The sequence below is a fragment of the Miniopterus schreibersii genome, assembly GCF_964146895.1.
Source record: "Miniopterus schreibersii genome assembly, chromosome: 5".
Classification (NCBI taxonomy): domain Eukaryota; kingdom Metazoa; phylum Chordata; class Mammalia; order Chiroptera; family Miniopteridae; genus Miniopterus; species Miniopterus schreibersii.
In genome coordinates, this window is record NC_138106.1 from 16,475,891 (window position 1) to 16,547,979 (window position 72,089).

General features: G+C 37.9%; 1 pseudogene across 1 annotated transcript; it reads left to right on the forward strand.

Annotated features, from left to right (window-relative positions):
• Window positions 1-23,288: 23,288 nt before the first annotated feature.
• Window positions 23,289-57,595, forward strand: LOC308557935 (eukaryotic translation initiation factor 1A, X-chromosomal pseudogene; annotated as a pseudogene). The gene is made up of 2 exons: window positions 23,289-23,420; window positions 57,033-57,595. The product of its transcript is annotated as a eukaryotic translation initiation factor 1A, X-chromosomal pseudogene (transcript).
• Window positions 57,596-72,089: the final 14,494 nt, after the last annotated feature.

Genomic DNA, 72,089 nt, shown 5'->3' on the forward strand with positions numbered 1-72,089 from the left:
TTGCCTTTTGCAACTTTGGAATCAATGACCAACATATACTAAGTCTTCTACTGTGTCTGGAATTAAAAATAGATTGACTTGGCCTTTGATAATTCTGTATTTGTTTAGAGTCTTTCTGCTAAGAGACTCCAAATGCTTTATAGATAATGACACTTACCTTCTTATTATTATTTATTGATTTTAGAGAGAGAGAGAAAGAGAGAAACATCCATTTGTTGTTTGACTTATTTCTGCATTCATTGGTTGATTCTTGTATGTGACCTTACCGGGGCTCAAACCCACAACCTTGGTGCAATGGGACAATGCTTTAACTAACTGAGCTACCTGGCCAGGGCCACTAATATTTATCTTGGGCATGACTACTCCGTTTGTGTCAAAACTGAACTAAGTAATACTTTGATTTTATGTGTGAATTATTTTTTGCCTCATTAAGACTATTTTTTCTTTACTCTTCTGGTTTTCTGTCTGTAAAAGTAAGTTTTTTTGAGGACAGGAACCATTATCTATTTTTGTATCCAGGACCTGACATGGTTCACACACCTCGTAAGCACTATAAATGGTCCAGGGTTAGATGAGAAAAAAATTTTCTATAAGATATTTATTTAGTAGTGCGTTTAAGCATGATAAACTAGAAATAAGTTTGCAGAGTGGTTCTATATAAATTTTATCAATAAATGCATTTTAGTTCAGTCCTAAGAACAAATCTGCACCTTCTTACCTCCCCACCCCAACATCTTTTCTTCCAGACATAATTTGAAGTCGGCAATAAATTCCAATTCATAATGCTAATCTCTAGTGTTATATCCTGTCTGCCTCATTCACTAGCTTTCCAACAATAATCTGAAGTAGTCAGCATGTAGTAATCAGGAAACCTTTACTGGCGTGCTTCCAAGCCCCAGTCATCTTTTATGAGCCTTAACACCATTAAATCATATCGACTTAGGCTCAACCACATGAATGAAAATTCCACGATACTTTAAGCCACTATAGGCAGGTCCACAGTTTATAAAGAGGCTGTATTTTCAAGTCTGTTTTCACAAGAGTGTCTGCAATTTGGAGAACACTTTCACAGGTTCCCAAATCAGCCCACCAAATCCTTTTGTAAACTTCATTTAAAAGTAGCTGAATCATAATGCTAATAGTTCTATTTAAAGTCATCAAGTCTGGGGTGTGGTACAAAAATCGGGGAGTAGTGATGGGATTGTCAGTGAGGAATGAACCTATAGCCCTGAGTGCCTGAGGAGACCAGCATAGCAAAGCCTCCAGTCTGCAAATCCTGTCCAGCACACATGGGGCATAGACATAACACTGCTTCTAAGTCACATATACCTTCACTGACCCTATGGCAGGATGAAGGAAGAGTAGTGCTTTACCTACTTCTAGGTTTATAGCTTTTTTTGGACATTCTTGCCAACTTTTTCTGGAAAGGGCCAGTCAATATTTTAGGCTTTGCAGGCAGCCATACAGTCTCTGTCATGAGTATTTGAATCTGCTGTTGTAGTGTGGAAACAGCCATTGATGATATACAAACAAATGAGCATGACTGTGTTATAATTAAACTTTATTAACAAATACTGATATTTGAATTTTAAATAATTTTCATATATCACAAGTAGTCTTTTTAAAAAAACTTCCCCCTCAACCATTAAAAAGTGTAGAAACATTCGTAGCTGTGCTGTACAATAACAGACAGAAGGCTAGACCTGGCCCATGGGCCATAGATTGTCCACCTTACTTTAAAACAACCTCTGTTTAACTTCAAATTTGCTAAAATCTCTTTCTGCCTCCCATCGCATCTTCCTCATGTGTATTGTACTTCTATTTGCCTCTAAATTCCCTTTATAGCCTCCTTCACAGGACAAGCCTACACCAAAGTGTCCCAGGATCTGATGGGCAGGGGACCTGAATAGACTTTTCTTCAAAGAAGACACAGAGATGGTGAATGGACATATGAAAAAGTACTCATGGGGACATAAGAAATACCCAAACCAGCAGAGAATTTTTATGAATTTGAGTCAAACAGAGGATATGCCTGGAAACAAGAGCTCAACAAATTGTTGAGCACTTATATGTATTTGGAATTAAGGAGGGAATGTAAGGAAGATTACCTGGAGGTAGGAGAAAGCAAGGCAGGGATTGGATTACAGGATAGTTAAATTATGCCTTCTCTTGAGGGTGGTTATTTCCAAGGTGTGTTAACCAAGATGAATAGAAACAAGGCACAGGGCTTGCTTAAGACAAAGATAAACCTTTTACTAAAAAGTTCTACGCCTTGGGAGAGACTACCCAGCATGAACTGCCCAATTAGGAATTTATGATCTGATCACCCTGTGAGGTTACTTTCCACAGAACCTCTTTTTTCATCAGCAACACAATGGAATATTACTTAGCCGAAAGAAATAATGAAACCTTGCCATTTGTGACAACATGGATAAAACTAGAAGTTATTACGCTAAGTGAAATATGCCAGGCAGAGAAAGACAAATACCATATGATTTCACTTATATGTAGAATCTAAAAACGAAACAAAACAAAACAAGTGAACAATTAAAATAAAACAGAAACAGACTTACAGATACAGAAAACAAACTGAAGTTGGCAGAAGGGAGGGAGGTTGGGAGGTGTGTGAACAGGTGAAGAAGAATGAGGTACAAATCTCCAGTTATATTAAAAAATATAACTTTGTATGGTAATAGGTGGCTACTAAACTTGTGATCACAATGTAAGGAATATAAATGTCAAATCACTATGTTGTACACCTGAAACTAATATAGTATTGTATGTCAACTATGCTTTAATAAAAAAATTATCTGATTTCTCCTTGGAAACTTCTCAACCCATTAAACTCATTTAATTTGATATTTAATGAAGAAAAAAAAGTAAAACTAAAAGCAACAGAAGAAAATCTCATTAGATATTTTAAAACAATTATTCACTTTCAAATAATAATTTATGAATTTTTTAATATATTTTTCTGATTAGCAAAGTAGTTTCACTTTCATTACTATTTTGATTTTGATAGAAATTCTTAAATTTAAGTAGAGATTTGATTACATGTGGATTATAACAATTTTCCAAACCTAGTTTTATTTCAATTTACTAAACAGGACATTATAGTCTCATTTCATCTCTTCATTGCACGGTTACAAATTAATTTTAATTGGGTTTAAAATAGGTATTCATAAGCTGGAAGTTGTGATGCCCTTAAGAAGCCAAAAAAACCCACAAAAACAAAACAAAAAACAAAAAAACAACCAGAAGTGGTCCCGGCTTTTGTGAAACACTCCCATTTACTCCTCTGAATTATTTATACTCTAGTCTATTTGGATATCATTTCTGTATTATTCGGCCCTCATCAAATGTTGGTTGAATATTAATAGAGGAAAGAGACCAAGAGTTTTAAGATGCTGGGGAGAAAAACAGATACTAAATGTAGGTGGTTGCCACTGAACTAAAATCAAAAGGCTCATTGACTGCGATATGCAAAGTTTTTATTTGGGAAGAAAGGTGGATTCAATAGTACAGGGATAAAGCATTAATTTTAGAGAGAATCCAGTTGAATTTGTATTTTTTTGGGCCCCTTCAGATATCAGCATGGATTTATTAGTCAAGTTAATGTGATGTCCCAAGCTGAGAGTTTAGATAGGATAAAGAAAGGGAGAGCAGGACAACAGCTGAGGGGAGAAACAGCAGGCAAGAGCAAGGTTGGAGGAAGAAAAATTGCTGAAAATAATTTCCCACTGGGTAAATTTGTCGAATGAGGGTAAAAACATTCTAAACTCCAGAATCTTTGGGTCTTTGAAACTTGGAAATGAAACCTTACTTTCTTTCTTTTTTTGAAAATGAATTCTAGTAAGGTAATAATGGTTTTGAAAACATTTGTTGTGATATGAGATGCCTTTTAAAAACTTAGGGGGAGCCCGGCCAGGCGTGGCTCAACCTTTGAGCATCGACCTAGGATCCAGGAGATCACGGTTCGATTCCCGGTCAGGGCACGTGCTCGGGTTGTGGGTCTGATCCCCAGTTAGGGGCGTGCAGGAGGCAGCCGATCAATGATGACTCTCTCATCATCGATGTTTCAACTCTCTCTCCATCTCCCTTCCTCTCTCTGAAATCAATAAAGACATATTAAATAAATAAATAAATAAATAATAAATAAATAAATAAATAAATAAATAAATAAATAAAAACTTGGGGGGAGGAAGCAGTTGAGGTCTTGCTTTCCAGCATGATCAGTTTAAACTGAATTTATTTAAACCAGTTTCACTTAAATTCATAAAAATTCAAAAATAAACAATAACCAAAAAAAAAAAACAACAAAAAATGGGCAAAATCTTGAAACAAATTTTGATTAGTTTAACTTTAGCATGTCAGTTTAACTTTAAATTTTGCCTTGGGTCTCCTTTGAGTTGACTTCTCAAAAGCAAAATCTATTTTGTGTCATGTTGGGTTACACACTGTGCTAACACTATTTTAAAAGAATCCAGAGCCTGAATGAAATGAGAACTGTAATGGGATCTAGGGCATTATCAGGAACATTTGAATAGCTTTTCTTCAGCAGACTTGCCACATAGTTTAAATAAATTCCTGCAGGAGGTATGGCATAATCTTTCTGGTTAAGTGCACTATATCCAGTTAAGTACTCTCCGCTGATATATATTTTTAAAAAAATAAATAGAAGCAGTGAGGGCAGATTCCAGCAGTGGCCGACATGGCCCACTTTTGAATTCCTGGCAACCGAAGATTGTGTGATAAGCATCTTCAGGCCCAAGTTACAAATTCAAAGGTTTTTTTCAATGAGGGTGGAAAACAGGCACAGGGGTTTATCTTCTATCAGATGGCACAGCTACTATCTTCAGGGCCAGGGGAGTCAATGGAGATTAAGAGAAAGGAAGGTATTTAGATAAAGAAGAGTTTATCAGAACAGGAGTCTTACCATTGGACATTCAATCTAGCTTTTAAAAATCCAAAAAGAACCAGTTTAATCTGCCTTTCCCAGGATTACTAAGTGGTCTGTTGAGAGGCTATTGCAATATGCTGTAGGTCAAGATCACAAGGAAAACTTTGAAATTAATTCATTAAGATAATAAAATTTCATTTGATCAATATCTTCTTTGTTCCCTCTTTAAATTCTTATTTCTGGTTTTTATTTTCATGGTGGTTGTTTCTCTTGTAATATAACTCTACATAGGGTTTTGAACACTGACACTCATTTTCAGTCACAATTTTTTTTTAAAAAGTGAATATATAAGGAGTATTATAAAAAAACACACCCTGTAGATCTCCTATATCTAAAAACACAGATCATTTAGTATATTTTTTGGCTCTTCCTTTTCCTTAACAATGAACTATTATGACATGATAACTGGTATAATTATGTCAGCTTTATTTTATTTTTATCACATTGCTTCATATATCTAAATAGTGTTCATATTTTAATTTTTTAAATTACCTTGTAATCCAGAAAAAGAAAATAATATAGTCTGTTAAAAATGTTTCTGGTTTCAGGTTCAGTTTTTACAAAAATTAACAAGTAAGTAAAACTAACAGTAAAGATAATTCTGTATGTTATATTATTAAGGAGTCTGTATAACCCGACACTATCATAGAAAATACTCTTTTTTCCTTTGTAAGGAAGTTACTCCAAAGCACAAGATATGGTACAATTATGCTATTGTTTTGATTAATATTCTTGACTTTCGTGGTAATTAACTCAGATTGTAAGTTCTAAGAGTATACAAAGAAAACATAGGAAGGTACAACTCATCACAGATCTTTAATTTGTCAACAACTATAAGTAGGCCACTGGAGACAAATTATAATGGGCCTTCATCTCACCTTTTTCAAAAAATTGTGTTTGGCAGGCTGCTCTGGCCCTTACACAGGCTGCCGACTCTTTTTCTTAATGACCAACTACTTATCCCACAGCGGTGTTTGCTCGCTGTGCCTCTCAGGCAGCCGGCTGGTATCTTCTAACTATCACTGTGAGGTCGTACATATTTATTAGGTTGAGAGGATAGTCTCATATAAAAACTAATTATTTACATTTGTTGCATGGAGGGAAGGAATATAGAGACATTTCATGGCAACTAGTAGAGTGAGCTTTCTGAAGTCTTCATTTTTAAGTCTTTTCTGACTATCCAGTAGTGACGATTCCTCCAGGGACGTGGGGAAGCCACCTCCTCCTTCCTGTGCATGTAGACCAGCAAATAGCAAAATAGCAAGTTCTACAGGCAAAGTGCTGTTCTGCCCATTTTACTTAAATTAATTATTTAATCTTTCCAACAACACTGAGGCAAGTGTTCTATTAACAGGGAGGAAAATAAGGTATAGAGAGGTTAAGTAACTTGATCAAGATTACAGCTAACAATAGTGGGGCCATGTTCTCTCAACCATGCTTTTCTGCCACATGTCCAGCACCTTACAGGCCAGGCCAGGCCAGGCCAGGAATACACAACACAGCATGCTGTTTTTGCGTATTAAGTAAGAGAGTATTAATAAAAGATTAACACCATCTTGAAATGGAAAAGTGGACAATAAATGCGTTTGAGGCAGTCAGTACTTGTGCTTTTCTCTTGCATTATAGCTTTTACTGGCACCATATGGAATCTCATTATATCACCTTCAAAAAATTTCCCTGAAAATATGTCTTTATGGGAGTATTATGATGACCTTATACTTGGAAACTTGCACACTTAGGATACTATGTAGCTCTGCAATTCCTTAAGCCATGTTAGAAATTCCTTTGAGAAGGGGGATCACTGGTTTTAAGGTCACTTCAAAAGCAGCCATCTGTCAAATCTTTGGATATGAGAGAATATGAGTCAGTTATCTACAGCAGGGAGGGCAGATGGGGAGAGAGAGGAATCTGGAGCTGGAGGCCCCAAGGGGGCTAATGGAGGCTGGAAAGAAGTTCTGTGTAACTGGTAGATTAGGACACCGGAGCATGCAATGTTGTGAAGTGAAAAGGGCATGAAATTCAGAGCCAGGAGGCCTGGATCTGATAGCTGGTGCTACAAATGCTAACTAGTGTGATTTATTTAACCTCTCAAATTTCTGGATTTCTTTAAGGCTCTTGGTATTAAGTAAGAAAAGAGATGTAAATATGCTCTCTGAACTATTACTTGTTAAATACATTTGAATTAATTAAAAGAAATGGACAGTGGGCACTAAATCACTAACAACCTGAGTCTGAAGCTCTGATGTGGCACAACAGTGATGTCCTAGTCAGTGGTCAAGTCTATGATAATTAATCCAGACCTGCGGAAGAGTTGGAATCTTAGATCTCAAGGACATCTGTGAGCACTTATCAGAACTGTGGATACCAGGTAGAGTTTAGGCAGAAAGCCCTAGTTTTAAATATGGAAGGAAAACTTTGGTATTTAAATGGAAAGAAACAACACCAGTACCCAGATCCTGGGCCATAATATTATCTGAGAGAACAGCAGGGAGTCCTTAAGTCTGTGTCCCAAGATTTGGGCTAACATGCCTTCAATCCTTTTGACTATTAGGTAGAGTTGAGTCTGAAGATAGTGCTCTGACCACGGGATATAAGGGCTGCCAATTCTGGGAACCTGATAATAGTCTCCCAAACTAATGGGCCACACATGATTCTTGGATTACAGAAATGGAGACAGCTTCAAGGGGGTGGAAAGTGAGGACTCAAAGGTGACTTTGTGGTTTTTCAGCCAGAGTGGCTGGAGCCACAGATATCTCATTTACAAAGGTTGCAAGGTGGAGCCAAAGGTGAGAAAGAAAGGAGATGGGAGGAGAGTAATATTCTGGAAAGGCAGGATCATCGTTGGACAGTCATGAGATCATGTTGATATTGTAGACCTAGAACTCAGAAGGATAATTAGGACCAGAGGTGTGAGTTTGAGAAACTGTTCATGGATAGTTGCTTCCAAGCCTTTGGAAAATGTTTGGTTTCCTGGGACTGCCGTGACAAAGTATCACACAAACTGGGTGGCTTAAACAGCATAAACTTATTATCTCACAGTTATGGAGGCTAGAAGTCTGAAACCAAGATCTCAGCACCATTGCTTCCTTCTGAGGGGCTTAAAGGGAGAGCCTGTGACATTCCTCTCTTCCAGCTTCTGGTAGCCCCAAGGTGTCTTTGTAGATTACATTCGTGTTTGTATCTCTGTCCAAATTTCTCCCTTTTATAAGGACATAGTCGTATTGGATTGAGATCTGCTTGAATGACCTCATCTTAACTTGACCACCTGCAAAGACCCTATTTTCAAACCAGACCACATTCGCAGGCAGTGGGGAGAAAGGTGTAACAGCAGAGAGGTGCTGCTTCCCGGAGAGTGAAGACAGCGGGCGGGCTGAAGTGAGGCCCTTGGAGCTGGAAGCCTGAAGGAAGACACAGGAGGCCGAGGGAGGGGAGGGAGCTGCCTCAGGGGAGCAGGAGAAGAACCGAGGAAAGCAGTGGCCAAGGGAAGGAGCTTCGCAGAGAAAAGGGCATGATTTGAAACGACAGAGAAAAAGTTAGGCAGAGGAGTGGCGAGTGAGGAAAGGTAACGGATTTGGTAAGAGGAGGCTTCTGATGCCCATTATAAGAGGTGTCCACGACATGGGATTTCTGCAACAAAACCCAAGGCTGTGTCTTAGTCTGTTCAGGCTGCTGTAACAAAGCACCATGGCCTACGTGGCTTATAAACAACAGAAATTTATTTCTCAAGTTCTGGAGGCTAAATGTTGAGACCAGTCTGCATGATTGGGGAAGAACCCTCTTCTAGGCTGATGGCCGGCCACATTCTCATCTCCTCGCCTGGAGGAGAGAGGAGAGGAGATGCCCGCTCTCTCATAACTCTTAGGAGGGCATCGATCTGACTCATACACGCTCCACCCTCATTATCTCATCTAATCCCAATCGGCTCCCAAAGGCCCCACCTTTCAATGTCAGCACTCTGACCAGCAGAGCTGCGGCATGAGCTTCGCGGGGGACACAGACATTCAGTCCATAACAGACTCAGATCCAAGCTCCGTCATTACCACAGTATGTTGGTGCGTTACTAAGCCCTCTGTGTCTCAGTCTCCGTACCTGTAAATGGGGATAATAATAACAGCCCCCACCTCACAGAGTTGTTATGAAGACTTAAAAAGTTGTGCTTCAAATACCACCATGTTACCTCGGTTTATCAAAAGATGCTACTAACAGAGTGAAAAGGCAGCTCAAGGAACGGAAGAAAATATTTGTAAATCATATATCTGATAAATGCCTGACATAGCGAATATATAAAGAACTCCTACAACTCACTGAATTGATTAAATGACTTATTAAGTGACTCAGTTAAAAAATGTACAAAGAGCTTGAACAGACATTTCCTCAAAGAAGACATATGAACGGCCAATAAGCACATAGGAAGATATTCAACATGGCCAAGTCAAAACTGCAGTGAGAAACCACTTCATACCAAGTAAGATAGCTATTACTAAAAAGAAGAAACAAACACGTGTCGGCGAGGATGTGGAGAAACTGGAATCCTTGAACACTGCTGGTGGGAATGGAACATGGGAAGCTGCTGTGGAAAATGGTATGCAGAATATTCAGAAAACTAAAAATAGAATTACCATATGATCTAGCAATTCCCCTGTGGGCTATTTACCCAAAAGAAGGGAAAGCAAGGACTTGAACGGGTATTGGTACACCCATGTTCAGTGCAGCATTGTTTACAATAGCCTGAAAGTGGAGACAACCCAAGTGCCCCTCACAGATGACTGAATAAGCAAAATGCGGTCTGTACCTGCAATGGAATATGCTCAGTCTTACGAAAGAAGGGGATTCTGACGCATGATGCAAGATGAATAAATCTTGAAAACATTATGCTAAATGAAATAGGCCAGACACCAAAGAACAAATGCTGTATGACTCCACTTACGTAAGGTACCTAGATTAGGCAAATTCATAGAGACAGAAAGCAGATTCATGGTTGCCAGGGGGTGGGTTTGGGGTGGGTGACTGGAAGAGACATTATTTTTGGGGGGGTACAGAGTTTCAGTTGGTGAAGAGGAAAACGTTCCGGAGATGGATGTGGTGATGGTTGCACAGCAATAAGAATGTGCTTACTGCCACAGAACTGTACACTTTAAAGTGATTCAAGATACTTATTTCATGTTATGTTTATTTTATCACAAGAAAAAATATTCTGAACTAAAAGGCAAAACAGTGCCGTGTAAGCGTTACTATGACCTATGTAAGGTAGATGACAGAGGGTGGCGGAATAAATGGGAGGCAAGGGAAGGAAAGTACTGAGTGAATCTGCCACTCGGCGAAGTGTTCTGGGAATGAGCACAGGAGCCTGTGTGAAGGGGCAGGAGGCCTGGGGAGCTTCTGCTCTTTCAAGCACACAGGGGGTAGGGCTTGTTCATGGGCGGATGAGAAAAAGTGAAGGCATGAAAGAGCTGGACAGATGGAATGAGAGCAAGTGGGGGGGACTTGGTGAAAGGGAGGAGGGGTGTGCTTATACAGATATATTAGACTTTTACAGTCTATTACCTTTTAAAGAATCTGAGGATTGTTTTGGAAACTTCCATTTCTTGTCCCTTTATTTTATGGGGAGCAAGTATTAAAATACACTTAAGAAATAAACCCAAACATTATTTAACCCATTTGTCGTTTCCCAAAAGAGAGAAGAGTTTCACACTAAGGCTATATTGGACCAAGGGAATTTTTTTTCTTCTCTTAGGTGGCATACTCACAATACTAACTGCAATAAATTTGGATGATGACTTGCTTAATTTAGGGAATAATTCTACTGGTTTATGTAAGGTGCAGCTGGTAGCTTCCTTAATATTGGCTTTGGGATTAAATGGCATAGATTTTACTCATCAATTGCATCTAAATGAATAGCATTAAAGGTCCTAAAACTCTAAAATCAAATATATTCCAAGTTATATGCAAATTTGTGTTTAGATTGAGAAATACTCCTGGCCCAAAAGAGAAATGTAATAACAGTTATCATATGTAACTATCCTGAAAAGTTAAGCCTTTGACAGGGTTATTCTGAAACTAAATCTGAAGAATTAAACTAACCAAATGGGGAAAAGAAAGGAAAGCTCTAGGGCTTTAATTATTTGTGTACTGTCATCATTTTGCTAAAATATCTTTAATTGGAGAGTTAAGATATTTTCACCTTCTTAGTCAACTCAAGTAAAATAAGTACAGCTCTGTTTTTCAGTAATTTCAGTCTTATGTTTACTGAACTGTGTCTTAAGGTTAAATCCTTCAATTAATTTTCAGAACCTTTCACAGTTGTTGAAATATGGTAAAACAATGTTAAGCTCTCTTATTTTTAGATATAAGGGGTCATTACGTGTCCAAATGTTAATTCAGGCAAAACAAATTTTATTAGTAAATTCACAATAAAAAAACCCACTTTACATTGATATGCTTAAAAATTAATTTCTACAAAATATATAATTTCATGCTCCTTTCATTTAAGAGGATGATAAGTACTTTATTCTCACTCTATGTTCCTAGGATTAAGATCCTGGATGATCCTGCCAGACTTAAAGTCCTATCTTGGTATGAAAAGAAATTCAGATTTTCAGATGAGATTAGTAATCAGACTTATATTTTCTTTATATAATATTGTAGTAATTTCTATAATGGGTCCTAAAGATATTAGATCCTAATCTCTAGAACTTTTCCCTTATCTTGTTTGGAAAAAGCGTCTTTGTAGGTGTGATTATGTGAACATTTTTGAGATGGGGAGATTATCCTAGATTACCTGTTTGCGCCCTAAATGCCATCACATGTATCTTTATAGAAGAAATGCAGGTGACAAAAACACAGAGGAGAAGGGCTTGTGAAAACAGAGGCAGATTATTGTGAAGGGGCCACAAGCCAAAGAATGACTGCAGTCACCAGAGCCTGGTACAGGCAAGAATTTCCCCTTAGAGCATCCAGAGGGATTGCAGCCCTGCCGACACCTTGATTTCGGCCCAGGGATGATGGCTTTGGACTTCTGCCCTCTAAAACTGTAAGAAAATAAATTTCTGTTGTTTTAAGCTACCAAGTTGTGGTAATTTGTTACAGCAGGTACAGGAATCTAAAACAAATTTACACTGACAAATTTTCACACAATCACTTTAATATTGAAGGAAATTCTGATGCTTTCACACAAAAACCTGGAAAGGAATAAGCAATGAGTTGAACTCCAAGAATTTCATAGTTAGGGAGACATAAAGAACTAAAACAATGTTGTTTACATGAAAATGAATAGAAATGGTTTCAATTGTATAAAATACTTCATTAGCTTGTATAATGTCTTTGTAAGGCTAAAAACAAATTTCTTGAATGTCAGACAAACACTAATTGAGTATTTTAATCTTTCTTCCCATTAATTGCTTTAAAAATTAGTTTCCAAATTATAAAAATAGCATAATCACATTAAATAACGGCTGCAAAATAAAAGGAGCGAACTCCTTTACAGCATCCTCAGTGCAACTATTAGCATCACTTTGTTATCATCACTTACATTCACTTTCTTTTAAAAATGGTAGTAGTCATTCAGCGCCTACACATTTGTATATTGATTTTTTTTCTACTTAGTACGTATGCAGCTTTTGCTATTGTTACTTAGTCTTCATAACTATTATTTTAAAAGATAGCTTAAATTGCTGTTGAGTGGGTACACTATAACTCAAGAATTATCTTGTCACAAATATTCAGACTACCTTCTATTTTTAAAGGAATTATAGATGTCATATTTTAAAAATACCCTTATTTAACATTAAAGAAATTGAGACCTATACACTAGGCTTTCTTAATCTCAGCATTATTGATATTTTTGGATGAATAATTCTTTGTTGTTGGGGGCTGTCTTGCGCACTGTAGAATGTTTAGCAGTATCTCTTGGTTTCTACCCCACCTGATGCCAGTAGCTTCCCTCTCACAACCAAAAACGTTTCCATACATTGCCAAATGTCACCTGGCAGGCAAAGCAGCCCCTTGTAATAAGCATTGCCATAAAAAGATAAGTTCACATTCAATCATGGGACAATCCAATATTAAAATCCAAGTTCAGTGATTTTTATTCCACCTTCAATGGTCTTACATTACCACTTCCCTGTGGCAGATAGGATTTTGGAATTTGGAAGCTGCTAAAAATGTTTAGTCATATATATGTGAAGTCTTAGTGTGCTGTGATTTATTATCTAGAAAGTGCTTCATGAAAGGATTCCAGCTGATTGATTTTGTGACTTCTCTATTGTTTCTCTGAATCAGGCAAGTGTATTCACGTACAAGTGGTGTCACTGAAAAGGCCCAATTAATTTCAGCTAGAAAGGTCACTGCTTCAAACTAGTAGTGCTTTAACCAGTTGCAATAAACATGCCTATCAATTCATATCACCCACATGCCAACATTTAGAGGACTCATATTTGGTTTCATTTCCCATCCAACAATATTCAGCAGTGACCCAAAGTGCTAACTGCTAGCTGCATCTGAAGATGAAGAGGGCACAGAAACATCAGACATACAATAGGGACATGATACAAGCAGCAGCACAAGTCACTAACTAAAAGTAGAACAGTCTGTTTCCTTGTCTACCAAGTAACTGAGAAATTTTGTTTAATTATGCAGTTTTCCATTTCCACTCAAAGAAACATGCTCCTACTTAAGTGTTTGGGTTGAACTGTGTCTCCCAAAAAGATGCATTGAAGTTCAAGCCTTGGGGACCTGTGGCATTATTTTAAAATACTAGACTATTTTGACAGATGTAATCAAGTGAAGGTGAGGTCATTAGGGTGGACCCTAATCCTTTATGGCTGGTGTCCTTATAAAAGGAGAAGAGACAGAGGCATCCAAGGAAAGCACCATGTGAAAATTCAGGCACTGGTTGGACTGAAAACAAGCCAAGAACCATCAAGGATCATCAGCAGCACCAGAAGAGAAGAGCATGGAACAGATTCTCTTCTAGAGTCTTCAGAGAGAGGATGGCCTTGCCACCACCTTGATTTCAGACTTCTAGCCTCCAGAACTTTATCTGTTGTTCAGAGCTACCCAGTTTGTGGTACTTTATTATGTATCCCCAGGAATATAATATATTAAGTATGGAAAAACAGTAAATATTTGCTGATTGAAAAATTTAAATGAAGCTTCTATTAGGCTCTTCAAAAGATCATTTTAGACAAGTCCTCCTTCCTTCCTTCCTTCCTTCCTTCCTTCCTTCCTTCCTTCCTTCCTTCCTTCCTTCCTTCCTTCCTTCCTCTTTTTCTCTGTTTCTTTCTTTTTAAACTCCTCTATTCTTCATATAGTCTCCTTCCTATTATTTGAGTGGCCAGTTCCCCAGTGTTAATTTCCTTTGCTTTTATCAAATGACAAGATCCTTTTTAAACTGAACCCCTTTCAAGAGGAAGGACAGATGTGGAAAGCACCATGTGAAAATTCAGGCGGGGGCTGTGCTCAAAATCAAGGTAAAGGTGGCACTGGGAGATGGAGAACTTTTTCCGCTTTGTATGATTATGGAGCATTGGGATGCCTGTGAGAGAGAAAGACTTCACCTAAAAGCTCAACAGAATGGAACCTCAGAATGGATTGTGTCATAGTTGGGTATCTGTGTTAATTGGGGCCCTCTGAGAAGAAGACATCAAGCTAAGATTGGATGTGCAAGAAATATATGTGAAAAATGCTCGACATGGATAAAGAAGGAGAAGGACCGGGAGAAGGCAAGGAGAGTCTTCAGGTCGCAGTGCTAATGCGACGCCCGTGAAGAAGACAGATAAGGAAGGAAGTTTGGAAAGGAAGAGTCTCAGGCTTCAGCATAGTTCCAAAACATGTCTGGCCAGGTCAATGGGAAATCTTGCACCAAAACTGCCCATCAAAAGAGTCCCACATCCCAGGAATGGGCTCGCACTAGCACCCTCCCCATGCTGAGTCACTGGCTAGGAGCATTCGCAGGAAGTGTAGCCTGAGATCCAGTGTGGGGTAGATCCAGAGCGGCAGCACCCGGGCCATCAGTCAACCATGCTCCCAGCAACAGAAAATCAGAGCAGTGTATTTTCGTGGCCATGACTATTCAAAACCGGGACAAATTTGGGTGTTGCCAGAAGTTCACAAGGGGGCTAGAATTTTTGAGTAATAAGGCAGCTTTAGTCTAATTCACGTCTTAGTCCCTAAAATGTTAAGCTCTGTTTGGCGAAGGCTAGTCAGTGGCAGTGTTCTTGCTTGCTTGCCTGGTGGTTCCAGGTTCCTGACCATGGCTCCCAGCTGTGCTTCTTGCCAGTAGCTTGTCCTAGGCATCTCCCACTGAGAAGGGTTCTTTGTGGTGTCTGGTCCTTGGCGAGCCCCAAGTTGTGCCACAGAATGCCTAAGGGTGGCAGTCCCTGACTGCAGCAGCTCCAGCTATTGTCTCCCAGCTTCAGGAGTGGTTTGACCCTGGTAGTGATTCCTGGTGCCCACCACCATTCCTTTGCTCACATAGTTCCCCTGCCCAGGCCAGTTTCTTCTCTGCCCATTCAAATGCTGCCCAAACTTCAGAGTTTAACTTAATTCCACTAAGCACTTCTTTTCCAGAATTAGGGTGGGTGTGGGGTAGAAGGGGTCAATGGGGACAAAAGGGGACATCTGTAATACTTTCAACAATAAAGATAAATTAAAAAAACACACCCACATTGTATAACCCATCCATCATTCAATCAGTATTTCTTTGTTTATTAACTTTTCATGTGGAGTCTATTTTATTTCTCTAATAATAGGCATGACAGAATCTTAAATGTATGAACCATTATAAGCAAATTTCTGGAGGGACACAATTTTTTAGAAAAATATTAACACTGTTGATATTATTCAATAATCTCCAATGAATGCCTGCAATGACAATGGGTCCAGTCACCCAGTAACAATTCCTGTCTCCCTAGCAGCTGATCCACGTTTCCAGAAACTGATGATTCACTGTGAGTTGATATTACAGTATTCTGGAGGCTAAAATGTATTCCAAATTATTTCGTTGTCAAAATAATTTTGCAAATACTAGATTAAAAATTACATATTTTTCCTCTGCAATGTATTTCAGAGCTTTTATTTAATGTTCTTTAGCATTGTGGATTTTAAGAAGTTAAAGAATAGAGCATTTACCAAATTTCTTTGACTACAGAGCCTTTTCTTTTCTTTTTCATAAAGCATCTTGAGGGACTGGAAATATATATTTTTGGAAATACTGAATTAAATATCTAATGTTCCAAGAGGTGATTTTTATTTTGATGGGAAATTCTAGAAGACCAAAAAGACTTTATGCCCTAAAAGAATGACGCTCTCACGGTGGAATTTCAGGCATTGAGAAAGTCAGGAAAGCTATGAAGAGGAGGAGAAGCTATTTTGGCATGGTCTGATGTATCCTGCCTGATAACACTGACCGTTCCAGTGACCTCATGGAAGTTCACAGTAAGAGCTCCCGCTGTGCAGCATGCTGCTGTGAGGTGGATTCTAACTGAACTGTCCTGTTATTCACAGCCTTCATGTTATCACTTGTCCCCCTCCCCTATTCCGAGCTGAGCTCCTTTCCTGTGAAACTTCTTGTTGAGCCCAGAAGAGCAGTGAGAAATTGCATGATTCCTCCATTCTCAGAAATGATATCCTTAGTTTTTAGCCAAGTCAGGACACACCAAGGTTATCAAATCGACAAATATCCATTGAGCAACCCAAATGTGCAAAGTCCTATGCTTTATGTTTGTCTAAGGCTGTAGTTTTCCCTGTTTCTTGGGGGCAATGGAGATTAATGGAACAGACTTAACTTGGTCGTTCAATTATTTAATGTTTAACCAAATGTCATGGTCTTATTTCAAATGCAAGTAGAAAGCAAAGCAAGATCTTTGTTAAGGTCTCCACTAAAACTATTGTCTTTTTAAGTTATAACTGTGTCAAGATCTGTCCACATAGCTTTCTGCTTCAGAAGATTGCTGTGTAGCCCATTATTAAAAACTCCCTTCAAAGATATGGGACACACTTGCGGAACATACACCCTGAACTATTAGGCTGTGATCATTAGCTTTTTATAGATTACCCCCAATCATTAAATGTTAGCAAGTGTGGCTGATACATTTGTTTTAAATAATCAATATTAAATAAATTTCATGGATGTTTTTCTGATAAGAATATGTTATTCTCATCCCAACTTCTCTTTTGAAGGCAACATTATTCTTACTATTAATGTAATTTCCTTTCCCAGGACTCAATAATGCTATATAGAGAATATTTCACCAATATTGCTTTGTTGTAAATTTTTCCAGATACAGGGCAGATGCAATTATCAATATTTAATGACAAAGAGAAGGGAAATAATCAAGATTTCTTTTTCTATACATTCATAATAGCCAGACTTACTAATTGGCCATGGCAAAAGAAGTTATCCTTTCTGGTGTTTTTTCTCATTGGGGTAGTATGTTGATTACTGTGCTGAGACTGGGCTCATCACCCTGTGGCATTTTACTTTTTAATTTACTTTGGGTATCTTGGCCCAGGCATGTCTTGGGGCAGGAGACCTGTGAAGTGGAGGTTGCTGTGTAGGCAGCTAGAGCAAGGCCAGTGGACAACTGGGGAGGACAACGTGGTTTCAGCTCCCCACCCAGCCCTGGGACTAAGCCTGAGGCCTGTGAAGAAAAAGAAGCCAAAGGAACTGTTTTGATGCAAGGGCTGGTGAGGGGCCAGGAGGCAGGCCCACTGCCTGAGAGCCCCGCGTGGAAAAGGAACAACATATAAGTTGACTATAGGTCCCGGTTTGCCTTGGATAGGCCCAGTTTAGTCTCCTGTCTTGGGGTAACTATTAATTAGAGGCCCCTTTTACTTTCAAAGCTGTTCAAGTTAAGAAAATAAATTATACATTCACCCTCCACGTAGAGTAAGGCAGAAGACAGCTCCTCAGTGAAAGGAAGACACTGCATCTCTGAGGTCAGAGCTGAAGGTAAAACAGAGAGAAATGTTGGCACCCAACAGAGGGCCTAGGCAGTGGTGACCAGTGTCCTCCAAAGGGCTTCTGAGTGACAAGCCTCACTAAGAGGCTGCAGTGCTAAAGAACTGAGGTGAATTGTCTGGGACACATGGGGAGTTGCCTGGAGGATTACTTGAAGTAATGGGGAGAGATTTCTGTTAGGAGGGAATTTTTGTGTGACCTCGCTTGACCTCCAGGCTGGCGGGGCAGGAGTAACGCAATACATGGACTGGCAGCAATTATGTGTGGAAAACGAGAGCACTTAATAATTCAAAGAATTTGTTTGTTTAATGGATTCAGCAACTTTCTGGAATGGGTGCGATTCAATTGCAGTGAATCTTAAGTAGTTTTTCCAAGTTTAATGGATCTAAATAATGCCAAACCCTTTATCAAATAGTAGGGTTCAGCAATTTATCAGTCTGAGTCTTGGTCTTTTGAAATCCCACGGCTCCTGTGTTAGGCAGTCACTCAGAAACTGTCACAGTGATGACAACGTGAGGGTGATGACTAAGTTTGCTTCCAGGTGCGCGGAGCCGCTTTGAAAATAACTAGAGCGCATTTTTGACTGATTAGCTCATGCTCTCACTTTAATATGATCATGTCTGTCTGATTTATTTTTATTGTTATATAACCCCAAACTTTCCCACCATAGGAATGAAAATGGAGAGCTGCCACGGTAGTTATGCATTAGTGGTTCTAGGGGCGGTTTCATATTTGGCCAGTTCTCAGGGAACTGCTTTAAGTTGACTGTACTTCATCATAAAAATGGTTAAAGACAAACTATTATCCTCACTTTTGGTTTTGGTGATTTAACCTTTTTATTAAAAAGGGCCTTTGAATTAGTATCCTGAATAAGTTTTATATTGTATTTTTGTTTCTTGAGTTATTGACTCTAAATATTCTGAATTATTCTATTTTTTAAATAATCTGTTATTTTTATCTTCCTAATGTTTTAGTATGTTTATATTTTCAGTGTTTGGGTATTTTATATTTACATTATTTTTTATTTCATAATGTCCCAAATGGAAGAAGACATTTTTATTATTGATTTTTTCCCATTGTAATCTGAACTTTTTTTTTAAATAAGAAAAGCAAATCAGTGAAAATAGTTTCTTAGTGTTGACTGAAATATTGGGGTGTAGAAATTATCTGACTATTGCATCTTTGCAAAACAATAATGATCTAATTATAAAAGAAATACATACCTCAGAGGTTTGGCTTTTCTTATCTACAGTAACCTGTTCGGCTATGCTACTTAACATATTTTCTTTTACCTTCTCCAGGACCTTCCTCCATGAAATAGCTTCTCTTTCCTGAAATGATCAACTCTTGACCGGCTCCTTCCCTTCTACCTACAAACACCATCAACGCTGCCTTATTCATAAAAACAAACAAACAAAACCCATCACTTTGCCCACAGTCCTGCAACTTCCTTTACTACTAAATATCTTGCAAAACCTATCCTTGCCTACTTTGCTTCAACAACCTTTCTCTTCCTAAATGACTTGCCCAGCTCTCAAATGTCTCAAAGGTCTCCAGGAACCGTCAATTCTCTGATGTCTCTGGGCACCTGGTGACTTAATCACACCCTCCCTTTCCTGAAACTCGGTTGCTCTCCTCTGACTGTTATGGTCATAATCACTGGACCACTTCGAATCATCACTACCGCCCCCAACGTAATATGATATGGTCATCCAGACTCTAGCTCATCCCTTTGGAAAAATAATAATTCAGTTATGCTAACATTTAACATCAGGGCATAATAAAAATGGCATAGGGTTTTCTGCTTTTGAACACTTTCATGATCAAAGTTCCTGATAGCTAAGGTGGCCTCAGTGAGGCTTCTAGCTTTGCAGCTAGCTGGGTACCCTGGGCCCAAGTCCCTAATGTGTCACAGGGCACAACTTTCAGTGATTCAGTGGCAGAACTGGCACAGAACTACAGGGAGGTGGTGTAATTTTAATCATCCCCTGAGCATTCTTATATGTTATTAAGAAGAGAGACACTGAGGTTTAACGAAACTTCTCTGGCTGATGTCAGCTGAGTCATAAGGCGGCAGTATCTTCTTAGAAACATTTTCAAATTGATCTACAGGTTAAGAGCTACTTTTTCTTAATACTCCCAATCCTTTGCATGTTGTCTGGCGTCGGCAGCCCCTGCACTCACTCGCTCTGCTGTGCTTCAGGACTTATTTCAGCACAGTTTATCCTGCCTCTCCTCTTCGCAGATGGTTATTTACATTGCTTCACATCATATTTATGCAACAAGCATTTATTGAATGCCGACTATGGGTGAGGTCCTGTACTGGTTACTGAGTATATAAAGATTAATAAGATACAACCTTTGTTCGAGCATGTCTTCCATTAGAGGAGACAGACACACAATAAAATATTCATAACATACTTGAAGTGACACTTTTGTCTGCACAGTGAATGTGCCTTTGAAAATCAACTGTTCCATTATGCCATGCTTTCTTCATAGGACTCTGAGACTGGCCCAAGGAAAGGAACATGAGCCTGAAAATTCCAGTCAGGGTCCCTTCATGAAATTTGATATATGATTACCAGGAAAGACAAGAATTCTCCTTTTGGAACACAAATTTGGAACTACTCCCATGTAGAGAGGGCTAGCAACAGAGGGAACTATAGGTAACAGACAGAAAGAGACCAGGTCATCGGGACATCATTGGATCACTTATATACAGCGTTCCTACCCTCGCTTCTGTGAACCTCCAAGAGCTTCACAATACAATAACATGATAAGGGGGCTAAGAGATCACACACGGGCATTCTGGTATCACAGCCACCAAGGCCCAACCTCGGGGGATAAGGCTAGGCGCGATGGAGTCAACAAAGTCTTCCTGAAAAAAGTAAGTAGCATTCTTTGGATAGAATCTGAGACTCTCAGAGTGCGATGTCCAGAAGCACCAACACACCAAACTACCTTGCTACACACTCAAACTACACTTATTTTAATCATCAACTGAAATGAAAAACATCATCAGTGAACAATTTGAAATGCTTACTTCAACAGAAATAGTGGAACATGAAGGTTGATGTATCACAGATAGACTTGTTTACTAAGTGTCTAAAACAGATTTGTTCTGGGGTTCTTTGCACCTAGCCAGATCTCTGTAGTCCCACTCATGGCAGGACTTAAAGGTTGCTTTATGCTCCCCTTAGCTTCCAGCTTCTCCACCTCTCGACCTGATTAGAACAAAAGGCTGAATAAGGGAGAAAAACTCTTTCTGCTTAATTGTTCTTTAGTTGAGACATCAGTCTTCTGCCTTTGGATTTGGACTTGCACCACTGGTTCCCATAGTTATCAGACCTTTGGCCTTGCACCAAACTATACCATCAGTTCTCATGGGTCTCCATCTTGCCAACTGCATATCTTGACTTTTCAGTACACAAAACTGCCTTGCAGGCCAGTTTCTTATAAAATTGTAATAAATTTCTTTACCCATAAATATATATATGTATATAATATATATAAAGTACTTTATATATATTATATACATATATACTTTATATATATTATATACATATATATATTTATATATATTTATATATATATATATAACTGGTTCTGTTTCTAGGGAGATCCCAGCATGTGTTGAATAGTTTATTATTATCATAATATGAATCTATTGCATAAGATGAGGTGAAAGACATTCAGTTTAGCTAGTAGAAATGAAGAGAAGTTAAGCTAATAAATTTAGAAATCACTGCCCTGAGGTCAGTCAGAATTTGTGGGGAGAGAGAGAGACAAAATAATAGAATAAATATGCATAACTCTCGTCTGGTTTGCAGTCTTTTAACTATAAGAGTGAGTATAGCCTCGAGACAGTGGGTTTTTGACCAGGTCTACTTCAGGCTTTGTCAAAATTGCTTTCTTTGCACATTCCCCTTTGTTGCTCTGCCAAGAGGATCTCTGCCTTATGGCAATTGCATGAAATGCAAATAAAGTCAATAAGACATCGAGTAAAGAAGAGATTTTCCAGGCATTGTTGACCTGTTGCTTTGGTTGCTGACTTTGGCTGGCGTCTTCGTTGAATAAATAAACTTGGAGTATTGTATCTACATTGTCTTGTCTAGACTCCTGTCTTTGGTGTTTATAAAGAAGTCCTAGAGAATTTCAAAACCCAGGAATTGGGAAAGGTAGAAAGCCATTCTCCTTGTGTCTGCTGCTGGGATTGCTGACTTGTGTAGGGATATACAGAGAGATGAGATCGGAAAAGTCAACAAGGAACTGATTGTGGAGGGTCTTGAATATAAGATTGAGAATTCCAAAAGAAGTGTGTGTGTGTTGCTTTGCATTGGAGGGGTTATATGTAAAATCAGGATTTAATGATAATCACATGAAAAATGAATGACTGGATTAGAGAACAAAAAATCACACAAATTTGCAGGCGCGAGCCACATAATCCTTCAAGATAAGTTTATTATGTATAGAATACTGCGTTGGGGGATTGAGATGTGAAGTGTAAGGAATATCCCATTCAACAATAGCTCTTTCCTACCATGGCACTGATACATAGAACAGCACCTTACATAATTAATGCACTATTAAAGTACCTGAATGTACTCAGAGTAAAGTGGCAAAGACAAACAAATGAGTAAGTACTTTCATTGTCAATACTGTCTTTCCAAAAAGTAAGTGACAAGGAAAAGCAGTTTGAGATGAAATGACAGAGAGTTAGTGCTACCAAATCTCAGGGGGTATAAATGCAGAACAAAGTAAAGTAAGTATAGATAATTGGGGGCTATGGTTTTGCTTTTTTCTTTAATGAGCCTTATAAAAATTTAATATTTTTTCAAAAAATGAAATGATTCCGTTTTAGTTTCCCTTGAGAAATAATGTTTCCATTTAACACTGGATAATAAAACCCGGTTGAGTATGCTTCATGATTTAGCAACTCATGAGGCTGTCGTGGTTGAACTCATGTATTGCCACCTCACTTCTGGTAATTTCTGAGAGTAGAGATATACTTACTGCCTAAATGCTGTTTACTGGCTGTTCCCCTATCAGCAGAGCAGACTGTTTATACGGCAGTCAATATGAGTTCACCGTATCAGCTATTGGCACTTCATGCTTTGCTCTGGAGTCCGAGTATAATTTGGGAGTACGTAGAGAACCCGGGGAGAGCGGACGGATGGCTGCTATGGCACTACTCAAGTCCTTGGTTGGTTCTGCACTGTTGGCTGTGCCACATTCACACTCCTACCCCTTGGGTTCTTGACGTCCTGCTTCCATGCCTGAGAGATGCGAACTAGCAGAGCTTCTCTTTCAGAGGCAGAGAGAGAGGAGGGATTGGTGGGTGGGAGGCAGAGAGGATCTTCTGTAAGGCATATGGACTTGGTTTACTACGAAACTGAAGAAAACGAGTTTTCATCTGGGGGCACAAGGATAACGTTTGCAAAGTCGTGTTGTACCCAGCAGGAGGTGGCAGAGGGAATGATAACAAGAGGCCGAGAGGAGAGGGTAAAGTGTGGGGTAAAGATTTCCAAACTGGGGAACCCATGTGCAATAGGTTGCAAGGCGAGAGAGCAGCAACAACGTCCATAAAGTAAGAGAGGGCGTTTCTGAGATTACAGGGAGATGCAGCCCTGGTGATAACGGCCACTTAGGAGTCGCATCTTGAAAACCGAATCACTGCAGGGACTGCAGAAAACTGTCACGTGATGATGACTACACATCAGAAGGGTGCCTGTCAGCGGGAAGTGCGCTGAATTCATTGTGTCTGAATAGAGTTGGTGGTGAGAGGAGTTAGGAGCAGGTTCCTGTAATGTCTTAACTTAACTTGGACATCAGCAAGGAGGGAGAAGAAATAAATTTTGAACTATAGAAAAAGCATTTTTTATTCTGCACTAGAATTAAATGACTGATGTTGGGCACTGAATTGTAAAAGATTTATTCAGATATAGAGGTAATCAGGCATGCTTCTTACACTGAGGAGAAGTACATTAATAGAAAGGGAAAATAGCAAAGGACATTATTTTCTTCTCTTGGATTATTTAAAAATTAAAAAGAAAGGTTCAATTATGCTACAAATAACAGGTGCTGAATAAGCCAAGGGAAGCACTTTCTATAACGATTTTTACAATAAATCCTTATTTCCACAGTGTTTAAAAGGTTTTGAAGATCTACTGTCAATATTGACAACATAATGAATGTGTCCAAAGGGTGTAATATTTTATTGCCCCAAATTTAAAACCTCAGCCTACATCACTCATAATGTGATGTATTATAATTGTGTTTCAAAGTAATAAATAATTTACAAAATTAATTTGCAAATAAAGAAACAAATGATGCGTAACCAAGTTATTTGTTAATGTGTAAAAAACACTGAATTTGTGGAATTTGCATCTTTGAATTATAAACGTATTTTTTTCTCTCCTCAGTATATTAAAAAGTCAAATTTGTGTTCTACTTTTCTAGATGAATGGGTGGTCAGGATAGGAAATTATAGAAAATTTAAAAATCTTCATTTAGCTTTTCTTCTTACGGAGCATTGTGCCATCTAGAAAAGCCTAAAGACACGTTCTATCATATGAGACATCTTTTGGCTGAAGAAAACCTTCGTGTAGGAGGCAACTCCCCCTGCTGTGATGTCTGGGAACAGGAAAACAGAAGCCTGTGGTTGAGAGATGTTAAAATGTGGAGGTTTTCGTAGAATTAACAGTGCTAAGACTATTTTCTTTTTATATCCAGGACCAGATGAGGAAACACTTTCATTGTCAATATTGCGTTTCTAGAAAGAAAACTGACGCAGTCTTCAATATTTGAATATGCAGCTTTTTCTGTGACTTTCAAGAGTTCTTTAAGTAGACTGTTGCTTTTTATTTTCGACCACCTCGTGCATTTCACTTCTGCTTCAGCTTCAGTCACTTATAACTGCATTAAAACTTTCCACCTGGCTGGCAGAGCTTCAGGATAAAACACATTTTCAAAAGAATATCTGCTTTTGGACACTGAAAAGATTGAATTGTTTCAAAATGTCATCTGCTATTTTCTTGAGCGAGTGCATATATTTTAATGATTTTAAAGAGATATTGTTAATGAACCATATAAATAGTCAAGACAGCCCCTGGAATATGCTAAGAGTAAAAGGACAGAGATAAACAATAGGCTGTAGAGTACAATGCACTCAGCGTCTATGGTATTCAATTGATAAGAATGCTCAGTTTCTAAACAGCAGGCAATGCAGGCATCTGTGTTCTTCAAAAGCTTTAAACATGCGTGCTTGGATAACATCACACTGGGATAACATACAGAAAACATTTTTTTCTTTTGATTTTTCTTTCTAATTATGTCGGGCTGGTTGGTGGATTGAGTCAGCAGAGGGAGCCAGAGTTACCCAGCCGGTGGTCCTGACCTAGGAGCTTCCATCAGGCAAGAAGAAGGGATGAAGCTGCAAAGGCCCCTTGGGTTGCAAGCCAATGGGAATAGGCGCAGTCAGAGTAGCAGAAGTTTTCTGAATCAGATATGGCCACACTTTTTCTAAGCGTTTTGGCATTCTATGATGAAAAGGCTTACCATTTGCAAATAGGATCTTCATGATTTCCCATTGTAAACAGCAAAATGTGCAATTTACACAAATTAGGCATTGCAGAATCTACTTATATTAGTTCTCCTAGGAAATATACTGTGAGTTTGTGGAAACTGTAATTGCCATATTAGTCACTAATGTGCGAGTTAGTGTATTAAAGTAGTAAATTGCTAGATTTTTGTTATAGTTCTCATTGTTTCCTACGTAAGCATTGTTTTTTCTCTTCTGGATGCCTGCATTAGCCTCCTGACAAGTCTCTGTGCTTCTTACTCCCCTATATCAGTTTTCAACATGGGAGCCGGAGTGATCCTTTACAAATATGCCACTCCCTTCAGGGACCTTCCAAAGACTTCCCAACTCAGGGAAAAAGCTGAAGCCTTGCAGAGGCCTTGAAGGTCCTCCAGCCTTTGTTTTTTTGCAGTTGTCTGACTTCATCACTTGCTTCTCTGCCTCTGCTCCAGCCAGATGGCCCCTTGCAGCTTCTTAAACACTCAAGTTCATTCCCACCTTAGAGGCTTTGCAGTGGCTGTTCCCACCACTGAATGCTTTTCCCACAGGCAAACTCTAAGCTCCTAAGTCTTTGCCCAAATATCATCTTCTTAATAGACCCAGTTCTTCTTCCTGGTTCTTTTCACTTTACCCTATTGTTTCTATAATACTTAATAACTTTCTAACCTACTATGTAATTTACTTATTTACTATGTTTGCTATTTTTTTGTCTATCTCCGGCCACTAGAATTTAAACTCTGAGGGTAAGAAATGAAAAAATAAAATTCAGATGACTGCAGATTCACGTGCAGTTGTAAGAAAGAATACAGAGATCCTATATACCAGTCACCCAGTTTCCTCCAGTGATAGCCTCTTACAAAACAATAGTACAATATCACAACCAGAAAATCTGCCCACCTTATTCAGATTTCACTAATTTTACATAAATTCATTTGTGTGTATTAGTTCCATGCAATTGTATCACCTGTGTGGATTGTGTGACCATCGTCACAATCGAGATACAGAACAGTTCCCTCACATGAATCAGAGATAGAAATTTTCATTTGCTTAAATCATTAATGTATTCCAACGGTCTGGCTCAATAAATATTTATTTAATAAGTTAATCAAGTTACTTTATGCAGTAGAACTTATATAAAAACATTATCAGCATCGGATTTCCAAACAATTTAAAACCATATTTAACTTGGTTTCTTTTTTTTGGTTGTTAATTAGAAATGTGTTCATAAATATGATCCTTTTAGAACACAGACACATTGCTCTCTTCTTTCTAAAATGCCCCTTATTATGGTGTGGCGGCTGGAAATGTGATTAATACAAATCCTAAAAGCCTTGTTGCTCAAGGGTTTAGAACAATTATTTAATATCCTTGATTTTCTAACTCTCCCTTTTAATGTAGTATTTTTGAGAAATAAAACAAACATTTTATTGATAAGCTCACCATATTTCAAATATATACATATCGAAACAGTGGTATGAGAGTGAGTCATGTAGGACTGGCACGCTATCAGGCCATCTTCCTGTTCTTTGAAGCAATCTGTTAATACAGCAAAACTGGTTCAGACCAAGGCTTGTTCCACAGGGACAACAGTCTGATCGTTAGTACCTATCCATTTTCTTGTTATGTGGATTCACTATGGCAACAGTAATGGTTGCTCAATTTCATTTTATTGTTAGTTTATGAAATGGCTGACTGCATGGCTTTGTCTGGGAACAAGGAAAGTTTTCCTTTCTGTAAAGTTTCTGGGCATGTTCAGGCATCGAACTCAAATTTTTAGCTGTATCTAACACCACAACGTGACAACAGGGGGTGGCTGGAGCGGATAACCCTAAAGAGGCCCTTCTAAGTTCAACACGTTCTATCAAAATATGCCCCAACCAGTGGAATAAATGAACCGTAGCCACTTACCAGATTTTTTACAAAATAGTAAGCCCCTTTGTTTTGTCTCTTAAATGCAAGAGTTAAAGATTAATAATCTAAAAGCAACCTAACTTCTTACAGTTTTTCCTGGGATTTCATTTCTCTTGTGGTTTTGGAGGATGTGATTTACTTGATCCGAAAACCAAAATGAAACAGACAGAAACTGAGGGCCCTAGCAATCTTGGAATGCGGCCTCTATACTTAGCCACTTCTTAAGTATTTTTTGTTTTCAGCTAGACACACAGGAAATTTTTATGAAGCCTAAACTAATATTAATAACTTTGATTTTTCATCCGGATCATTAGTCTCATTAGCATAAGTAGAATGTTAGAGAAAAATGTAGCTAAACCATGAACCATGTGGGATTAAACATAATCTAAGGTCTAGGGCTTAAAACTATTAAATGAGGAAACTGAATAAAATATTAGGTATCCAGCTGGGGAAGGGTTTCATTAGATAAAGTCTTAAAGGAAATTATAAACATAAGCATCAATGGATGTGATTAAAATGTAAAATTTTACATTTAAAAAGACTATATATGTGTATATGACGTGTGTGTGTGTGTGTGTGTGTGTGTGTGATGAACCACCAACAGGGAAATACTTACAACAAATAAATAGATAAAAAGTTAATATCCTGAATATATGAAGTATTCTTCTGTTCCTTCAGTACTATTTCAATTATTTTACATGGCTTATCACATAGTAATTAGTAAATACATGCCAAGCCCTTGCCTGTTTTGCTCAGTGGTTAGAGTTTGGGTCTCTGGTTCAATTCTGGTCAAGGGCATGGAAAAAATATCCTCTGGTGAGGATTAAAAAATTAAAAATATGTTAAAAGTCTTAAAAGCATTAATCATTTTTGACCGAGTAATTGTATTTCTAAGTAAATAATTACAAGTAAAGAAAATGATTTAGTTTAAAAAGGTAATCATTACACCAAAAGAATAGTCAGACATGATAACCTATTTATAGAATGAGATTTTGTACAACTATTAAAATCATATTTAAGGATTTTGAATAATGTGAAAAAATTTACATGATATATAAAATGTCATATAATTTGATCACCACTTATGAAATGAAAAGCATAGGAAAATTTTGTAAAGAGAAATACTAACTACAAAATATTTGCCTTTTAGTGATTTTTGGGGGGATATTTAGAAAACCTTATAATTTAGATAATTACATACATTATAATTATATAATTTCCCTAAATTATGCAACATCTACATTGTTTTTATAATAGAAATCCATAAAAATACTTTGTTGGTTTAATAACTTAGGTTAAAGCCTTTAGTTCAAGGTTTTTATGAATATGAACTCAGAGCTCTATTTTCAAAATTTTTCCTAAATTGTTATAGAAAAGCAGCAGCAGCAACAAGAAGCCCATGACATTGGTACTTTTATTATCTTCATGTATAAATGGAACCAAGGCACCGAGAGGTTAAAGTAACTTTTCCAAGATCACATAGCAAGTAAATGGTAGAGCTGGGATTCCAAAGCCTGTATTCTTTACCTTCATGCTACACACTGCCAGAGCTGTTTGAAAGATATTAAATCCAAAGAGTAAACAGAACTTGGCAATCAGAGGATTTGTCTTCATATATCTCATATACCACTTATTAGCTGCTTGACTGGTTAATTTACTTGTGTAAAATATCAATTTCCCAGTCTAAACTTAGTAGGCATAATTAACATTCACTTCAGAGGAATTTGGTGATATAAAAGAAGATATAAAAGTATTTTGTATGTTAAATATCTGACATTTATACCTATACCAGTGATGAATGCATATGGTGTCACTTATCTTTAAAAGATATTAATAGATGAGGGAAACAGTATACCTTTACTCTATCTCCTCTTTTTCTTTTTTACTTCCAGCTATTGCTATTTTTAATCATTTCTATATTCAACCATAATTCCCACTTTTTTCGGTTTTAGTTTCTATTGATAAAAGCAATTAATACTCACTGCCAGTCAGTTTGCTATGATGTTTCCAGGCATCTCTTGTTTGGTTGAAGTTTGTTCTCTAACAATTTTTAAAAATTAATTAACTTTCCAGCTCTATAGAGATATAATATACATAATTTTGTGTATGTTTAAGGCTTACAGTGTTATTTGTATAGTGCTATCTAACAATTTTATGAAGAACTGATAGAAAATATATTCTTTGGGTTCTTGCATATTCAGAATTTTTTTTTAATGGCCTTTTTACTTATACAAGGATTTGGCTAAGACAATGTCTGGGTCACTTTCTTCCTTTCAGGGTACTTCTTCAATGTTTTATTATTTTTTAATCTTCACCTAAGGATTTTTTTCCATTACTTTTCAGAGAGAGCGGAAAGGAGGGGGAGAGAGAGGAAAGAGAGAGAGAGAAATATCAACGTGAGAGAGACACATCAACTGGTTGCCTCCCGCATGCACCTGGACGGGGGCCTGGAATCAGGCCTGCAACCGAGGTACATGCCCTTGGCCAGAATCAAACCCGGGACCCTTCAGTCCCCGGGTCGACGCTCTAACCACTGAGCCCAAGTGGCTGGGGCTTCCCCAGTGTTATTTAGAGTTGAATATTTCTTTGTAGATTTCTGAGGCCAGCTGGCTTGTTTTCTCATCATAGATGACATGATCAGTATGCCAGCAGGTTCAAAGGATTCTTTGTTTTAGAATCCCCAAATTTTCCCAGGACATATCTCAAAGTTAACCATCCTGGGCCCTTTTTGTTTGTTTGCTTGGTATACAATATGCCCTTTTAGTCAGTGGATTCAACTCCTTTCTTTCTGGAAAGTTTTCTTCATGTTTACCCTTAAGTATTTGCCTTCATTTTGGTGGTTGTTATTGTGATCACCAATTATGCACACTTTATCTGTCTTTTGCTGGTGTACATTCATTCTCTTCCTTCTAAAAATATTTTTAATTATTTTGTTCTCTTACAGTTCATGTTCTTTGTTTTCTCGGTTCTGTTCTATGTATGCCTCACTGTATTTCTCGTTGCCTGCTTTCTATGTTTCTTGGCCTAATTTCTGTAATAGTTTTATCTTCTCTTACTTGAGTTCTGCCAGCTCATGTTTTATCTCCTTTTGTTATCTCTCCATCCTGAACTCTTATATATCAGTTAATCTTCTTTAAAATTTTTAAAAAGAAATTTGCAACAATAAGCTTGACTGCATTTTAATCTATTTCCTGGCAACTGTCACTCCCTGCCGTTTATTTCTGCTAGTCCTTTCCTCCGTTTTCTCTGACCTCGTTCTGTGTCATGTCTGTGTGGGTTCCTGCTTGGTTTTCACTCTTATTTAAATTAGGTACATTCTTCCTAGATGAGCTATTTGCTGGAGGATCAGGTAAAAAAAGGGGGCCAGCCATTATTTCCCAGCAGCAGACATTTTCTGTACGCCTCAAGATTGGCTTGTGTGAATTCTTGGCGCATCTGTCCCCAAGCCCAACCAGGATTAGCAGTGGGGGGCCGATGGCCGGGGAGGGGCTCTGTGGCAGCAGCCTCGCAGATGGGGCACCGCCTGCACATCTGGGGCACCGCCTGCACATCTGGGCCCGTGGCTTATCTTCAGAGCCACACTGGGGGGAGACAAGCTCCCACCACCAGATTTCCTACACTTTTCCTGATGTCATCATCAGGGGCTTCTTTGTTTTAAAAATCATTTTTAATTTTTTTAAGGGTAAGTTCTGCCGTCAGTTTCTGACGATGCAGAGCTGTGGGAATATCTTCTTTTCCCATCGGCAGACGCACCTGTTTGAACCTCACTGTTTGGGGGAGCCCTTCCGCTGATGTCCTGATTTGGGGTTTTATTTACTTTCTACAGTCATCAAGTATAGAGTCTGCATTTTGTTTCTGGTTCTCCTGGTGGGTTTTGGGTGATTTCTAAGCAGGAAATGGGGAAAATCCAAATTTATTGAAACTAGAAGCCTGGCAGTAAACATAAGCGAGTGCTTTTTGCTTGCATGAAAAATACTTGCATAAGTCATAATACATCCAGAAGAGTTTTCGGAGTTTTCACTTGTTTCGAATTGTTCCCAAAAGAACCAGCGACACTTAAGATCTGCCTGCTTTTTGTTATTTAATAGTTCCTCTGACTTGTTCTTTGGGTGATAATTTCTTGGTTTTCTATTCACTTATTTTCTGTCTTCTCTGACTTTCTTTTCATTCTGTGGGAAGTTTAGATATCGTGCCGATTTCATGACAGGCTCGAAGGGAACAAATGGAATGAGGGCGAGATGGGCTGGAGAAGGTACCGAAAATGAGCACAAAGGAAGCAGGTAGCCTTGACTTGTGCCACTGCCAAACGTGCGTGGGAGAAAGACGCGGGTGGCAAACAGGTCTGAACTGTTCTCAGTGGGACCCTGAAGATTGGTGCTCAGGTAATGAGCACAAATTGAATGCTCGCAAACCAACTCTAGTTTTTGCAAGCTCAGAAACAAGAAATCTCAACATCAAGAATTTTTTTTTTACAAAGATGTCAAAACAATCATTGAAGGACATCAGACATGGAAGTCTGATGCATTTCCCATGCGTTTGCTATTTATTCAGGGATGGGCACTACATAATATAAGCTTATCCAAATAATTTACCTACACCAGAACCCAGAAATTGAGGGAAATTACCTGAGTATGGATAGATAGATAGATAGATAGATAGATGATAGATAGATAGATAGATAGATAGATAGATAGATAGATAGATAGATAGATGATAGATAGATGATAGATAGATAGATAGATAGATAGATGATAGATGATAGATAGATAGATAGATAGATAGATAGATAGATAGATAGATAGATAGATAGATAGATAGATGATAGATAGATAGATGATAGATAGATAGATGATAGATAGATAGATAGATAGATAGATAGATAGATAGATAGATAGATAGATAGATGATAGATAGATAGATATAGATATAGATAAAATATAAAATAAAGACTACACTTGTTTATCTTGAAATAATTGTCTGAACTCCTTTATTCACTTAGGGTTAACTTGTGGGCTGCTCTTGGAAGTAGGTTTCTCTAGGGACGGACATCCTTTGCAGCTAGGACAGACCTGAGGGAGCTATGGCTGAGTGTGTTGCCGACCTCGCCCACAGGCAGCAAGCCCTTCGGTGGAGGGAATTCTGGGCAGCACATCCCCCTGTCTACCACAATAAGAAATCTGAGCTTGCCCCTGTCCTTCAGCAAGGATCTGGCAAAGTGGCAGGCTCTCAGCTGGCTTTTTCAGCTGTGTGATTTCTTTGTCTTTGGATATTGCTTCATTCCTAATCACCCTCTGACCACCTTTCTCTCTTGCTCCACTCAGTTAGAGCTCACTGCTACCAGCCTGAAGCAATGGACTGTTTGGCCTGTTCTAATAATATGTATAAATTCCAACTTTGGTAAGAAATCACATTCTCCTTACAGTGGCTCTGTTGTCCTTGTTATAACCTACAGTTCTTGGTACTTCCAGCACCATAGCTCTTATCTTATGTTGTTATTGGTTATTTAATGCTCTCTCTTCCTAGGGTTAAGGGTGGGACCTTCCTGTTCATTAAAGTTCCTAACACCTAGGAGGGTGAAAGAGAATAACTATTTATAGCATGAATAAATTATAGTGTATAGTTAATAAACACTCCTTACCTCCCTAGAGCCACGGTCAATAGGCAGAATAGAGTAATGTTTAAGAGAACAAACCTTGGAACCAGCTATGATCCTGGGCAAATCTCCTGCCTCTCTGTAACTTAGTTTCCCTATTTGTATAATAGAGGATGCTAACAACACTAACTTCCTAAGGTTGGTGTGAGGGCAAAATATATATGGGGTGTCTTTAGGACAATGTGTCATGATATGGGTTGTTGTTGCTGTTATTATTATCATTAATGTTGTTGCTGTTATCGGTATTTGGCAGAAAGGAAGGAGAAATGGAAACTGCAAGTTTGATGGGTCTTATGGACATAAAATAAAAATCAACCTAACACTGATTCCTTAAAAATAAGAGGCAGATGTCCTAAGTGTATGGCATCCAAGAACATCAAATAATTAGTTTAGTCATAGATAAGTAAAAGTATTGTATCAGTAGATGAAAAATGCTTTCAGGGATAAACAGATTATTTGATGAACTCTTTCCTATTCATCTGGAAAAGTTAATTTCCGTAACTAACAAGCAAGACGTTTTCAGGCAGAACTTAGTTTTCAAGCCCTTTAATCCTACAATTTACCATATTTAAAAATCAATCTCATGATTTCTCTTTCTTTTAACTTTAAAGTTAATTATGAAATATTTGACATGTACATAAAATAATAAAAATAATATGACCTCCTCTTTAAAAAAATTATTCTCATACTAACTTTTGCTATGTTGTCTTTAGGTCTCAGTCTCTATCATTGTCTCTCTCTTTCTCTCCTGTAAATTATTCCATCTAAAGAATTTGTCTTATTTCATAGGGCTTGTATGGATCTCACTGATGCTCCTTCTACTTCCTTAAGATTTTATGCCATCATTTTAATGATGAAGATTGCATATCATAGTTGTTTTCCTTCCCAACCTAGTTGAAAGGTTTTAATTGACAAGTAATATTCCAAGTCTTGTTTCAAACCCATTTGCTTCTAGAGTTTTAAATTCTTGTATCTGGAGGAAGGGGAAGGGTCTTTTAGGGAATCCAGTGGTAGTTGTATCTATTTCTGTCTTAAATATCTTCACCTAACTTGAATACTAGTACATGCTCTTTATCTCTGTGATAAATTTTGACATAATAATGTAAAGAGAAGAAACAATCACCTTTGGTCACTTAAAAGATGAAAAGAAGAACTTCATGTCGCTATGAATAATGGAGCCTTGCTGGCCTTCTCTCATTAAAACACCAATATTGTAACATTCTAGCCTAAACTTCCTTATTACATAATGAATTAGTTAAAAATATAATTATTTCAAAGCTTTAAGGCAGGAAAATGCCATGGTTCTTGCAAATCATCACACATTGCCATAAAAGCTCCACAGTCAAAGTAAAAATATTAACTTTGGATTCAATGATTTGCAAATATGCTTAGGGCTGCCTTAAAAATAAACAGAAAGCATTACTAATCTATCCTTTTGAAAATCAGTCAGGCCTCTTCTAAAATATATGGGCTGTTTGCAGTGAAAGAAATGGGTTACATATTCACAGGCTGAATCAATGAAATGTGTGAATTATGAGCACAGATGCTTTATTTATTCATTACAAAATATTTATTAAGCACTTACTGTATGCAAAGCACTGTCTAGATGCAAGGGATATATTAGGAAACCAAACAAAAAGATAAATTCCTGTCCACATAGAGCTTATCTTCCAATAAGGGAAGACTGATGATTAATAAATTAGATGATTGTATGTTTTCCTCCAGCCATGGTTACCTGCATCAAAGCAGTTATGGGTCAGGCAGACAAATTCAACCAGAATAGAGGTTTTGCCAAGGAAGTACAAGGAAGAGAAGGAGAGAAAATTTCAGGGTGTATGCAAAGGAATTCCATAGGCTTGGCCATAGAAATCACTCTTCCAGGCGAGAGGTAAATAATTTTTTGGGGGGAGGGGAATAATAGGGCGGAAAAAAGGACAGAGAAAAAGTATTTGGATCAATGAGTTGTAGGTCCCAGTGAAGTTGAAAGACTGATGCAGTAACATCCTTGAATGGGTACTTGGAATTAAGGTTTTAGAGGGATTGCTTTATTAGTAGTGACAGGTCTACTATTCAACCATGCAACAAGTGGCTGAGGTATTCTAGAGAACATGACCATTGGAGCAAAGGAATTTGGAGAATTAAGTGAAAAGAAGATTGGACAAGCAGATTAAATCATTAAGGGACAGTGTTGGAAGGAGTGCCAATAATCTAGGAGCTAAAAATCTTCCAAGAATAAGGACCGCAACAAAGAAGTAAGTATAGGACTATCTAATATTTTATATATGAGGGAACTGAGGTCCAGAATTGTGAACTGATTTACCCAGGGTTCTTTAATTTATTAACTCAGCCATACAACTTACTTTTAAGCAATCTGTCTCCAAGATAAATATTTTCCTCAACATATCATACTATCAACCACGATCATTCTTGTGAATTCAACACTGAATGGAGATAAGAAATACCAGGAAGTAGGAAGTTTATTGTGTGGTAGGTGGGGAGATGACAATTTTTTGCAACTTGAATTTGGAGTGCCTGGGGACACTATAGTGAAGAGGGCCATTAACTAATTGGAGGTTACACATTCAAGGGGAGGGGCTTTGTAGGCATTTGGGGTTGCAGAGATCTCAGAGCTACAGCTTTGTAAGCCATCAGTCTACAGTGGCAGTTGAAACAATAAATATGGGTGAGAGAAAACAAGGAGAGAGTGTAGAGAGAGAAAAGAAGGCTATCAAAAGATTGGAAACAACATATAAGGGGTGAACAGATGAGGAAATCACACAGGAAACCAAGAGAAGAGAGTCAAAGAGATAGAAGAACCAAGAATTCAAGAATTTCAAGACATAGTGAGTGATCAGTAGCATCAAATGCCCCCAAGAGATTATGGAACAAGCAATGGAAGAGTCCTTTGGATTTGTCACTAAGAAGGTCGTAGGACTAGATATAGGATAAAGTTATTGTTTAATGATACATAGTTTTTGACAATGAGTAATAAGCACTAAGCTTGGAATTTCAGGGATCAAACAGAAGGCAGAAGAGACCAGTTATAATCACCCCTGTTCTGCTGAAATTATTATCCTCTCTACCAGTCTAACCATCAGAGTTGTCACAACAAAGTGTCAAAGGTTTGCAGATAATGAATTACAGAAGCATTTTCTGGAACACTTGTCCAAAAGATATTCCTTAAAATAATGCTTCAGTAGTCAGATAATTTGGGAAACTGACAGTTAAATCCCCTTGGAAATGCACAATTCATTTTAGCATATTTAAGTCTCTGAGAAATGCTACAGCAAAGAAATTAAACTTTGATCAGCTCAGAGTTTCATTTCCTAAGTTTACTGACCAATTAGCATTATTATTGTTGTTGTTGCTATTGTTATTTGCGAAGTACCTTTTAACACTGTAAGATTCTGTTCTGCAGAACTTGGGGAAATGCTGATTTATAGTGTCAGACCAGAATGCACTGGTGAAGAGAAAATACTTCAATTCATTAACTTTAGTGGGTGAAAAAGATGACTGAGGGATATAGAAGTACTGGAGCAACTACTAAATGTGGTATGTTTTCTTTCTAATCATACCTAAGAATTAAACTTATTAATACTTTCATTTATTTTATTTTATTTTATTATTTCTATTACTATTTACATACAATATTATTTGGAATTAGTTTCAGGTGTACAGCATAGTGGTTAGACAATCTATACTTCACAAAGTGTTCCCCCTCATATTTCTAGCACCCACCTGGTACTATACATAGTCATTACAATGTTATTGACTACATTTTCTGTGCTGTGCTTTATATCCCCATGACTAATTGTCATTATTATTATCATAATTTAAATTCTTAATAAACCAGAGTTTAGGGGTCAATAAAATTATATATACTTTAGTTATTAAATCACATCATATCATTTTCTGTGTATTAAGTTTAAATTAATGACTGTGTTAGAAAAGTCATTAAAAGTGGCCTGATTTAAGTTCATAAGACTGATAGATTTAGATAAAGAAAAAAATAAGCCCCAACCTATCTAGAATTTTGATCAGTTCCCCCCCTCCCCCAACCTGGGGCTTTGATGGTCCCTGCTGAGTACATTAAAGAAAAATGACATCAGAATTATTTGTGGCTGATATTCATCAATTTTTAGATTGGCCTCTTACTAATAGAATATCTAGCTAAGAACACTCTTGCTGATGACAAATGACATAATTATTGAATTTAAGCTGCCAAAGAGACCTTACACTGCCAAATGGCCTTAAAACCAGTATCAAAGGGAGATATTTTTAAACATTTAACTTTAAGTGGGTAATTTTGAGATTAAGAATTATTTGAATAATGGAAATTAATGCTGTACATAAAAAAATGTAATTTGTGTTTTTAGGTAAAATTTCTGATTGTACAATACTTTACTACACGGTACAGATTAGGTAGATTTTTCTGAGTGCTCATTTCTCTGCTCTTAGCAATGTTAACAGAAATATTTTAGAAAAAAATCAGGGAATTTTTTTTAATTCCTAAGAGACATGGGATAAATAAGGAAGGTCCAAGAAACATTACAAATGAAGGGGATCCTAAAAGTGCAACACATCTTTGAATACGTTCTATGTATTTGTTTATTCAATCAACAAATGCTTACTATGTAACAGACACTGAGACCCAGAGGACACAGCAGTAAAGTATAAGAAGTCCATGTGCTCATGACACCTCCATTCCAATCAGGGAAGCCAGCAAGGGAACAAAGGTAATTTCCATTGCAGTAAGTGTTATGTAAAAAGTTAAGCAGAGGGAGGGAGGACTGAGGAAGTCCTCAGGATGATGCTTTCTGAGCAGACACCTGGATGAGTTACGGCAATAAAAAGTTGTAGGGAAAGAGCCTTCATGGAAGAAGGAAAAGCAGGGGAAAAGGCCCAGAGGCCCCTAATCTTTGAATATCTGAGAAACAGCAAAAAATCCATTGTGGCTGGGCTTCTGTGAGCAAATAGGGGTGGGATAAGAGGAGAGGTTGGAGAGGTAGACGGCCAGGTCATGATGGTCACGGTCAAGAATTTGGAGTTTGTTCTAAGCTTGGTAGGAAGCTATTGGTCAGTGCTAAGCAGAGGAAAAGACATGATCTGATTTACATTTTTTAAAGACCCCCCCTTGGAGTGTTTAGTGGAGAACGGACCTTAGGAAAGCAAGGAGAGAGGGAATGCTGGTAAGGACCAAGATGGTACGGGGGAAGGTGATGAGAAACGATCAGATTGGGGATCTCCTCTGGAGGCCCAGGGGACAGGTCTCGCTGTTGGACTTGGTATGAGGCCCGAGGGAAGAAGAACAAATAAGGATTCTGGCTCGGGGCCGGAGTGACTCGGCCAGTGAGTGAGAGATGGGGTGAACTAAAGAAAAGGCAGCTTTATGTCAAACGTTCAAAGAAAAAGGATCTCATTCTCACAACTTGGGAGTCCCTAAAGATTCCTTAAGGTTGGTAATTTACTTTAATTAAAAACACCCCACTAGAATTTCAATCATTAATTATGATAAATATCTTCACTGTAGTAACAGGCAGCAAAAATGTATATCAGGTTAAAAGATGCTATTTATAAGGATTTTATTATTTTGAGAACATAAGGAAGGACAAAAATGGCTCATAATAAGATATAAATGCATCTCTTAACATGAGAAATCTCCGAAGTCCTCTGTGCCTATACTCCTCAACAAGCTTCATTAGATAGTGCTTTTTAGTAAATACAAAAGTGTTTATTTTCCTCCATGGACCCACAATAGGAAAAACAAGTCAGCAGCTAGAGTGTGTCACTTGCCTTGAAAAATAAAAGCAGCTATATTCATGCTGAGCTGTATATGAGGAAGAATATCACGCTGACCACCTCTTTTACTGACTACATAAGAACAAGTTATAGAAGCAGTGGCTGGTGTTAGGCACAGACAAAGAGTTTGGGGCAGTAAATCAGTCTTGTAAACAAGTAGATGCCAGAAAGAGCCATCTAGACTGGATTATAATGAAACATTTTTATATGGCAAGCTGATAAAGAAACAATACATTTTATTTTATCTCCACAGGAATCTGTTCCTAAAATTACTATTACATAAGAGAGGAGTACGGAATAATTTTATTTATCTGAAAATATAACCAAACTTTCTTCAGTATGCTGACAGTTTCTTGACAATGTTTGAGGGCAGTTATATTTGTTGAAATAATCCAAGGTACTACATATATGAAGACTGCTTAGTGCATAGGTAAATTTCAGCAACTCTTTCTCATGGTGTGTTTGATTGTCTCTCCCATGATTAAACCAATACAGGGGTGGGCAAAAGCAGGTTCACAGTTGCATTGTGACATTCTTTTGAGTTAATAAAGCTACTGTAACAATCATAACCTGCATGTCTTTTTCTACATAAACAGCAGTAAATCTACTTTTGACAACCCCTGTATGCTGAAGTTTGTATTTTGAGTTAAGAGGTGGACTGGACAATCTATCACGAAGCTTTCTAGGTCAATGCCAATGTTAATTTTTTCTTAGATTCATGAATTTTTGATATATGACTACCTCTCATAGGCCCTGACACTGTAAAAAAAAATTATTTGATTTTTCATGGGCTTATGGCTTTAAAAACAAGTAAACAAATCCTGTGTGATCATAGCTTTTGTTGAACCCATTGTATTTTAGTTATTTTCAAGTTGTCTTTATGAGTACAACTGAATTATGAAGTGTTCAAGCCTTTGAAGATTCCGAAATACTTGGAAAGCAGAATTGCAAGATATTTCAGAATGCTGACCTCAGGGACATTTGTGAAGAGATAAAGTCTACTGCTTTTCTCTAAACTTACTGCAGGCAGTAAATATTGATCAGATCACCTTTGCTTAGCTTTGGTCAAAGATGTGTAGTATTATATACACATATTTTGAAAGAAGAGAAATATAAGAAAGAGAAAAAGTACTTTTTCACTGTGAAATGCTCCCAGGAACAGGGAATATTGCCACAAATTGTGATTTCAATTTTCCTAAATGCCATTGGCAAGGTCAGTATGGAAACTTAAGTTTATTTTCTATGAGGAATTCACAACTCCCATTAGACTTGCAGAGGCAATCTCAGCTCTAGTACAACAGCGTGTGATCCCAAGAATTGAATTAATACTCCGAAAAATGTTTCCATTCATCTATATGTAATTTATTACTTTATAACAACTTCGTTTTTATCTCTTGGCTTTTATATTCATTGAAAGCATGTAATAGCAAAGGATTGGTTTAATTCAGCATAAATTACAGGATGAAAATCTAATTCAATTTGCTATGTAAGAGAGTAAGCCAGCACAAGATTGTTTTTTTATATTCAACCATCTTTAAAGTGGTGTCAAATGCTTAATTAATTCATACATTTTATGCAAAGAATTAAAGTAAACAACCCTCTTAGTTGTTTCTGTGCCTTATGTTAAATGTATTCAATACTCAGAACTAGATTTTCAAAGGAATGATGTCAAATGCTCATGATAAAAATTTGTCCCCACCTAATTTTTTCAAAATTAGCATAACTGCAGATCTGGAGAGCCAGCTAATCCCCCCTGGGCCACCATCCTCAGTGAGACTGGATGCGCAAAGTTAGATTGGTCTTGTTTGGCAGGCAGCCTTGTCTGTTGTGTGATTGCACCACTTGGGCGAAAAGGTAGGCAGAGGTGATTTTTCTCTTCTCAAAATATAAACAAAGAATGACATCTCTGTCGGCTTTGCAAACATCCTATGCCATAGCATATTTGGCTTAAAACATGCACATTTTGATTCTCATTTGAGAACCTGGATTTAAAAACTGACAACCTTGATAATGACTGCCAACCAAGGAGCCATGCCAAGCTTTAGAAGATGCCAAAGGGCAGGGCAGCCAAGAGACACTTGAAAAAAGTAAATCTTCAAGGTAAAGTTGACAGACAGTGGAAGGAAGCATGAAAATGGGTTGTATAACAATCTGGACCTGCCTTCTGGCGTTAGGTAAAGGGACCCTACAAGACAAGAGCCTGGAGGATGCGTGTAGGAAATCACCCTGTGAGGATCTATAAACACAATTTAGAGTGAGCCAATTCCTGATGATAGTTCTAAGGAATATCTGCCTGCTCATAAAAGGCTTACCTAAACTAAACTAATTGAGGAATGTGATGGAATTGGGCTGGGAAGCTGCGAGCTATCCTATCTTTGAGAGTTGCCAAGGCAACTCAGAAGAATCAAATTGGGTATCTAGGGGTAGGTTTTTAAAATGAAACCTGGAGGAGGTAGAGAAGGGGGAGGGCCCGAAAGAACAAACAGCTGGTATTAAACAGAAGCTAAAGGCAAGAGGACCGGGCGGCCCCGCTCATGAACAAAGCTGACTAGGTCCTGCTGCTCATGCTGAGCCTTTGAACTCTGTACATGAGAGGAATTTAGCAAGTCACTGGCTGGTTGTGCATATATTCTGGACCAAATAATATGCAAAAGCAGGACTGCGTGTTAAATGTGATAAAGTAACTGGACTCTGTTTGGTTGTTATTATTGGTTGTACATGTCTCCATTTTTCCCCACCCTTTTTCATGTGTCTTCCCAAGAATACTACCATTTGAAGTAGACAAAAAAGAACTGCTAGAAACTGGTCCACATTTCAACCAAGCAAGATAATGAAAGGTAATTAAAAAAAAATCTATTGTGCTTTATCTATCCCCCAAATTTAAAACCAAAATGGTTTACAGTGACAGAGTACATGTCTAGCCTCCAACAATTTCCTTTCTGTGCTGCCAAATCCCGCTGTGCTTTACCCAAACTCCCCCTTTTCCCCTTGACACCCCTAGGGCAACAGTGCTTTTTGTATGGAAGCGTGTTTGTGTTGGATATTTTTTCCTGAAGTTGAAAACTAAGTCAATTAAATAACAGTTAACTTCTTTTAACATGAAATAATATTTGTGATTATTTAAAAAATCCAATCCATTTTTCCTCAGGCTTATTTTCAAAACAGCTTTTTGTAGGTGTGTATGAAATTTTAATTGACTACTGTCCGAGGAGGCCTATTCATAGACTCTGTGAAAGGATTTTATTTTAAACAGCTAGTCCTAAAAAGCATGTATCCAAACACAGAAAAGATGATGCTGGACTTAAAATGTGGCCTTTTGCCATCACCTCCCTGTTCTGAATTGACCTCTGCCTATCTGGTTCTACGCAGTGCACGGGTTCTTTGGAGCAGACACATCAACAGGGTCTGCTAATGAAGTCTGGAGCTGAGTGAGCAACAGTTATGCTCCCATAACTCAGCAGTATGCTGATAAATGTTAAACAACCAGCTCTGAAAAATGTGTGTGTGTTATAAAAGATATAAAGCACACTATTTACAAATAATAAAATATGTAATGTTCATTATTGTAGATTCCACATAGCCAACTGATTCTTATGGAATGCCTTGTTGGTATTGGCCAAACTCTGGCATCTGTAGGCTACCGCTGGCCGCAATTGAATGAATAGGTCCCACATGACTATTAGATGATATTTTTGCTTTTGCTAATGAGTAAGACAGAAGTAAAACATTGCAGTCTTCTGTTGAATTTCATTCAATGACATATATAAATTTGCTGAATCATGTACGTTTTTGATACTGGAAGAACAGTTTTTGTTTTTTTGTACTATTTATAATGTAATGGCTATAGATGTAACAAGCACTTAAATTTAATCTGCACTACTGACATCTTCTCTCTTTTTTAAGACAATAAAACAATAAGTAAAGCCCTGACTTGTAGGAAATGACTGGTGAAGATACAGGAACAGAAACACTTTTTGCAGTAGACACCTCTGAAGGACGGTCTTCCCGATAAGAAGGAAGGTGGGCCAAGCCACCAATGACTTATGCTTCAACAGTTTACAGCTTTAGGATTGTTGCATAACCTATACACAATATCACACTGTATGTGTTAAAGTATTTTAATCTGACTTATAACTACTGTAACACAACCATTTAATATCACTGAGATTTATAGGTTATGTCTAACATGTCTGTAATTAATTATACGTGCAAATAAAGAGGTAGAAGGTCACAATATATAAAAAGTGAAGCCCTAGAGACTGCATAAAGTCCTGCAACAGTAATGTGTACTTTTGTAAATAAAGTAAAATGGAAGCATAGGAAGTAAAAAAGTAAGTTACTACCCTCTTGCCCACTGCTTTAAGAGTAAGCCTCCAAGGTAACCATTCTTAATAGCTGACATGCATCCTTTAAGTTTTTCTGACCACATATTTTTTTAAAAGATTTTTATTGATATTTGAGAGAGAGAGAAAGGGAGAGGGAGAGAGAGAAATATCGACATGAGAGAGAAACATCAATGAGAGGGAAACATCGGTCAGCTGCCTCCCGTTTGCCCCTACCCGGGATCAAGCCTGAACCCTGGGCATGTGCCTTGGCTGGGAATCAAACTGGCAGCCTTTCAGTGTATGGGGCGATGCCCAGCCAACTGAGCCACACCGGCCAGGGCTCTGACCACATATTTTAATAAGATTGTATTATATATTTTACTTATTTTAATAATACTATATTATTTTATCTTTAAAGGAACACATTTATATATTGTTAAACAACATTTTTTTTTTCCTGTTCATAATATATTCTCCTTGGTCAGGACACATAGCCCTACTTCATATTCTGTAAGAGCAGTGAAGTATCTACAGCTATAATCACTACCCTGCTAATAAAAGTTTAATCATTGTAATCATTCTCTTACTAACAGAAGTTTAGGTTTCTATTAAGGTTTTCACTCTTTTATATTTCTTTTGCTTTTGCAAAAAATATAGCAGTAAGTACCACTGCATATATATCTGTGTACATTACGTGAATTTCTGTAGGAGATAGAATTCTAGAAATAAAGTTTGCAGGTTTCTTTGATCATTAATCATGTATTTATTTACTTTGCAGTTACTTAAATAATCCTGGCTTCAATTCTAAATTTGTATACAAATATTTGCCAATTCACCATCCCCAGTCGGTTGCCAACTAAACTCCACAGGCACCCCGTCCTTTGAATTCAGAGAGTTCTGCATTATTTTGCCTTTGAATATTCTATCATTCAAAATCTTTGGTTCTGGAACTCACATTAGCTACAAGTTCTTTCATTTATGAATTATCTGTCCATTAATTTTAAGAAACAGTGGAATGATTGTTTAGATCATGTTTATTATGAACAAATCAGAGTAAACTGAATTCTTATATTTCAGGGTCCATTAGCACATCTTCAGAATGAGACCGTCAGTATCTCACTTATTTGGGAAAGAGAGTGTGTGTCCTCAAGGTGGGCAGCTTTGTCCTTGCTGAACCCGTAAATTTTTTTTTTCTGTTAACTAAAACAGAGATTAGACAGTTTTCTTTTTAGTCTGCCATTGTTAAAGGGTTTTCTTATAGGTCATCTTATTTTAATATGCACAGTACTACCAAAGTCCCAGCATTAGGCGGGCTGGGTTCAGATCTTTTTACCCTGCTCGGCACAGGTGCCTGAGGTGCCAGGCTCCCTGCATGATCCCATAGCTGCCCTCTGGTTACGCTGCGCTCGGTTTCTCATACCTGCTGGGATTTTCTGCTTCTATTTTGCTCCTGGCTGCAGGGGATAGCTCAAACTTTTTAAGATACTAGTCTATCAATTTGAAAATATTCTATGTGACATTTTATCCCTATAGATGAGTAATTTTAGGATTGTTTGGGTATCATAACAGTTGAAAGAAAACACTAGAAACCAAAATACAAGGCATTTTTGAAAGCTATGAGTTATTTTATCATATATATAAAATGTAAAGCATAATATACATAACATCTATGCTCCCATCAACCATCTTAAGAACTAAAACATTTTCAATATATTTGAAGCTCCCTGTTTGCTTTCCATGGTTACATAGCCCTCCATCCCTAATAGACTTAGTTATCCATCCCTAGTTATCCTGAATTTTGTAATAACAATTCCCTGGTTTTCTTAATAATTTTACTTCTTATGTGAATATCCCTTAAAAAGAATGTTCACTTTTATATATCGTCAGACTTTATATAACAATCATACTGCTGCAATTTATCGACAACTCGCGTTTCTGTTCAACTTGTTGAAGATTGTCTGTGATTCTGTAAAAAGCTTTTTGGTTCCTCATGAATAAACTGACCATTATTCACAGAACTGTCATGTCAGTGAATTAGCAGCATAAAACAAATAATTACTATCGAGCTTGGGAATTTCTCTGTTTTCCTGTTATTTTGAAAATGAAAGTTCAGTTGAAAAGCTTAATATTGACAAACTGCCCCCTTAATTAGAAATAAAATATGCATCATGGTTACACGGAAGGAAACTGGAATTCTTTTCTAGCGGCAGCAGTTTTACCTTGTGTTTGTTACTCTTCCTGCAAACCAGTGTCAACCACACAATTCCAGACGGTTAGCAGTTTAACAGGCTTTAAAGATTATAAAACTAGGCAGGAATGAAGTAATAAGTAACACTAACAAGCCTCCTGCTTATTTCTATACAAGGGTACACATAACATGTTAAACTGTGAAGGGTTTTAAATGGGATAAAATGCTTCTACTTTTTATTTACTTTTCATTCCAATTCAAACAGGCCAATCAATCTAACATTTCCTTCCTTTTTGTTTACTTCTGTTTGGGGAGGGCGGCTGAAAAATTTCTTCAAGAATTATATATCATACAAAATCCCTCCCTTCTGCCCAGTCTATTTTCAGATATCCGTGAATTAATTTCTAAATGATAAGGGTCAACTGCAGAGAACAAAATAAGGAGGGAGAGACTATTGGTCTCTTTGTTTTAAGTAAATTTCAAGTTTCCACTGAGATTTTCACCTACAATGGCTCCTTAATCAAACCATAATACAAATTCTGTAACACACATGTTAAAATACACTTTATACTTCTCTCTAAATGCCATCTAATAGGGGTTTTATCATTACAGAGATTCTTTAGTATAAAAATTAGCCCTACATATTTCTGGTGAATTTGCCATATATTCAACGTTGGGAAGTTACAATATTTTCCTGTGGAAGTTACCGTCTTGACAGTCCTTCTGAAACACTTAGTGTTGGACACCCTATCATCCAACAAATATTGATTGAGCGTCGTTTTGAGGGCTCAGGGTAGAGGGAAGAAAGACAAATACTCTGCTCTTAGGTAACATGATATACAGGGTGGGGCAAAAGTAGGCTTATGGTTATGGGTACACAAAACACGACGCTTATTCTTGTATTACTATTTATTAATTGTATTATTTTCCATACAGACAACTGTAAACCTACTTTTGCCCCACCCTGTATAAGCATTCATTCTCAAATTCTTATGACAAAAATCCTTACCATCTTTATTGTTCTCTTACTAATGAGCTAAAAACATTTACCATTCACTCAGCATTAGTATGAGAGTCCTGATTTTAACTTTTTTGAAAATTACAATGTGACCAGAGATAAAGGAAACAGTTTTCTGCAAAAGAAGCATTTGTGCTCAAACGTAAATGGCAAGGAGACAGCCCCGTGAAGCACTGGGGACAGAGTGCTCCAGGTAGACACAGCAGGGCCTTTGAAAGCCTGGAGCAGGAGGAGCCTGGCGTGTGGAAGGAGCAAACACAAGTGTAGAGGAGCGAGTAGGAGATGAGTGCAGAGAACTAGTCAGAGGCATAGCGTGTGGGCTCAGGGGACCATGAATAATGATTTCAATACAGATTTTTAAATTATATTTTCTAGAAACCCTCAATTCATATGTGTTGGTTCTCACACCTAAGAGAAGTTCTTCAATTCCTTAAAAAAAAACAGAGTGGGAGGAAACATAAGGATTCACACAAACAAAAGAAAGGGAAAAAAAATAGAAGATATTTCCAATTATAAAGATAGATTGAATAGCGCTCTCTGAGTTGTTGGTTTTATTTAAACTGAAGACTTGGGTCGGTGCAAATATTTTCTACAGATCCCCTTTCTTCTTTACTGAGAAAAACAATCTTCCTTGTTTTTCTCAGTAAAGAAGAGAAACTCCAGGCTCCAAATTATCCGAGATCTGTGGGGGAGAAAATAAAAGCAGGGTTCTGTGACCAATTCTGCCTCTGATTGATGGTGTTTATTAATAGTGTTTTGCTTCCTCGCCTCCACAGTGAGCACGAAATTTCCGAGAGATCCGTATGGGTCCTTTGTGGAAAGGTTTCAGGACAGATAAAATTAGCTGGAAATCATCTTGACTTTCTAAGAGAAAGGTTCCAGACTGTGGCTGAGTGTTTGCCTCTTGCATCTGGCTTCGCCCCTGTTCCCTCACATGGCAGGAGGAGGGACAGAGGCCAGAAAGGGCAGCCTCAGTTCCTTAATCTTCTCCTTGTGTCCACAGGGTTCTGCGCTATCAACGTTTCACTTCTTAATTTATAAAAGGTCACAATGTTGTGATTGTTCTATGTGGTCTCATTTTAATAATTTATCTCATTAAGAAACAAAATGCAGAGAACTAACGTAAAATTAGGGGGTATTTTATCTTTTTTCCTTTTTAACTTGCTTGCTTATCCTAGTTTCTTTATTATTGTGTGTTGACCTTTTGGCAGTTTATTTTCAATTTCTATTTTGTTTTCCCAGTGTCATGGAAAGGTCTCAACTGTCATCCAGATGACAGAAATCCACCAGAAAACCCAAATGGGGAAGTCCCAGAGTTGAAAATAAAATATTTTTAAAAAGAAAATATTACTAAAATAAACATGGGATAGTGTTGTTTGCTGGCAAGGAGATCTGTAGGAAATTCTGAGATAAGAGATGATAAAACTAAGAAAATGCAGGCACAATTAATTATCAGAATATCAACTGATATCACAGATGTTTTAAAGCCCAGCTTCTGGATGAAATACATATTAGCAAACCATTTCATGTCTTCTATTCCTTTAATTTTGTTTTCAAACATTCTCATGACAGTATTAAGGTATCCACACCACATTTCATGACAAAACCGGTTTAGGAATTGTGCACATCAAAGGAGGAAGGTATGCTGCGGCTGAGACAGGCACTTCTAAGACATCCTGCAAGGGTAAGTTCAGAGCTGCATGCTCCTGTGAATGCTGTCTGGATACTGACAAGAAGATTCAAACAGACTCTGCAAACAATGGAGCCTGGGGGATTGTGTACGTCTTGAGAAGTAATTTGAATGGCATGTATTTAAGACAATCCGTTCATATTTGAGCAAACCCAAGCAATTTATATTTCCTGGATGTCAGCTTGAATGGGAGGTTGAATGAATAGTGACACTTCACTCTCATTTTAGATAAAAATCATGGATAATCATGTATTTACACATTAATTTATACCACAGAAGTATGCAAGGTAAGAAAATAGGACCTCCCTATACTCCTGTTGAGGATATAAACTGCTACAAACTTCCATGGAGGACAATTTGAAATTTACATCCAAAAGCTTAAAAATATTCATGATCTTTTTACTCATCAATTTTAAAGGAAATAGGAAGATAGGTGTTCAGGATTAAATAACTTATTTAGTATATTGTCTCTGTATTTAGAACAATGAAAATCTGGAAAGAGCCAGAAACAGAGATTAAACATGCTTCATTCACACAATAGAATACTTTTCAGTATATACAGATGATAATAAAGATTTATAACTATTGACATGGAAATACATTTTTTAATTATAAAATCAGGCTACAAAATTGTGTTTAAAGCATGACCCCATTTTGGTAACAATATATTTTTATTCATTGCTGGCATATATGAATAAAAACGTTTTCAAATCATTGGATGCTACTTTGGGCTTTTTCACTGGCTTAAACTTACATATTTCCAACTCTTTCCAGTTAGAATTTTTTGGACTACAATGCCATGTAAGATTTTATTATAGGTTGTTACTAATGAATTGTAAAGCGTATGTTTCAGCTATTAATTATTTCATAAACAAATGTTGTAGCTAAAAAAGTAACCATTTCCTATTTTTCAGGATTCTGAGAAATTCTGTGTTTGGGAGGCTGGAAAATCTACAATGTCCATATCACATGAATGATAGTTGGTGTTGGCCACCAGATGGGTGCTGAGCTGTAGCTTTTGGAAGGCTTGGTCCTCCTACATGAGGAACTCTCCACATGGGTGCTTGGGCTTCCTTTCAGCATGGCAACTAGATCTCAAGAAGAAGCATTCCAAGAGTCAGGAAGTAGAGACTACCAGTACTCTTAAGATATGAACTAAAAAATCCCAGGAAGTCACTTCTGCTATTTATTTGTCAAAGCCAGTCACAAGGCCAGTCCTGAGTCAAGGGGAGAGAAGTGGTAATCATACAAGAGGAGAGGAATTGTTGGGGTCATCTTTGGAACCTAGCTACCACAATGTGAAATATGCCACTTAGAAGCACCCTGGGAATGAATGTCCATAAATATATGAAAAATTGAGGTGAATTTTAGACTGCAAAGCAACCCTTGGAGGTTACATTATTACCTTTGGCTGTCAAAAGTAAAGAGACTTCCATTATCTTTCACCAGATCCTGACCGGGCAGAGAGGAGAAGGGCAAGGAAGTGAAAGAATTTCCTTCCTGAACCAGGACCAAATATTTAATTTCCTCTACTCTATACCAGCATTACTCCACACAACAAAAATCTATCATTAGCTCTGTACTGAGGAATGGGACAGAGACATTTTACCTATTTAGTTCTTTCTCCTTCCCCATCCTCTGAAGAAAGAAAACTTCCTGAATGGATGGAGTTCAAAGAGAAAGGCATTCAGAACCAACGGAATGTCTCTCTTTAGGTGCTGAGCACCAGCAAGTCAGGAATTGACCCAAGTATATTGTAAGAAACTGTGTTTTGTGGTACAGGTTGGGAAGGACGACCAAGGTGTAGGAACAGACCACATGAGAGAAAATTTTGCTTAATAGAAGAGGAGACTCCTGAGAATTTGGGATGGTATACATTAAAAAGTCGATATGGTTCTAGTATCTATATCTCCTTAGAAGCAGAGAGAGACATGAATGAAGATTATATTCCTTTCTGGGTTCAGAGTCTACAAGGAGGACACTGCTCCTGGACTGAATTTAGGGGTGATAGCTTTCTAAGCATTACATATGTATCAAGAGAATTCTGTATACATGCTCCATCAGAACAATTTGAGGTTTTGTGCTTGGTTCAATTTTTTAAACACTATTCTATATCAAAAGAGGTACAAGAATATTTCTATTCCTAATCAGTCTCCTAAAAAGATAAATCTAGGGCTTCATAATCAATTGTGGAACATATTTTTCTTCCCGTTATCATACCAAAGATTTGTTAGCAGTTCTTTAATTGCAGTATTTAGTGACCAAGATATGCCTTCACTAAAATAAATGCTAAGAAGTAAAATGGTAGAGTTTAAAAATAAAATCTCCAGGGGAATATAAGCATGCTTTCCACATATGAAATTTAGGAAAACTAAGGATAGACTCAAAAACAGAAAAGGCACAAACAATTGTCTTTTTTGCTAACATTGATCCTTAGTTATCCCACGGACTGCAAATGCAGTCTTAAGATATATTAAAAAGCTCCTTTTAATGTTAATAAGTCATTGTATGGTGTTTGTAATACAAAGCCCAAATATCACCATGCTTTGTTCCAGTTGAATTCTAATGTGTATGAAAATTAAACTCTGCTACAACACATAAAAATTTCATAAAATATTTATGACCAGATCAGCCTTTGTTGAGAATAACAAAACATGTGAAGTGTAGAAATTAGCTATCATATGGTTAACAGTGTGTGTGTGCCTTTAAATTTATGGAATGATTTAGCCTACAAATAAATGTAGGTTTTCAGCAAACTTGATCCATGGTAGGGCCACATAATTTTAGTCTGTTCCATTTCTATAGGTCATTGTGTTCAAGGTATCGTGCACATGTTTAATAACAAAATGTGGAATATTCTGATATATGGAAAATCATTCATAAATGAAATATAAAAAAGCAAAACCCACACTAGGATGCTTACTCTGGCTCTAACAATTTAAAACATTAGCCACATTTACATTACGATGATTTTTAAATGGTATAACAAAATAGTGGCATTTAAACTTTGTGGATATTTTCTATGGATGTATCAAATACAATATTTTTAAGAAGTATTCTCTTATTCAGATGGAAGCAATCCTCTTCTCACTCACACTGGTTATTCTGAACATTTTTGTTTTTCTCAACCTAACTGACAGATTCTTCAGAGAAAGTACCCTATTTCTTAATGCAGTGTCATCAATTATACCTACCAGCTCAGGGCCTGAAATAAAGTAAAAACTCAGTAAAAGTTTATTTAGTGAAAATGTTATATTTATTTCAAAATCTTTTCTAGACTTAATTGTTCAATATCAGTTCTTGTCTTTTTGAATTGACTAGGGCCTTCAGCAGAATGTTTTAGTGGAAATAGTGGATATCCTTTATTTATTCATGATTTGCTACAGGTTGGGTGCCCTCAGGAACAGATCTTGAGATGGAGGTGAATGTGCAAGAAATTTGTTAGGAGTGTTCTTGGAATCTATCCATGTGGATGAAATGGAGTGAAGGAGGAAAGGCCTGAGAAAGAAATTAGACTGTGATGTGATCTTAAGGAATGCTCCTGCCAACCCCTGAGAAGCTCTGAAGCTGAAATCTCTTTCAAGTTGCTCTAAGTGGGGAAAGAGACCAGGCTTTATATCTCTGAATAAGCCAGTAATTGGTTGAAGGCCACCCAGGTGAGGGAGGTCGCGTGACTTTGGGTGAGGTGACTCTCTTCAGTTAATACATTTCCTAAAGAGGGTGGACCACTAAGAGCTCTCTGCTGGAAGTAAGGCTGGGGCAGTAAGTCCTTCAGTTCTGAAGGGCCATGTGGACAGCACCCCCTGTCCAACATTTATGGGGGAAGGTTTTATCTTCACAATATTTGTGCCTTAGTGTCCCTTAAACAATAAACATAACATCGTAATAAAAATAACGATAACAAGAAAAAGAAGAAAATAACCACCATCCCTGGAACACAATGTAAAATGGTGCTTTCGCCTTGTCTCAGAGTTTCAGTGAAGGCCCAGGTGAGCCTAATGAATGGCAAATCGTGTATTTTAAAGAGTGGCACTGCCATGCACATCTTTCTGAAAGGAATGTGGCCTTGTGCCCATTACTCCACACAGCCTACGTAAGAGAGAGATTATAACAGCACCAGGCAAGTAAGGCTTTGACCTGTTCCTTCACCTCCCTGCCCACTAACTATCCCCGTTCTCACTCCCACCCTATGACCCTGAGGGCACCTGTACCAGGTCAAAAAGGGGAGGAAAGATCAAAGGGCAACCGACCCTTTTAAGCCACAGACACGGCCTGGGCTGATGGGTGCAGGGCTATAAGAGACGAGGGGTGGCATGGTGGAGATTGATACTGAATTAGATATGGTATTCCATTTTTGATTTAGTCTAGATTTTTAGAACTGTGGCTACTCTTCAAGTTGTCATTTTCTAAGCAAGTATCGTCTCTGTTCACAAGCTTACCAAGAGGTAGAAAAGGGTGCTCTCACTTACTGCTTAAAGGCGGTAAGGGAAAAATACGGCCTTGATTTCCCACTACTTTCAGACAATAACAACAGTAGTAATAACCAGCAAAAGTATTCACTAACTCTTGCTCACGGCTGATTTTTTATGAAGCACTTTCATATGGCCTAACTTATATACATTAGATTCTTGATCTTCCTTGGTACAATAATCAATATTGCTTTTCTTTCCACTTCAGGATCTTGTGGCAATGTGTGGCCTTTTCCTAGAATGCTCTTTCTCCTATTTTAGCTTCATTAATTTTCACTGGCATTTCAGTGCCCAAATCAAATGTTTTTGCCTCAAGAAATCCATCTCTAACCCATTCCATGCTTTCAAGGTACCCACTATTTCTACTTCATAATACTCTTCAAATTTTACCTTAAAAAGTATATAATTAATTAGTTAATACCTATCTCCCCTGCTAGATTTAGCTTCATAAGGTCAGGACCCTAGTGGACCTTGTTCAATATTGATTTTCTGGCATCTACTAAATTCAGACAAGAACAACATTTTTAATAAGCATCAGAGCATTACACATAGTAGGGGCTCAATGGCTACTGAATAAATGGAGAAATGATAAAAGCACTGACATGGCTTGAGATTCCTTGCTCCTGACTAAGAAGAGTTTTTTGTTTTGTTTTTTTTTAAATACCATGGGCAGTCAGGTTGCAGGCCAAAATGCCTTCCTGACAGTGGCCATTTGAAACTGGATTTGATACTTTACTAAGGCCTGCTAAGGGACACTGAAGTGGGTTGGGACGATCATCACTTGTCACGAGCTACATGTGGGACGGAGAAAGGATGTACATAGCTGAGGAGGGTGTTACAGGTGAACTTGTTGTGTTTTTTTTGTTGTGTGTTTTTTTTCCAGACAGCCACTCTATTCATTAGCAAAATTGTAAGTTCCTTCCACCTTCATCTCTATAAAGATAATGGGAGATTAACATATTTTTAAGGCAAAATCTTTGGTTCCTTTGAAGGAAAGTGCTACATAAATCCATGACTAATCAAAAGGAAAAATGTCAGGCTAAGATCAAGGACAATGTTTTTGATAATTTTTAAAAAGGTTATGCATACTATCTTTTATTCTGCAGTCAATTAGACTCTTTCATTTTCAAATATAAAACCGAGAGGCTAATATTTCTCTTTTTAATGGCATTTTCCTACCATGAAAAATTTAGCATATTTTTCCAAAGAATTATTAGAAAAGATCAAGCACCCATATATAAAAATTCATAGGACCACTATATCCTTTCCTCGGCATTTTAAAACATTTTAATTAGCTTGGTAATGGTTTTCAATTCTACTCATTTTAGAGTATTTACAAAAATACATAAAGGTTCACCCTGAGTCTTCCAATTAGGCTAAAGCAAGTTTTACTTCATTGAAACATGACTTCTTCTTTGACTTTTGAATATGATGATTGTTAAAAATCCTTTCCAGGTTCAGAACATTATCTACCCACTCAGTCTCCTTTTTAGACAGGTTGGCTTTTTAATCTTCATTTGTTAAATTCAGGTTGGAGTCCTCTGTGGAAATAGGCCATAGCAGTCTGCAACTTTCTTCATAAAGTTTTAAATATCATTTGAGTTGGTTGGTTTGATTTTTGATAGCTACAGCAAATTGGATTTTTTCTGATTTTGTATTTTAATTTTAATTAATTTGTATTTCATCAGTTTCTCAAAGCAAGCAAAAATTTCGACACACAAAAAAATTATTGAAGCAAATTACAAAATTTAAAGGTGACAGTTGAGTAGGAAGTGAAAAGAGAGAATTATACTTTAAAAAAACACACACAACAAAACTAAGAGGTTTCAGTGTAGGTTAGCTACTATAATTGCAAGTAAAATAGGTTTTGAACATTCTAGTAGTCAAATCTAAGGGAAAATTATGATAGGTTATATTATGCATTTTTTGGTGATATTATCCTCATTTTAAATTATTGTTTAACTCTTTTTAAGGGTTTTCTCTTATAAGAAAACACAAACACATCATTTAAATAAGTCAAGCAGTACAAAATATATACAATAAAATGAGGATTCTCTCTCCTTCTTTGTCAGAAGTACTTTTTACATGTGATATGTGTCTTTGTGTTTTTTTCTATGTATTTTTGGCTGTCAATATATAAGAATGAGGCCCCAGAGGGATAGAGGAGAGAAAGCTTCACTGTAAGGGTCCTGTCTTGAGTCAGCTTTCTCCTTGAGAGTTGGAGTTTTTATATATTTTATTTTAAATTAAAAGCTGATAACTAAAATGCTGATTTTCCTTGAGTGCAGAAGAATAAAATGATTTAGAATTTTTCAAAGATTCCTCTATATTCTAAACATTCTATATTAACTATGTGTAATATTATTATACTTTAAATTTAAAAACCAGTGTCAACTGAAGGAAATAATGTCAGTCAGTTTCTAAGGGCACAGAGACAAAAAGAAGACTTTAAAGCAGAGGCTGAAATTTTAGGGCAGCTGTTAATGTTTAGATGGTCAAAATCTTTTAGAGTTTGACATAAACTGTTTTGCAGCACTAACATGCTGCATACAGCTTGTTATTTCTCTCAGTTTTATGAATAACTGGATTTCTTCATAGTTGAATCAGAGCCCCGGTTTAAGACTGATTTTCTTCTCCATACTCAGATTGAGATCCTGCACAAACAGCTTATCAAGCATCGAGGGCCCACAAGCCAACTGAGAAATCATGGCATTGGGAATATTCATTTATAAGTCTCTGTTAACTCTGTAGAGATCAAATAGTCATCTATATCCAGTCCTTGAATTATTTACAACAAATATTTCCTGAGTGTCTATTATGCATTAGACACTTTACTAGATACCAACAATATCTAGCAAAGATAAATAAATAGAGACCTTGCTTGCAAGTTGAGAGATAAAAATCAGTTACTTAGATGACAGGAGGATAATATTTCGGAGTGGCTCTGAAATAGACAAAAGCAAAAAAAACTCAAGAAAGAGAGCTAACATGAATTCTAGAAAGGTAAAATTGTCTGTATTCTGGCTTATTTTTTTTTCTCAGTAACTAAATTATACATTCTTCATTATAGGATTGGTAAAAATATTTGAAAATTAAGAAGGTATCTTTTATAATTTTCCTTTATGTTTGGAGTCCTAAATGTTATGCTTAGGTTTTGGATATAGATTTTTTTCCTGTTAGTAACAGTTCTCTAGACTTTGAATCAAAATTTGCTCTAACAGTTTGTTTCCTTTTTTTTTTTTTTTCCCTAAAGATCAGCCCAAATTTGAAGCATAATTCACGAGTGTGGTTCCACCAAAGCCTTCATTTCACACTGCAGTGTAAGTTAAGGTCTGATAGCACCATATTGTGGACTGATGTTTGCACAGCTTAGTTTTGCTGCATAGGTTCACAACCAAGCTGTGATCTGCATGAGATCAAAGTAGGGAGCTAGTTCATTTGAAAAGAATTAAGGTCCAATTGAGAATTAGCTGATAAATACAAAAGATTTGCTCAACCAAGTATTTATAGGGCAGGGATTACTTATAAGAGTTTTATCCTTTATGTTTAATATTCATAAGTGCTGATCCATGCAAGAGTTCTCTTAGGAGGCTCCAAAAATACTAATTACATGACAGTAGGGATATCTATCCGCTGTGGCTACTTTCTGACAGATTACACTGTGAAAATCTTACCCAGAATGAATGTTCCAACACCTATTCAGCACACTAGCAAGAGCAGTTCTTTTCCAGAAATTCAAGTTCTGATGGAAGCATTTTCCAAGCTGAAAAAGCATAGCACCCCTAATAAGTTCAAGGAAGCCCACCTTATCTGGGGAAATATTTGCAGCGTTGCACTGCACTAGAACATATGACTTATCTGAGTCATAACAAGGCTTGAACATCTGAAGAAGTCATTAAAGTAGATGTGGATCCTTATTTACTGTTCTAAGAAATACATTTTTAAAAATTCTTTTAATTTCTTTAGTTTTACAATGTAAATGTTCTCATTCATGTCTTTCTTGGCAAGGGCTTCATGAAACATTTTAATTAATGTCATTTAAAATAGTGAACTATTCATCATCTGTGTATTTTAAGCCCTACATCCAAATAACCTTTAACTTGAAAAGTTGAGTTGGGAGTGAAAATCAGTATCTCATAGCCTCTTGTTTTAGCCTGAGAAGTAATGACCACGAAGGACAAGTTTTACTGTTTACACTACAGAAATCAAATATTCTCATTCCCTATAAAAAATAGGACATGTAGCAACAGATGAAGGAAATAAACTCTTAAATAAGAGCTAATGGGGACTATGGAGATTAGTAGGATCCATAAGATTGAACTGAGGTTAACTGGTTTTAAAATAATTCCTTCCCCCATAAGTCAAAAGTGATTTTGAATTTACGGGTAAACACCAGTGAGTTCAGATATTGCAAAAGAAGATAGTATAAAAATGTCCTTATTTTGCTTATTTGGGAGTGTGGTCACTTACGGGCCGCCCTAGAACTCAGTTGCAAGTGTCCCCGTGCGAGGGATCAGTGACTGTTTTGTCTCCCTGGCCTGTTGGAGGAGTCGTCTTGTTCAGGCACCACCGGATAAGAGCTGGCAACGCCTGGAGGTGCCTGGCACCGCTCTACCCAAGAACAAAGGTGAAGGAGGTAGAAGCAGGTGTTGGGGTGAGAATCAGAATGAATCTGAAAAAAGAGAATTGGTCCTTAAAGAAGATGGACAAGAGAATGCTTAGGTCATCAAAATGTTGGGAAACGGATGACTAGAAGCAATGTGCTCTGATGGTGTGAAGAGGTTGTCATATCAGAGGAAAACTGAGAAAAAAAGGTTTGAACAAACACCTCCGACATTATATTGGCTGGTCTGCGAGACTATCAGGAGAACAAAGTTGATGTAATTTTAAAGATCCAGGCAGGTGAAGCCAGAAGTCTGAAGGCCTATTGTGAGCTTCCAGAACATGTTAAAATCAATGAGATGGATACATTTGGTCCTGGAGATGATGATGAAACCCCATTTGATGATATTGAAGATGATGATGAAGACACTGATGACATCTAAACTGAACTCACAGTTTTTGAATATTGTCCTACAGTTTGGATTTTGGCCATCACTGTTAGGAAAACTAAAACTTCAGCACAAATGCAGTTTGTTAAGGAACACTGATTTATTTTCATTGTTTTAAGTATTATATTTCTTGAAGTGAAATTTTAACACTTTATTCTTTTGATGCAATAGAACTTAGTTGGAAAAGACCATGTTATCTGCTGTTAAAAATATGGAAAGAAGAGAGGAAAGAGAAAATAAATAAAAGAAATGTTTTCCAGTTAATGGATGTTTTGAATAAACTGCTTATCATCATAGTCAGTGATAAGCTTAGTTCCAACTAATTTTTTTCAGTCTTTCTGTATGTTCGTTACCTAGATGTTCTCTTTGATTTTTGATAAAATTTAAGGAAGTCAGAAATCTACATTTGCTGTCAAGAAAAGAGGCTATTTTCATATTTATGTAGCTTTATTTTATACTATGTTTTATACCATTCTTTCCATCATTTTATGTTGTCAACATCATAAAAAAAGCATTTCCAAAGTACAGATTTTAGAACATGGATTTGAGTAGCAATTTTGAATTTATAAGTAGCTGCAAAAATTCAATGCTAGGTAATTCTCATCATTAAAAGTACTGATGTACTTAGTTGACAGTGCATTTTACTTAACATGTAGAAAAAAAATTTCTTTAACAAGGCAACTTTTAATGGCAAAATAAATAGAATAGTTTTTACTATAAAAATAGGTTGTCCTAAAATACATCACTTTATTGTCAAAACTCATATGCTTTGTAATCTATGGCTTTGGGCTTTATGAACAATTTTGTGAACCAATGTTACCCCAATAAATTCAACAAAATAAATAAAAATTACAATGTATAAATTAAAAACTAATTTCATAATAAACTTGTGTAAGGAAGAGGAAAGTATCACGGCTAAGAAATATAATAAATGTCACATTGAGTATTTAAAAAAAAAAAAAGATATTCTAGATGAACATGGGGGTTCTGTAGCATGCTGATCGTGGGTCTGGGAGTATGGTAAGTTCCTCTCAGGAAAAGAGGGTCTCTGGCCCAGAGCAAGATTTGTACCAGCAATTTTAGGGGGGTGGGGAGGGCATGTTGTGAAAAGAAATGAAGCTCTTCAGATTTAAAATTTAGGCTCAGGTATGCAATTTAATTGCCAATCTGGTTTGGCAATTTGTTAATGGGCTCAGTGGAAATGTTTTAAGAATATAGATGAGAAAAAGGAGATACCAAGGGAAAAGAAAGGAAATACCAGATAGAGAACATGCCCAGGAGTCAGTGACTGTAACAGCAGCTTCATCTTAAAAACCTCATTAATAATCTTATCAAGGTTCCTATTTATGGGCTTTGAAAACTCTGCCCAAATTCTTAAATAGGAAGGAAATGAGGAGTAGGTACGAATATAAATTACAATCTACATGAAATAGCTGATTTAATCATGTGTTGGCTGATGCCTATAATTACAACTTTAGATATTTTCTGGTGGCTACTTATTGTATTTAGGCATGCTTTCAAGCATGATAAGTTAAATTCCATGTATGAGGTGATGTGGGGAGGACCTATGATACCAGAAGTTTCACTTCTTATTGTGGCTGTTTCCCTATTACTTTTATGTGATCTAAATCTGTGACATGTTGGCAACTGTCCATCTCCACTCTCACAGAGTACATGCCTGTGGTATTTGATAGGTACTGTGGTTTCAGATTGTGAGATCTTATTTTCACTGCGCACCCACCCACGCACACCCCTATCTGTACTCATTCCAAACCGGGGACTTTCTCCAGGAACTGCTGACTTTTGTTGGCTTTTGTTCATAGTTTCAGCTGACTTCATACTTGAAGTCATACTTTGATAATTCATTTTCAGAAAGTTTCAACCTGAAGCCAGAGGCTCAGACAAGGAAAGACTCTACTGACTGGAGACTAGGAGCCTGCAGAGAGTGCCAAGTCTAGCCTGAGGGAAAAACAAACTTTAGATGCAAGAGGATGGTGACAAGAATGGAAGAAAACTAACAGGTAACATCTGAAGGAGACTGCCCCCTAGGGATCAGGCCGAACAAGTTTAATCAAATGTAGCGTCCATCATTCACACAATGTGCATATGAGTTTATTACTAATGATTTCCCTGCCCCCTCCCATTTTTTGTTACCTTTCTTACACAGCCTTTATAGTGATTTCAGTGTATGACTGCTGGTTTATTGCTCTATGCTGAACTAAACAACACAACTGCCCATTGATATATAGTCATACCTTTCATTCCATCATGCTATAGAATATAGATATGTAATTGAACCAAGTATGTATAACTCTTTCATCTCCTCTCACCCCTCCTTTCATTGTCCCAACCTTGTCAAGCTCTTGAACAGTTTTAAATCCTTCTCTCTTTCCTGCTACAGGTCATTATCAGTTCAAGCAACTCAGCATAATGATGTTTTCTTTATATATTTCTGCCCCATTTAAAAATTTACTGCCCAGCCGGGAGTGGCTCAGCGGTTGAGTGTCGACGTAGGATCCAGGTGATCAGGGTTCCATTCTCGGTCAGGGCCCATGCCTGGGTTGCGGGCTCGATGCCCAGTTGGGGGTGTGCAGGAGGCAGCCGATCAATGACTCTCTCATCATGGATGTTTCTATCTCTCTCCCTCTCCTTCTCCCTTCCTCTCTCTGAAATCAATAAAGATATATTTTTTAAAAAAAATTACTGAGACTCCCTGTTACTTATATTTCTAACTTGCAGCCAGTCTTGAGAACGACTTACCTAAACTAGTGGTTCTCAAAGTGTGGTTCCAGACCAGTAGTATCTGCAACACCTGGGAACTTGTTAGAAATGCCAATTTTTGAATTCCACTCCAGATCTACTTAATCAGAAGCTCTGAAGGTGGATACCAGCAGTCTGTGTTTTAACAAGCCCTTCAGATGATAGTGACCCACAGTGGAACCTTGGTTCTCATACTTAATTCATTCAAAAGGCTGTTTGAGAAGCTATTTGTTTGAAAACCAAATCATTTTTTTCCATTAGAAATAACATAAATTGAATTAATCTGTTCCAGAACCCCCCAAAAGCCAAAATTATGCTATGAAAGGAAAGTATTCATAGCATAATTTCCTGAGATGTTAACTCAAGCTTTAGTGGTAAACTGACTCATACTCACACATTCTCTCCTTTGTTTGTCTCCTGAGAGATGTGTTGCAGGTATCAGCATGAAAGGGTTGTTGGATTGAGAACCAAAGTTTTGTTTAACAACTGAGACATTTTTTCCATGAACAACTTGGTTGAGAACCAAATTGTTAGATATGGTAGACATTAGAGAACCAAGGTTTGACTGTACTTCAAAGCTGTGCTGTCCAATATGGTAGCTAGTAGGTGTGGCTGTTGAGCATTTGAAATGTGGCTACGTTGCTGGTGGGTGTGGGTTCTTGTGGTATTGCGAGGAAAGCATTTCCAGGAACTCACAAGAGAGGATAATTTACTTGGGAAGCAGAATTAAAGGAGTTCCCCAGTGTCCCATCTCTGTCCAAAATAGAGTCAACGCCCACAGATTCTGTGCTGTTAAACTTAGTTCTAGTTCAGAATCTGGCTAGCTTAGCTGATGTTCCCAGCTGCAATCCACTGCTTTGCTGCTGTACCTAGGCTCCTGCCTGGAGTCCACAAGGAAGTGGGCCACGGGACTGCTAATGCCACATGGCTATGGAGAGAGAACACGCGAACGCATCGGAGAGGGCAGGTCACTGGGCAAGAGAGGGAGAGCTTCTTTGTTTTCATGCAATTATATATTTTCAGTCTTGGGAGAAGTCAGAAACTTTTCAAAATGACCAATAAGCTTCTCAAACTTTCATGGGCTTACAATGGCTCTACCCCCTAGCCAATGAGCTTTTTCCCAGGTGAGACTGATAGACCTCTATGGTTAAGCACCTCCCTTGTGCAATTTTGACTTTATTACACATGTCTTTATGTCTCCCTTTCCCCCACCCCCCAAACACACACACATACACAATCCAGTACTGGAGGGGGAGGAGAGGGGTGTTAACCTCCTTGGAGGGACAATGCTGCAATTTCTTGGGGTGTGAAACTATAGCTTCCTAGTGAAGCAAACAGGCTCAGCGTCCCCAGTTGACCATACTTAACAATGTCTGCCTCTCCCTTTGCTTCCTTTCCTCTTAATAACTGGCTAAGGGTGGTAACAGCCAGTCCAAATTGAGATGAGCTATAATGTCAAGTGTACATGGCTATCGAAGATGCAATACAAAAATAGAATATGAAAGTCACGTGAATGATATTTTAAACTAATTACATGTTGAAATGATAATATGTTATATAGGTTTGGGTTAAATATTATTAAAATGAATTTTAACTATTTCTTTTTTAATGTGTCTACTAGAAAATTTAAAATGACTTATTTGGGTTACATTACACTTCTATTGGGGAACACTGGTCTAAAACTGGAGAACCACTGATTTATGTCATCACTGTCTTCCTATGCAGATTTTTTTCACAATAGCTTAATCAGAACATAGGCTGATTTTTTTATTCTATACCTCTGCACCTTTCATGTATCATCCCATCTCTAGGAGCTCCTTTCTAGTCCTTCATACTTGTCTGACTGTGGCTGACTCTTTTAAGCTGAGTTCTTAATGTCTTCTTATTTCAGATGTACCTCCTAGTGACTCCAACCTATGGTGAGTCCCTTCTTTTATTTTGTAATTCCTAATCCAGAACATAAAAGAGATTCAGAAAGGAAACCATAATTATTAGAGAACTCATAGAAAGGGGACATTTGTGCTCAATTTTCAAGGATGCTGGACTCATCAAAAGGTAGAAGAAGAGAGTAAAAAATCCATCAGACAGAGTAAGGTTGGTAGTCCCTGGATGTCAGAGGCCATGTGTCCCCTTTTCTGCATCCTCCATAATATAGTATAGGGGTTGTGCTCCACAAGGCAAGAGCCCAGTAAGTACATATGGCTGGTGAAGTTGATGGACCTTAGAGGCTAGAGTGAGGAAAGGACACCTGCTAGAAAAGCAAATAAAAGCCACAGGACCTAGGAATAAGGTCTCTTCTTGAAGAAAAAAAAAAAAAATCTCCCCATGTTTCCATTTTACTGGCATAATGACAGAAAAATTACCAAATTAATTGGTTTCAGTAACTCGTAGAAATAAAATCACCTACTTGGAGCTTTTGTGATTACGGGAAAGGGGCAGTGGTAGGGAGAGCATTTCATTGTAGTTCAGTAATACTTTAGGGGACTTTTCTAATGCTTCCTGTGCTTTATCTTACATGGGGACCGATTTTGCTTAAAGGATAGAAGGGAGCCTAGATAACCTCAGAACACTACTTTTTGCTCAGGACTCTACTGTCTGTATCCTACAAGGCAGATTGATAACAGTGGAGCAGAGGTAATCTCTCTAGTCCATTGAAAATCTAACAACACTGCCCCCTCCCAACATTCTTCTACTTTCCCAGCATTCTTGACATTTCTCACTACCATGCACCATTAAAACAGAAAGAAGAATGACATTGTTAGGGACGTGAAAGGGGAATTTCTAGCGTGGAAAAATAAAAAGCAACCAATGTTTCTCCCTGTATGTAATTTTTTTGCTATTTGTCAGACCACTCTAGGACATGAATTCATTTCATTCCTTCTCTAATCACACATTTTTAGAAAGTTAATGTTTAATATTTCTCAGAAAGGACCAGTAAACCACCAGATACCCCAGATGCTTTAACAGTTGCTCTAAGTACTTCAAGAAGTTTTTGTATAAAAACATGGACTTAATCTTGGTAGGCTCCTGATGGAACAGGCAGTTCCTCTTGAATTGATCAGAACTCCTCCAGAATCCTTTAACCCATTAAAAAGGAAGAGAAATATCTCCTTGCAAATATATTCTTAAATTCAAATAGTAGTGTTCTAAATTCAATCAAGAAATATGAATCCCAAGACAAAGAAGCACCTAAGTATGATATCATCAAGTTATAAATTACCAATTTCTCACCACCACCTTTAAATAAAAGTTAAAAAAAAAAAAATGAACCAACTTGAAAATGGACCTGTAAAATATAGTCAGCCAAGCATGGGATTGGGGTAAAGTATTTCATCAAAATGTCCATAGATCATTTCTTTCAGGTGTAGATGAGTATCTTGCAAGTTATCACACCGTGCACATTTTCATAGTCACAGTGGAGAGAAATGTTATAATAGATGTTTTTGTGACAAGAGGCAATGTGATCAATAAAAATATAAAAGATTACATTTAAGATACAGAAATCAATTTCAAATGGGGAATGAAAGAATAAAAGGTTAAGTTATTTTGTTTCTAAAACCTGTGTGCTCTCTTGGTCTATTTTACTTATGTATCTTTTTTACCCAGCTGTCATTTGGTTTCCATTTCCCAGCAACCATCTATGCTATTGTCAAAGCTGTGTTGCCGATGCTGGTTTTCACGATCAAGAGTGGCTCTGACAATTCTTTTTCTTTTCTTGTCTGAAGATTAAATGTTCTGTTTCCCCTGCCTCCCCCTCCCCATGTGCTGTAAATAGAATTTTACTCTTTTAGAAAATAGCAAAGGTAAGTAGTTAGAGGGGTATCTGTATATCCTCAGAACATGCACCAGGCATCAATGATAAGAACTGTGCCTTATAGATTTTAAAATGTGAGTGAGGTACACTTCCTTGGGCAGAGCAACCTTTGGTGTTGCACAGTGGTTCTTGAGCTCCTAGCCACAAGTGGTTTGCACAGCTGCCAATTCAGAGACGCGGTGTCCTAACCAGCTTTCTTTACCCAGTTTAAAGAGACACTAAATGCAGAAAGCCTGACATCTGAATACTCTGTTCTCAGACAGCTGAGTTACTGCTCACCCTCCTAAGAGTAGCTGCCCTCAATATCTCTAGGGGGTGGGGGGCACCCAGTTAATCTCACGTTGGCTTTGAGATCTGTTCCCCAATCTTTTCTTGCTCCTGTTTGAGTTGCAGGCTCTTGGTAGGTTCATCCAATGGGAGGCAAGATTGAAGTGAGGGGGTGGAGAAAATGGGAGTGGTGTTTTCCTTTTTTTTTCCCTTCTTATTTTCATGGCATTTCTGGAAGCATCTTTTCCATGGTTCCGATTTGTTCCAGGCAGCCTCTCTTCCTGTGGTCCCAGCTCCCTGTGGTTAACGTCTGCCATGTGTAGGTCTCACAAAATGGCCTGGCTTGGGGGCTGTGGTAATACCACCTCCTCTGATTGTCTCCCTAGGCCTAAGAATGATGGCTTCTTCCTGCTCTTGCCAAACTCTGGGTGGCTCACCACCCCCTTATTAGGCCTATCTGTCTTTTCATTAGCTGTTGCAGGACATACTCTCATTTCTGTCTAGATCCCCTTAGTGTCATGGTCACCCTGCTACTATGAGCTTTGACTGATGAGAGCTCAAAACTAGCCCTCTTCTCGATGAGAGCTGATAGAGCAGCCATGGCCAATGAGGGTGGATACAGGTTATGAAATGCTGACCCCCTTGGGTCTAAGAAGGGACAATACGTGGTACAGTTCATGCTCCAGACCCCTCCCCGTGGGGGTCAGAACAAGGCTGTGCCTGACCTGAGCCACATCCTTGCGTGTTTCTTTCCTTTCTCCATCCTGCTTTGCTCTCTCTCTCACAAGCTTTTTCTAAGGAGCACACCCTTATAAAATCACATGCATCCCAATGCATAACCCATGGACACAGGCAATAGTGTAGTGACAGCCTGGGGCCGGAGGTGGGTGCGAGGCAGAGGGGTCAATGGGGGAAAATAGGACGTCTGTAATTCTTTCAACAATAAAGATAAAAATTTTTAAAAATCACATGCATCCAATGTGACTGGATCCTTGTCTCAAGCTCTCATTTCTAGGTGACACACACTGAGGAAGCTGTGTAACCAAATCCCTCTTTTTGAAAGTTTGAGAGTGGTTCGTGCTTTCCTGGCATTGTCCTGAATGAAATGGAAATCTAACAGGACTCTCAGCATTTCACCTGCTAGGAAAAAGCCACAATGATACCTGGCAGGGTCTCCTAGGACAAAAGCTATTTCATTCCCATTACTCATTTGATTGTAACCACTCTCTGAGGTGTAGCCTCCCCTCATGTCTCCTCCAATTTCAGTGGTTTTCTTTTAGTGTCATTCATACAGTATAATTTTTTTCTACCTCAAGTTAGTTCCCAAATGCTCTTACCTCTTTCTGGAATGGATGCAGGTCAGGGATATTAGGTGACTTGTCTACATGACAACTAATGTAGCAGATAGAATAGGGTCAAAAAGATTTTCTGAGACCCAAAACAATGAATTTTCTATTGCCTAACAATCTTTTAATTAGGAAGCAGCCACACAGAAAATCCTTTATAAGGAGAAAATTAACGCAATAAAGTACAAAGACCTTGGAGGTTACACTGCTAACTTCCTGTCCTTGAGTTGAGGGTAAAGGATGGTTCTCTCCTCGATGCTCACCTAGAGACCTGCGGTCCTTCTCTCAGGAAGAGTAGGAGCCAAGGTAAAATGAGGCTCCCAGAGGTGGTTCTCAGCGGCTTCCTTATATCGTCTTCCCGATGGGGGAAGAGACCCATGGATGCAGTTCTTCCAGAGCCTGACAAGTGGGCTGCTGTGCGGTGGTCATCCTTCCATGAGGACGGCGGCCAGCCCACTACCTTCCTCTCCACCCAAGTTCCGCCACCATCCTGCTTACTTCCAACTCCAAATGGATGACCTCTCCAATGCCCTTGCCCCTCGCGCTTCTCTAACTCCACTGACTTTCACATTCACATAACTTTGTCGTGATTTGGTAGCTCCTCCTTTGAAATCTCAAATTTCAATAACTCACCCTCAAACCACAGCCTCCTATCTTTTCAGTTTTTACTCCACCACCCCAGCATACTCGTTAGCCTCATAAAAAGTTATATTTGCTTGATTCATTTTTTTCAATTCCTAAACTATTTGTCATCTTCACTTTCTTTCTTACCTTGCTTAGACTCCATGATCCATGGTGTTCAACTATAAAGAACACAGTAATCTAAAGAGTTGAACTATGTTTTTGCCAATATCCTCAGCTCCTGTACTGGCTTTCCATCTCTACCTGCATGGCACTATTTCAGCCTGCATATTTACAATTTCTCTTCTCAGCTCCTATACCCAGGTAATATACTGAGTACTGCTTGAGGAAGTCAATACTCACTGTCACACTATAAGCAGACAGAATTGTACTCTACTTGAAAAACTGCACTCATTAAGTGTGAATTTACCTAAAACACATACATCTTCACCCATGTGTCCAGTCTAAGGATAGCCCTTCTTCCTGTTCAAAGACAAGCCAGCCAGGACAAAACATCCCCTCTTACTAGCTCACTGAGAACATGCATGATGTTTTATTCCTATTTTATGAATATTAGAACCTGGGACATGGTGGATAGTTAATTAGTGTCCTGTTTAATGACTCTCTTTCCTATATTTACTGTAGCTTGTATCATATTTACTTATGTCTACCTACCCTACTAAACTGTGAGTTCCTTGAGGACAGGAATGGTTTTTTAGTCATCTTTCATCCCTTCTACTTTGGCAATGTCTGCAACATAATAGGTGTGAGTGAGAAAGGTGAGAGGAAACGGAATACATTGGCAACATATTTTTATGTATTCAAATATGATTAGCAGTATTAATAAATAGATTTCTAAGTGAGGAATTTAGTAACATGACAAGTCCAAGTGTACAGTTATGGCAACTCAATGAGTTCTAAGTCACTTTACTACCAAAAGAATTCAGATAGTTCTCTTTAGCTCAAATTTATGTCAATTCATTAAAAAGCAATAATATCTAGTCTAGAAAATAGATGATCTGAGAGCCCTACATGCTCTTTTGCCGTGCTTCCCTTTAATGCCACTTGATAGAATCAAAGATAACTAACTGTGCCCAGATGTTTCCGTTTTCACTCTGAAATCTACTTTATCTTTTTCTCTTTGATCATTTAATTTAGCTGTTTATATGGTTTTCTTTAGGATACTCTGCCCTTTGTTTCTGTGTGTGTGTGTTTTTATAACAGAAATCATCAAAGAGTTATAACTCTTACCTTCCTAAGCAATTACTTCAGTTTCTTTATTACTGGCCATTGCCCAATCATAGCCTCTCTCTCTCTCTCTTTCTCTCTCTCTCTCTCTCTCTCTCACACACACACACACACACACACAAAGTATGATATAGACAATAAAATTAAGATTTCTGAACACTTACAACTGCCTGAGACACAAACTTCCAGGCCCTTTCCAGATTTAGATAAGCCACGCTGAAACCTCCAGACACTACATTTGCTTACCTGAGGTCTCCAGACCACTCAATAAATGTCCTTCAGAAATCTGACTTCTTTTTTAACTGCAAAACAATCTCACTATGAACTCCTACTTTACCACAAGCTTCAAAAGAATGTCAGATAAGAACAGAGTTCTCCTTTCCTCTTGTTATAAAACTCCTGAGTTTCTGGCCACTTGTGAAATAAGAAACTATGTTCTTTGCACAAGGGCACTTAATGACTCCCCAACACAGTCAATCCCTGGTTATTCAGGTGTGTAGGTTATATACTTCTGAGTTTTCTATAGTTTGTAATTCTAGGTTGCATTTTTACCCTGAATAATTCTAGATCATCTTGAATTGTTTAAATTGTTTGTGTGTGGTCAGGATTTACAGGCTTTAAAAGAGTTAATCTAGTAAAATATAATTAGGGAGTTACATATGTTGCCCACAAATCATATTAGATAGTCAAAACCAAAAGTGTAGTGTTTGGTGCACTGGCCAGATTCCCCTTCAGGACAGAGGCATTCATTCTAAACTCAAGGACTGTGGCCTGTTGAGAGCTCACAGCAGAATCTTTCCACAGGGATTCCCTGGGATGAAAGGAGCTGCTTTGCCCAATGTTATGAACCCCCTACCCCAGCAGCCCACCTTTCATCCTCTCCCCTCAATTTGGGTAGGCCCTTCCAGCTTCAGAGCTCCCCATGTGATCAGCTGGGACTTTGTGACAACTGTTTTTAGTTTAATTATTCTCTCTGCCCAACTCTGTTTCCTTCACTCCCTTACAGGTGGTCCAGTAAACCACCTAGATGCAAAACCCCAGCTCAGGGTCTGTTTCTTGGAAAATCCAATGTCAGACTGTTGATGCCAGGAGTGCTCCTAGGAAGGAAACTGATGGTTTTGGAGCTGGATCACCTATCAGCTGTTTGGAAATAAGGATACTGCCACTGGTGGGTAGACTATGGACAGCCCCGGCCTACTGCAGTGGTGCAATTGTTAAATCTCTTGTAGGTTGTGAACTGGTATGGGAATAGGAAGATGTAATATCTCAGATGTTGTAAAGATCAGGGAGAATAGTAATTATAAGAAAAGGGGAATCAGATGGCTCATTCCATCAACACATTTGAAGTGTAGCAGAATATGCCAACCCCAAATATTACTGCAGGAGTTCAGAACATTCCGCCCCAAAATACGCCACTTTGTTTTGTTAATTATTTTGAGATGTAGGCACCTGAAAAACAGCAAATGCAACAAGAGGTTTTTTCTGAATTCCCCTTATCAACCTAAAGACAGATCCACCAAAAGGAGCTCAAATGTTATAAATCTTCTCCCTGGGAGTTTCATCAACCAGAGAAAATTGACTCTTATCATAAGAGAAGAGACTAGAAGTCGACACCAAACCTAGACAAATTTTGTCACAAACTATCCTATCTATTCTTCTAAGGGGCCATTCATCTTTCCTAAAAATCATTTACTCTTTCCCAAGAGGCCTGCGTCTCCCTTCCCCTTTCCCTCTGAAGATGATATTTAAGTCTAAATTCTCAGCCACCTCTGAGAGTTCCTCTTTCCCTGAGTGTTTCCCATGTGCACAGGAGGCACACATGTTAATAAACTTCTGCTTGTTTTTCTCTTGTTAACCTGGCTTTTATTGCAGGGTCTCAGCAAGAATTCAGAAAGGTAGAGGGAAATTCTTTTTCCTCCAGTACACACTGGAGAAAAATAATGAAGGGCTGAGGGCGATTAATCATCAGTTTAAGGCAAAATATGAAGTTACATAGTCTCCTTGGTGGCAAATTAAAAAAACAACTTTGCCTCCTTCTGTGAAAGGGCAGAAAAACTTGAAGAGTTAATAATAAGGGTAATAGATTTCTGGAAAAAGTTGAATTCTCTACCCCTGCAAGATGATTCTATTATGCTAATGTCAGGGTCTGTTAGGAAGGTGTGAGACCCTGAGATTTATCATGGGGATGCCTGAATTGACAAACTATAGAACCCTGAACCTGTAAGTTTTTCTGGACACTCTGGTCCTGCATAAGTGGACCAATTCTTCCTGTTAAAAGTTATCATTTCCTCTTTGCATGGAAAGCAATTCAGAAGCCTTTGTCCTGCAAAGTAACATGTACCTTTCTTTCCTGGAGATTTATCTCCACCTTCTCTCTTGGGCAGTAGACAACAAAGACTAGAATCAAAGGCAACATAGTCTGGTCTGGAAAGTACTGGGTCTGCTAAGAGAGGAAATGGACTATTGTAGGTAGGACTTAGAAAACACATACTGTCAGGAGCTGGGAAAGTACGGGGGACTGGATCCTGAGAATGCTGTCAAGAGGGAGAGAATACCAAGTTGGGTAAGAAAGAATTTATTGATATGGGAATGATACAGGACATAACACACTGGCAAGGACCCTGGAATCAGTGCCAGTATGCTATTCACTGGCTTTTAGAAGCCTGGGAAAAGTGATGGCCTTTACTAACTGAGCTAAAAATTCCAGAACTGCCATGCAAATAGTGGCAAGTGAGATTAAAAGGCTTAAAGAAGTGGACATGCTAGAGTGGATATATTACATAAGGTCGAATACCTATTAGCTGGTTATGTTAGGTATGAGGACCCAGAGAATAAACGATTTACTGATAGGATAAGACATGGGCTGATGAGAGGAGTTCCAGTATGGTTGAATAGCTCAGTAGTGTCTTTTAGTAGAAGATCAGGGCTAAAGGTAGGCTTCCTCATAACAATGGGGATGATTGGATATCAACATATAAAAGGCAGGTAGTGACTTCTGACAGTTAGAAACAATGTGGTTCTATCATCATAATGGAATGGTACCTGGGGGCTGGATCAGTGAAGAACCATGGGGATGGTTAATGGAACATGCATCCAACCAGGGATCACTCATTGAATACAATGTGCTAAAATTAATTTAAACTTGGTCAAGCAATAGGTGAATGTTTCTTGCCATGTCAGGAAAACAAAAAGCCAAATACAGCCCTCTTGTGAAATAACTACTTCTATATAAGAGAAGTTTAGCTCCTTTCTAGTTACCACTGGAATCTATAGCATTTCATGGAAATTCTGACACTCATTTTAAGGATTAAAATAAATGGAGAATTTTGCCAGTCCCATTTGTTGTTGAGGCCTCATGCTAGGACATACTGGAGGCTCTGAGAGGAAGTCAATGCTCTTTTTATATCCATGTTGCTAAGGTGATTTTGTGGGATGAAAACACTCTGGCAACTCACTGTTAATTTGTTTACAAAAGAATATGAATGAGTTTCACCTCCTACAGTCAGGAGCACTTCAGCTTCTGCTTAACTCTTTGAATCCAACTGTAGGGGGCAAGGTCATTCCCTAGCAAACCTTGAACCAACCAGCAAATTAAGCAAAAGCTCCTTTGGTTGTTGTTAAGATACAATTACTCTCAGCAGTCACATATACAATCTGTTAAATAGTCCCAATTAACCAACTATTTAGAGCTCAAAGTGAAAAACAGAATATATGTGAAACTAAATGAAAAAAAGATCATTCTGTTCCAGAATGAAATTCACCTTGCTTTTCAGAGCAAGCATCTTAACTCCCAGTAGATGGAAATGGTTTAGAAAAATGGTTGGCTTGTTGGTTTCTGTGTGTGTGTGTAGAGCGGACATAATATCTTGTCAAATAATCAGTTATTCTTTAAATACAATTGTGACTTTTTAAAAAAAATCCTCATCCGAAGATATTTTTTCCCCAATGATTTTTGGAGAGTGGAAGGGAGGGAGGGAGAGGGGTGAGAGAGAGAAACATTGATGTGAGAGACACACATTGATTGGCTGCCTCCACACGTGCCCTCACCGTGGGGTTGGGGATCAAACCTGCAACCCAGGCATGTGCCCTTGACTGGGAATCAAACCTGTGACTCTTCAGTCTTTGGGCCACACCGACCAGGGCACAACTGTGACCTTTTGGACATATGCATGAGGAATGGGGCAGGGGGTATGGTGACTGTCTGGGTTTGCATAAATAATACCAGAGAAATGGAGTGAGGGGCTAGAATCCAGGCCACTGTCTCCTGGTAAAGGGCCTGGCTTTCTTGCCTTGTACAGCTGCTCTAAGATCTTGTACATGACTGTTCACCACTGCACCAGAAGCAGGCCTGACCGTGGGTCACGGATGCTATACTATGAGCCCGGGGGAAGGAATTCCCACCTTGTGAGAAATAAAGCTCTTATGTTGGTGT